This window comes from Hypanus sabinus (assembly GCF_030144855.1).
Source record: "Hypanus sabinus isolate sHypSab1 chromosome Y unlocalized genomic scaffold, sHypSab1.hap1 SUPER_Y_unloc_4, whole genome shotgun sequence".
NCBI lineage: Eukaryota > Metazoa > Chordata > Chondrichthyes > Myliobatiformes > Dasyatidae > Hypanus > Hypanus sabinus.
Genome location: NW_026779034.1, coordinates 384,273 through 456,361, shown reverse-complemented (window position 1 = coordinate 456,361; position 72,089 = coordinate 384,273). Strand labels below are relative to the sequence as shown.

The window sequence follows — 72,089 nt, the reverse complement described above, 5'->3', positions numbered from 1 at the left end:
TCAATGCGCACTCCAAATCTAACACTCTATTACCCACAGTCAATGCACAGTCAATATCCATGGCCGTATTACCCACAGTCAATGCGCACTCCAAAACCATGGCCGTATTACTCGCAGTCAATGCACACTCCAAATCTAAGACTGTATTACCCACAGTCAACGAGCACTCAAAATCCACGGCCGTATTACCCACAGTCAATGCGTACTCCAAATCTTACGCCGTACTACCCACAGTCAACGCGCACTCAAAATCCATGGCTGTATTACCCACAGTCAATGCGCACTGAAAATCCATGGCCCTATTGCCCACAGTCAATGCCCACACCAAATCTATCACCATATTACCCACAGTCAATGCCCACTCAAAATCCACAGCCGTATTACCGAGAGTCAATGCGCACTCCAAATCTAACACCATTTTCCCCACAATCGATGTGCTCTCCAAATCAAACACTGTATTACCCACAGTCAATGTGCAGTCAATATCCACGGCAGCATTACACACAGTCAATGTGCACTCAAAATCCACGGCCGTATTACCCACAGTCAATGCGCACTCAAAATCTAAGACTGTATTACCCACAGTCAATGCACTCTCCAAATCCATGGCCGTATTACCCACAGTCAATGCGCACTCCAAATCCACGGCCGTATTACCCACAGTCAATGCATACTCCAAATCTGACACCATATTACCCACAGTCGATGCGCACTCCAAATCTAACACCGTATTACGCACAGTCAATGCGCACTCCAAATCTAACACCGTATTACCCACAGTCAATGCCCACTCAAAATCCACAGCCGCATTACCACAGTCGATGCGCACTCCAAATCTAACACCATATTCCCCACAATCGATGTGCACTCTAAATCTAACACTGTGCTACCCACAGTCAATATCCACGGCCGTATTACCCACAGTAAATGCGCACTCAAAATCCATGGCCGTATTACCAACAGTCAATGCGCACTCAAAATCCACGGCCATATTACCCACAGTCAATGAGCACTCCAAATCTAACACCATTTTCCCCACAATCGATGCGCACTCCAAATTTAAAACTGTATTACCCACAGTCAATGCGCAGTCAATATCCACTGCCGTCTTACCCACAGTCAATGCGCACACAAAATCCACGGCCGTATTACCCACAGTCAATGTGCACTCCAAATCTAACACCATATTACCCCCAGTCGATGCGCACTGCAAATCTAACACCGTATTACCCACAGGCAATGCACAGTCAATATCCACGGCCGTATTAACCACAGTCAATGCGCACTCCAAATCCATGGCCGTATTACCCGCAGTCAATGTGCACTAAAAATCCACGGCCATTTTGCCCGCAGTCAATACCCACTCCAAATCTATCACCATATTACCCACAGTCAATGCCCAGTCAAAATCCACGGCCGTATTGCCCACAGTCAATTCCCACTCCAAATCTATCACCATATTGCCCACAGTCAATGAGCACTCAAAATCCAGGGCCGTATTACCCACAGACAATGCGAACTCCAAATCTATCACTGTATTACCCACAGACAATGCGCAGTCCAAATCTAACACCGTATTACCCACAGTCAATGCGCACTCAAAATCCACGGCCGGATTACCACAGTCAATGCGCACTCCAAATCTAACACTATATTCCCCACAAACGATGTGAACTCCAAATCTAACACTGTGTTACCCACAGTCAATGCTCAGTCAATATCCACGGCTGTATTACCCATAGTAAATGCGCACTCAAAATCCACGGCCGTATTACCTACAATCGATGCACACTCCAAATCTAACACCGTTTTACCCACAGACAATGTGTACTCCAAATGTAACGCTGTATTGCCCACAGTCAATGCGCACTCCAAAACCACGGCTGTATTACCCACAGTCATTGCGCACTCCAAATCTAACACCGTACTACCCACAGTCAATGCACACTCCAAATCTAACACCATTTTCCCCATAATCGATGTGCACTACAAATCTAACACTGTATTACCCACAGTCAATGTGCAGTCAATACCCAAGGCCGTATTACCCACAGTCAATGCGCACTCCAAATCTAACACCATATTACCCCCAGTCGATGCACTGCAAATCTAACACCGTATTACCCACAGGCAATGCACCGTCAATATCCACGGCCGTATTACCCACAGTCAATGTGCACTCCAAAGCCCTGGCCGTATTACCCGCAGTCAATGCGCACTCCAAATCTAAAACTGTATTACCCACAGTCAATGCACACTCCAAATCTGACGTTGTATTACCCACAGTCAACGGGCACCAAAAATCCACGGCTGTATTACCCACAGTCAATGCGCACTCCAAATGTAACGCCGTATTTCACACAGTCAATGCTCACTCCAAATCTAACACCATATTACCCACAGTCAACGCGCACTCAAAATCCACGGCAGTATAACCCATGGTCAATGCGCACTCCAAATGTAACGCCGTATTTCACACAGTCAATGCTCACTCCAAATCTAACACCATATTACCCACAGTCAACGCGCACTCAAAATCCACGGCAGTATAACCCACAGTCAATGCGCACTCCAAATGTAACGCTGTATTTCACACAGTCAATGCTCACTCCAAATCTAACACCATATTACCCACAGTCAACGCGCACTCAAAATGCAGGGCAGTATAACCCACAGTCAATGTGCACTCCAAATGTAACGCCGTATTGCCCACAGTCAATCCGCACTCCAAAACCACGGCCGTATTACCCACAGTCGTTGCGCACTCCGAATCTAACACCGTATTACCACAGACAATGTGCACTCCAAATCTAACGCCGTATTACCAACAGTCAATGCGCACTCAAAATCTAACACTCTATTACCCACAGTCAATGCACAGTCAATATCCACGGCCGTATTACCCACAGTCAATGCGCACTCCAAAACCATGGCCGTATTACTCGCAGTCAATGCGCACTCCAAATCTAACACCATTTTCCCCACAATCGATGTGCTCTCCAAATCAAACACTGTATTACCCACAGTCAATGTGCAGTCAATATCCACGGCAGCATTACACACAGTCAATGTGCACTCAAAATCCACGGCCGTATTACCCACAGTCAATGCGCACTCAAAATCTAAGACTGTATTACCCACAGTCAATGCACTCTCCAAATCCATGGCCGTATTACCCACAGTCAATGCGCACTCCAAATCCACGGCCGTATTACCCACAGTCAATGCATACTCCAAATCTGACACCATATTACCCACAGTCGATGCGCACTCCAAATCTAACACCGTATTACGCACAGTCAATGCGCACTCCAAATCTAACACCGTATTACCCACAGTCAATGCCCACTCAAAATCCACAGCCGCATTACCACAGTCGATGCGCACTCCAAATCTAACACCATATTCCCCACAATCGATGTGCACTCTAAATCTAACACTGTGCTACCCACAGTCAATATCCACGGCCGTATTACCCACAGTAAATGCGCACTCAAAATCCATGGCCGTATTACCAACAGTCAATGCGCACTCAAAATCCACGGCCATATTACCCACAGTCAATGAGCACTCCAAATCTAACACCATTTTCCCCACAATCGATGCGCACTCCAAATTTAAAACTGTATTACCCACAGTCAATGCGCAGTCAATATCCACTGCCGTCTTACCCACAGTCAATGCGCACACAAAATCCACGGCCGTATTACCCACAGTCAATGTGCACTCCAAATCTAACACCATATTACCCCCAGTCGATGCGCACTGCAAATCTAACACCGTATTACCCACAGGCAATGCACAGTCAATATCCACGGCCGTATTAACCACAGTCAATGCGCACTCCAAATCCATGGCCGTATTACCCGCAGTCAATGTGCACTAAAAATCCACGGCCATTTTGCCCGCAGTCAATACCCACTCCAAATCTATCACCATATTACCCACAGTCAATGCCCAGTCAAAATCCACGGCCGTATTGCCCACAGTCAATTCCCACTCCAAATCTATCACCATATTGCCCACAGTCAATGAGCACTCAAAATCCAGGGCCGTATTACCCACAGACAATGCGAACTCCAAATCTATCACTGTATTACCCACAGACAATGCGCAGTCCAAATCTAACACCGTATTACCCACAGTCAATGCGCACTCAAAATCCACGGCCGGATTACCACAGTCAATGCGCACTCCAAATCTAACACTATATTCCCCACAAACGATGTGAACTCCAAATCTAACACTGTGTTACCCACAGTCAATGCTCAGTCAATATCCACGGCTGTATTACCCATAGTAAATGCGCACTCAAAATCCACGGCCGTATTACCTACAATCGATGCACACTCCAAATCTAACACCGTTTTACCCACAGACAATGTGTACTCCAAATGTAACGCTGTATTGCCCACAGTCAATGCGCACTCCAAAACCACGGCTGTATTACCCACAGTCATTGCGCACTCCAAATCTAACACCGTACTACCCACAGTCAATGCACACTCCAAATCTAACACCATTTTCCCCATAATCGATGTGCACTACAAATCTAACACTGTATTACCCACAGTCAATGTGCAGTCAATACCCAAGGCCGTATTACCCACAGTCAATGCGCACTCCAAATCTAACACCATATTACCCCCAGTCGATGCACTGCAAATCTAACACCGTATTACCCACAGGCAATGCACCGTCAATATCCACGGCCGTATTACCCACAGTCAATGTGCACTCCAAAGCCCTGGCCGTATTACCCGCAGTCAATGCGCACTCCAAATCTAAAACTGTATTACCCACAGTCAATGCACACTCCAAATCTGACGTTGTATTACCCACAGTCAACGGGCACCAAAAATCCACGGCTGTATTACCCACAGTCAATGCGCACTCCAAATGTAACGCCGTATTTCACACAGTCAATGCTCACTCCAAATCTAACACCATATTACCCACAGTCAACGCGCACTCAAAATCCACGGCAGTATAACCCATGGTCAATGCGCACTCCAAATGTAACGCCGTATTTCACACAGTCAATGCTCACTCCAAATCTAACACCATATTACCCACAGTCAACGCGCACTCAAAATCCACGGCAGTATAACCCACAGTCAATGCGCACTCCAAATGTAACGCTGTATTTCACACAGTCAATGCTCACTCCAAATCTAACACCATATTACCCACAGTCAACGCGCACTCAAAATGCACGGCAGTATAACCCACAGTCAATGTGCACTCCAAATGTAACGCCGTATTGCCCACAGTCAATCCGCACTCCAAAACCACGGCCGTATTACCCACAGTCGTTGCGCACTCCGAATCTAACACCGTATTACCACAGACAATGTGCACTCCAAATCTAACGCCGTATTACCAACAGTCAATGCGCACTCAAAATCTAACACTCTATTACCCACAGTCAATGCACAGTCAATATCCACGGCCGTATTACCCACAGTCAATGCGCACTCCAAAACCATGGCCGTATTACTCGCAGTCAATGCGCACTCCAAATCTAACGCCGTATTACCCACAGTTAACGAGCACTCAAAATCCACAGCCGTTTTACCCAGAGTCAATGCGCACTCCAAATCTAACACCATTTTCCCCACAATCGATGCGCTCTCCAAATCAAACACTGTATTACCCACAGTCAATGTGCAGTCAATATCCACAGCAGTATTACACACAGTCAATGCGCACTCAAAATTCACGGCCGTATTACCCACAGTCAATGCGCACTCAAAATCTAAGACTGTATTACCCACAGTCAATGCACTCTCCAAATCCATGGCCGTATTACCCACAGTCAATGCGCACTCCAAATCCATGGCTGTACTACCCACAGTCAATGCACACTCCAAATCTAACACCATTTTCCCCATAATCGATGCGCACTACAAATCTAACACTGTATTACCCACAGTCAATGCGCTGTCAATATCCACGGCCGTATTACCCACAGTCAATGCGCACTCCAAAACCATGTGCGTATTACTCGCAGTCAATGCGCACTCCAAATCTAAGACTGTATTACCCACAGTGAATGCGCACTCAAAATCCATGGCCATATTACCCACAGTAAATGCGTACTCCAAATCTAACGCCGTACTACCCACAGTCAACGCGCACTCAAAATCCACGGCTGTATTTCCCACAGTCAATGCGCACTGAAAATCCATGGCCATATTGCCCACAGTCAATGCCCACACCAAATCTATCACCATATTACCCACTCTCCAAATCCATGGCCGTATTACCCACAGTCAATGCGCACTCCAAAACCATGGCCGTATTACTCGCAGTCAATGCGCACTCCAAATCTAACGCCGTATTACCCACAGTCAACGAGCACTCAAAATTCACGGCCGTATTACCCACAGTCAATGCGTACTCCAAATCTGACACCATATTACCCACAGTCGATGCGCACTCCAAATCTAACACTGTATTACCCACAGTCAATGCACAGACAATATCCATGGCCGTATTACCCACAGTCAATACGCACTCATAATCTAAGACTGTATTACCCACAGTGAATGCGCTGTCAATATCCACTGCCGTATTACCCACAGTCAATGCGTACTCCAAATCTGACACCATATTACCCACAGTCGATGCGCACTCCAAATCTAACACAGTATTACCCACAGTCAATGCCCACTCAAAATCCACGGCCGCATTACCACAGTCGATGCGCACTCCAAATCTAACACCATATTCCCCACAATCGATGTGCACTCTAAATCTAACACTGTGCTACCCACAGTCAATATCCACGGCCGTATTACCCACAGTCAATGCGCAGTCAATATCCATGGCCGTATTACCTACAGTCAATGCGCACTCCAAAACCATGTGCGTATTACTCGCAGTCAATGCGCACTCCAAATCTAAGACTGTATTACCCACAGTGAATGCGCACTCAAAATCCATGGCCGTATTACCCACAGTAAATGCGTACTCCAAATCTAACGCCGTACTACCCACAGTCAACGCGCACTCAAAATCCACGGCTGTATTTCCCACAGTCAATGCGCACTGAAAATCCATGGCCATATTGCCCACAGTCAATGCCCACACCAAATCTATCACCATATTACCCACTCTCCAAATCCATGGCCGTATTACCCACAGTCAATGCGCACTCCAAATCCACGGCCGTATTAACCACAGTCAATGCGTACTCCAAATCTGACACCATATTACCCACAGTCGATGCGCACTCCAAATCTAACACCGTATTACGCACAGTCAATGCGCACTCCAAATCTAACACCATATTACCCACAGTCGATGCGCACTCCAAATCTAACACTGTATTACCCACAGTCAATGCACAGTCATTATCCACAGCTGTATTACCGACAGTCAATGCGCACTCCAAAACCATGGCCGTATTACTCGCAGTCAATGCGCACTCCAAATCTAACGCCGTATTACCCACAGTCAACGAGCACTCAAAATTCACGGCCGTATTACCCACAGTCAATGCGTACTCCAAATCTGACACCATATTACCCACAGTCGATGCGCACTCCAAATCTAACACTGTATTACCCACAGTCAATGCACAGACAATATCCATGGCCGTATTACCCACAGTCAATACGCACTCATAATCTAAGACTGTATTACCCACAGTGAATGCGCTGTCAATATCCACTGCCGTATTACCCACAGTCAATGCGTACTCCAAATCTGACACCACATTACCCACAGTCGATGCGCACTCCAAATCTAACACCGTATTACCCACAGTCAATGCCCACTCAAAATCCACGGCCGCATTACCACAGTCGATGCGCACTCCAAATCTAACACCATATTCCCCACAATCGATGTGCACTCTAAATCTAACACTGTGCTACCCACAGTCAATATCCACAGCCGTATTACCCACAGTAAATGCGCACTCAAAATCCATGGCCGTATTACCAACAGTCAATGCGCACTCAAAATCCACGGACATATTACCCACAGTCAATGAGCACTCCAAATCTAACACCATTTTCCCCACAATCTGCGCACTCCAAATTTAAAACTTTATTAACCACAGTATGCGCAGTCAATATCCACTGCCGTCTTACCCACAGTCAATGCGCACACAAAATCCACGGCCGTATTACCCACAGTCAATGCGCACTCCAAATCTAACACCATATTACCCCCAGTAGATGCGCACTGCAAATCTAACACCGTATTACCCACAGGCAATGCACAGTCAATATCCACGGCCGTATTAACCACAGTCAATGTGCACTCCAAATCCATGGCCGTATTACCCGCAGTCAATGTGCACTAAAAATCCACGGCCATTTTGCCCGCAGTCAATACCCACTCCAAATCTATCACCATATTACCCACAGTCAATGCCCAGTCAAAATCCACGGCCGTATTGCCCACAGTCAATTCCCACTCCAAATCTATCACCATATTGCCCACAGTCAATGCGCACTCAAAATCCAGGGCCGTATTACTCACAGACAATGCGAACTCCAAATCTATCACTGTATTACCCACAGACAATGCGCAGTCCAAATCTAACACCGTATTACCCACAGTCAATGCGCACTCAAAATCCACGGCCGGATTACCACAGTCAATGCGCACTCCAAATCTAACACCATATTCCCCACAAACGATGTGAACTCCAAATCCAACACTGTGTTACCCACAGTCAATGCTCAGTCAATATCCACGGCTGTATTACCCATAGTAAATGCGCACTCAAAATCCACGGCCGTATTACCCACAATCGATGCACACGCCAAATCTAACACCGTTTTACCCACAGACAATGTGCACTCCAAATGTAACGCTGTATTGCCCACAGTCAATGCGCACTCCAAAACCACGGCCGTATTACCCACAGTCATTGCGCACTCCAAATCTAACACCACTTTCCCCATAATCGATGCGCACTACAAATCTAGCACTGTATTACCCACAGTCAATGCGCAGTCAATACCCACGGCCGTATTACCCACAGTCAATGCGCACTCCAAATCTAACACCATATTACCCCCAGTCGATACACTGCAAATCTAACACCGTATTACCCACAGGCAATGCACCGTCAATATCCACAGCCGTATTACCCACAGTCAATGTGCACTCCAAAGCCCTGGCCGTATTACCCGCAGTCAATGCGCACTCCAAATCTAAAACTGTATTACCCACAGTCAATGCACACTCCAAATCTAACGTCGTATTACCCACAGTCAAAGCGCACTCAAAATCCACGGCAGTATAACCCACAGTCAATGCGCACTCCAAATGTAATGCCGTATTTCACACAGTCAATGCTCACTCCAAATCTAACACCATATTACCCACAGTCAACGCGCTCTCAAAATCCACGGCAGTATAACCCACAGTCAATGCGCACTCCAAATGTAACGCTGTATTTCACACAGTCAATGCTCACTCCAAATCTAACACCATATTACTCACAGTCAACGCGCACTCAAAATGCATGGCAGTATAACCCACAGTCAATGTGCACTCCAAATGTAACGCCGTATTGCCCACAGTCAATCCGCACATCAAAACCACGGCCGTATTACCCACAGTCGTTGCGCACTCCGAATCTAACACCGTATTACCACAGACAATGTGCACTCCAAATCTAACGCCGTATTACCAACAGTCAATGCGCACTCCAAATCTAACACTCTATTACCCACAGTCAATGCACAGTCATTATCCACAGCTGTATTACCCACAGTCAATGCGCACTCCAAAACCATGGCCGTATTACTCGCAGTCAATGCGCACTCCAAATCTAACGCCGTATTACCCACAGTCAACGAGCACTCAAAATTCACGGCCGTATTACCCACAGTCAATGTGCACACCAAATGTAACGCCGTATTGCCCACAGTCAATCCGCACTCCAAAACCACGGCCGTATTACCCACAGTCGTTGCGCACTCCGAATCTAACACCGTATTACCACAGACAATGTGCACTCCAAATCTAACGCCGTATTACCAACAGTCAATGCGCACTCCAAATCTAACACTCTTTTACCCACAGTCAATGCGCACTCAAAATCCACGGCCGGATTACCACAGTCAATGCGCACTCCAAATCTAACACCATATTCCCCACAAACGATGTGAACTCCAAATCTAACACTGTGTTACCCACAGTCAATGCTCAGTCAATATCCACGGCTGTATTACCCATAGTAAATGCGCACTCAAAATCCTCGGCCGTATTACCCACAATCGATGCACACTCCAAATCTAACACCGTTTTACCCACAGACAATGTGCACTCCAAATGTAATGCTGTATTGCCCACAGTCAATGCGCACTCCAAAACCACGGCCGTATTACCAACAGTCATTGCGCACTCCAAATCTAACACCGTACTACCCACAATCAATGCACACTCCAAATCTAACACCATTTTCCCCATAATCGATGCGCACTACAAATCTAACACTGTATTACCCACAGTCAATGCGCAGTCAATACCCACGGCCGTATTACCCACAGTCAATGCGCACTCCAAATCTAACACCATATTACCCCCAGTCGATACACTGCAAATCTAACACCGTATTACCCACATGCAATGCACCGTCAATATCCACAGCCGTATTACCCACAGTCAATGTGCACTCCAAAGCCCTGGCCGTATTACCCGCAGTCAATGCGCACTCCAAATCTAAAACTGTATTACCCACAGTCAATGCACACTCCAAATCTAACGTCGTATTACCCACAGTCAAAGCGCACTCAAAATCTACGGCAGTATAACCCACAGTCAATGCGTACTCCAAATGTAACGCCGTATTTCACACAGTCAATGCTCACTCCAAATCTAACACCATATTACCCACAGTCAACGCGCACTCAAAATCCACGGCAGTATAACCCACAGTCAATGCGCACTCCAAATGTAACGCTGTATTTCACACAGTATGCTCACTCCAAATCTAACACCATATTACCCACAGTCAACGCGCACTCAAAATGCACGGCAGTATAACCCACAGTCAATGTGCACTCCAAATGTAACGCCGTATTGCCCACAGTCAATCCGCACACCAAAACCACGGCCGTATTACCCACAGTCAATGCGCACTCCAAATCTAACACTCTATTACCCACAGTCAATGCACAGTCAATATCCACGGCCGTATTACCCACAGTCAATGCGCACTCCAAAACCATGGCCGTATTACTCGCAGTCAATGCGCACTCCAAATCTAAGACTGTATTACCCACAGTGAATGCGCACTCAAAATCCACGGCCGTATTACCCACAGTCAATGTGCACTCCAAATGTAACGCCGTATTGCCCACAGTCAATCCGCACTCCAAAACCACGGCCGTATTACCCACAGTCGTTGCGCACTCCGAATCTAACACCGTATTACCACAGACAATGTGCACTCCAAATCTAACGCCGTATTACCAACAGTCAATGCGCACTCCAAATCTAACACTCTATTACCCACAGTCAATGCGCACTCAAAATCCACGGCCGGATTACCACAGTCAATGCGCACTCCAAATCTAACACCATATTCCCCACAAACGATGTGAACTCCAAATCTAACACTGTGTTACCCACAGTCAATGCTCAGTCAATATCCACGGCTGTATTACCCATAGTAAATGCGCACTCAAAATCCTCGGCCATATTACCCACAATCGATGCACACTCCAAATCCAACACCGTTTTACCCACAGACAATGTGCACTCCAAATGTAACGCTGTATTGCCCACAGTCAATGCGCACTCCAAAACCACGGCCGTATTACCCACAGTCATTGCGCACTCCAAATCTAACACCGTACTACCCACAATCAATGCACACTCCAAATCTAACACCATTTTCCCCATAATCGATGCGCACTACAAATCTAACACTGTATTACCCACAGTCAATGCGCAGTCAATACCCACGGCCGTATTACCCACAGTCAATGCGCACTCCAAATCTAACACTGTATTACCCCCAGTCGATACACTGCAAATCTAACACCGTATTACCCACAGGCAATGCACCGTCAATATCCACAGCCGTATTACCCACAGTCAATGTGCACTCCAAAGCCCTGGCCGTATTACCCACAGTCAATGCGCACTCCAAATCTAAAACTGTATTACCCACAGTCAATGCACACTCCAAATCTAACGTCGTATTACCCACAGTCAAAGCGCACTCAAAATCCACGGCAGTATAACCCACAGTCAATGCGCACTCCAAATGTAACGCCGTATTTCACACAGTCAATGCTCACTCCAAATCAAACACCATATTACCCACAGTCAACGCGCACTCAAAATCCACGGCAGTATAACCCACAGTCAATGCGCACTCCAAATGTAACGCTGTATTTCACACAGTCAATGCTCACTCCAAATCTAACACCATATTACCCACAGTCAACGCGCACTCAAAATGCACGGCAGTATAACCCACAGTCAATGTGCACTCCAAATGTAACGCCGTATTGCCCACAGTCAATCCGCACACCAAAACCACGGCCGTATTACCCACAGTCGTTGCGCACTCCGAATCTAACACCGTATTACCACAGACAATGTGCACTCCAAATCTAACGCCGTATTACCAACAGTCAATGCGCACTCCAAATCTAACACTCTATTACCCACAGTCAATGCACAGTCAATATCCACGGCCGTATTACCCACAGTCAATGCGCACTCCAAAACCATGGCCGTATTACTCGCAGTCAATGCGCACTCCAAATCTAAGACTGTATTACCCACAGTCAACGAGCACTCAAAATCCACGGCCGTATTACCCACAGTCAATGCGTACTCCAAATCTTACGCCGTACTACCCACAGTCAACGCGCACTCAAAATCCACGGCTGTATTACCCACAGTCAATGCGCACTGAAAATCCATGGCCATATTGCCCACAGTCAATGCCCACACCAAATCTATCACCATATTACCCACAGTCAATGCCCACTCAAAATCCACAGCCGTATTACCGAGAGTCAATGCGCACTCCAAATCTAACACCATTTTCCCCACAATCGATGTGCTCTCCAAATCAAACACTGTATTACCCACAGTCAATGTGCAGTCAATATCCACGGCAGCATTACACACAGTCAATGTGCACTCAAAATCCACGGCCGTATTACCCACAGTCAATGCGCACTCAAAATCTAAGACTGTATTACCCACAGTCAATGCACTCTCCAAATCCATGGCCATATTACCCACAGTCAATGCGCACTCCAAATCCACGGCGGTATTACCCACAGTCAATGCATACTCCAAATCTGACACCATATTACCCACAGTCGATGCGCACTCCAACTCTAACACCGTATTACGCACAGTCAATGCGCACTCCAAATCTAACACCATATTACCCACAGTCGATGCGCACTCCAAATCTAACACTGTATTACCCACAGTCAATGCACAGTCATTATCCACAGCTGTATTACCGACAGTCAATGCGCACTCCAAAACCATGGCCGTATTACTCGCAGTCAATGCGCACTCCAAATGTAACGCCGTATTTCACACAGTCAATGCTCACTCCAAATCAAACACCATATTACCCACAGTCAACGCGCACTCAAAATCCACGGCAGTATAACCCACAGTCAATGCGCACTCCAAATGTAATGCTGTATTTCACACAGTCAATGCTCACTCCAAATCTAACACCATATTACCCACAGTCAACGCGCACTCAAAATGCACGGCAGTATAACCCACAGTCAATGTGCACTCCAAATGTAACGCCGTATTGCCCACAGTCAATCCGCACACCAAAACGACGGCCGTATTACCCACAGTCGTTGCGCACTCCGAATCTAACACCGTATTACCACAGACAATGTGCACTCCAAATCTAACGCCGTATTACCAACAGTCAATGCGCACTCCAAATCTAAGACTGTATTACCCACAGTCAATGCACTCTCCAAATCCATGGCCATATTACCCACAGTCAATGCGCACTCCAAATCCACGGCCGTATTACCCACAGTCAATGCATACCCCAAATCTGACACCATATTACCCACAGTCGATGCGCACTCCAACTCTAACACCGTATTACGCACAGTCAATGCGCACTCCAAATCTAACACCATATTACCCACAGTCGACGCGCACTCCAAATCTAACACTGTATTACCCACAGTCAATGCACAGTCATTATCTACAGCTGTATTACCGACAGTCAATGCGCACTCCAAAACCATGGCCGTATTACTCGCAGTCAATGCGCACTCCAAATCTAACGCCGTATTACCCACAGTCAACCAGCACTCAAAATTCACGGCCGTATTACCCACAGTCAATGCGTACTCCAAATCGGACACCGTATTACCCACAGTCGATGCGCACTCCAAATCTAACACTGTATTACCCACAGTCAATGCACAGACAATATCCACGGCCGTATTACCCACAGTCAATACGCACTCATAATCTAAGACTGTATTACCCACAGTGAATGCGCTGTCAATATCCACTGCCGTATTACCCACAGTCAATGCGTACTCCAAATCTGACACCATATTACCCACAGTCGATGCGCACTCCAAATCTAACACCGTAGTACCCACAGTCAATGCCCACTCAGAATCCATGGCCGCATTACCACAGTCGATGCGCACTACAAATCTAACACCATATTCCCCACAATCGATGTGCACTCTAAATCTAACACTGTGCTACCCACAGTCAATATCCACGGCCGTATTACCCACAGTAAATGCGCACTCAAAATCCATGGCCGTATTACCAACAGTCAATGCGCACTCAAAATCCACGGCCATATTACCCACAGTCAATGAGCACTCCAAATCTAACACCATTTTCCCCACAATCGATGCGCACTCCAAATTTAAAACTGTATTACCCACAGGCAATGCGCAGTCAATATCCACTGCCGTCTTACCCACAGTCAATGCGCACACAAAATCCACGGCCGTATTACCCACAGTCAATGTGCACTCCAAATCTAACACCATATTACCCCCAGTCGATGCGCACTGCAAATCTAACACCGTATTACCCACAGGCAATGCACAGTCAATATCCACGGCCGTATTAACCACAGTCAATGCGCACTCCTAATCCATGGCCGTATTACCCGCAGTCAATGTGCACTAAAAATCCACGGCCATTTTGCCCGCAGTCAATACCCACTCCAAATCTATCACCATATTACACACAGTCAATGCCCACTCAAAATCCACGGCCGTATTGCCCACAGTCAATTCCCACTCCATATCTATCACCATATTGCCCACAGTCAATTAGCACTCAAAATCCAGGGCCGTATTACCCACAGACAATGCGAACTCCAAATCTATCACTGTATTACCCACAGACAATGCGCAGTCCAAATCTAACACCGTATTACCCACAGTCAATGCGCACTCAAAATCCACGGCCGGATTACCACAGTCAATGCGCACTCCAAATCTAACACCATATTCCCCACAAACGATGTGAACTCCAAATCTAACACTGTGTTACCCACAGTCAATGCTCAGTCAATATCCACGGCTGTATTACCCATAGTAAATGCGCACTCAAAATCCACGGCCGTATTACCCACAATCGATGCACACTCCAAATCTAACACCGTTTTACCCACAGACAATGTGCACTCCAAATGTAACGCTGTATTGCCCACAGTCAATGCGCACTCCAAAACCACGGCTGTATTACCCACAGTCATTGTGCACTCCAAATCTAACACCGTACTACCCACTGTCAATGCACACTCCAAATCTAACACCATTTTCCCCATAATCGATGTGCACTACAAATCTAACACTGTATTACCCACAGTCAATGTGCAGTCAATACCCAAGGCCGTATTACCCACAGTCAATGCGCACTCCAAATCTAACACCATATTACCCCCAGTCGATGCACTGCAAATCTAACACCGTATTACCCACAGGCAATGCACCGTCAATATCCACGGCCGTATTACCCACAGTCAATGTGCACTCCAAAGCCCTGGCCGTATTACCCGCAGTCAATGCGCACTCCAAATCTAAAACTGTATTACCCACAGTCAATGCACACTCCAAATCTAACGTCGTATTACCCACAGTCAACGGGCACTAAAAATCCACGGCTGTATTACCCACAGTCAATGCGCACTCCAAATGTAACGCCGTATTTCACACAGTCAATGCTCACTCCAAATCTAACACCATATTACCCACAGTCAACGCGCACTCAAAATCCACGGCAGTATAACCCATGGTCAATGCGCACTCCAAATGTAACGCCGTATTTCACACAGTCAATGCTCACTCCAAATCTAACACCATATTACCCACAGTCAACGCGCACTCAAAATCCACGGCAGTATAACCCACAGTCAATGCGCACTCCAAATGTAACGCTGTATTTCACACAGTCAATGCTCACTCCAAATCTAACACCATATTACCCACAGTCAACGCGCACTCAAAATGCACGGCAGTATAACCCACAGTCAATGTGCACTCCAAATGTAACGCCGTATTGCCCACAGTCAATCCGCACTCCAAAACCACGGCCGTATTACCCACAGTCGTTGCGCACTCCGAATCTAACACCGTATTACCACAGACAATGTGCACTCCAAATCTAACGCCGTATTACCAACAGTCAATGCGCACTCAAAATCTAACACTCTATTACCCACAGTCAATGCACAGTCAATATCCACGGCCGTATTACCCACAGTCAATGCGCACTCCAAAACCATGGCCGTATTACTCGCAGTCAATGCGCACTCCAAATCTAACGCCGTATTACCCACAGTCAACGAGCACTCAAAATCCACAGCCGTTTTACCCAGAGTCAATGCGCACTCCAAATCTAACACCATTTTCCCCACAATCGATGCGCTCTCCAAATCAAACACTGTATTACCCACAGTCAATGTGCAGTCAATATCCACAGCAGTATTACACACAGTCAATGCGCACTCAAAATTCACGGCCGTATTACCCACAGTCAATGCGCACTCAAAATCTAAGACTGTATTACCCACAGTCAATGCACTCTCCAAATCCATGGCCGTATTACCCACAGTCAATGCGCACTCCAAATCCATGGCTGTACTACCCACAGTCAATGCACATTCCAAATCTAACACCATTTTCCCCATAATCGATGCGCACTACAAATCTAACACTGTATTACCCACAGTCAATGCGCAGTCAATATCCACGGCCGTATTACCCACAGTCAATGCGCACTCCAAAACCATGTGCGTATTACTCGCAGTCAATGCGCACTCCAAATCTAAGACTGTATTACCCACAGTGAATGCGCACTCAAAATCCATGGCCGTATTACCCACAGTAAATGCGTACTCCAAATCTAATGCCGTACTACCCACAGTCAACGCGCACTCAAAATCCACGGCTGTATTTCCCACAGTCAATGCGCACTCCAAATCTAACACCATTTTCCCCACAATCGATGCGCACTCCAAATTTAAAACTGTATTACCCACAGGCAATGCGCAGTCAATATCCACTGCCGTCTTACCCACAGTCAATGCGCACACAAAATCCACGGCCGTATTACCCACAGTCAATGTGCACTCCAAATCTAACACCATATTACCCCCAGTCGATGCGCACTGCAAATCTAACACCGTATTACCCACAGGCAATGCACAGTCAATATCCACGGCCGTATTAACCACAGTCAATGCGCACTCCTAATCCATGGCCGTATTACCCGCAGTCAATGTGCACTAAAAATCCACGGCCATTTTGCCCGCAGTCAATACCCACTCCAAATCTATCACCATATTACACACAGTCAATGCCCACTCAAAATCCACGGCCGTATTGCCCACAGTCAATTCCCACTCCATATCTATCACCATATTGCCCACAGTCAATGAGCACTCAAAATCCAGGGCCGTATTACCCACAGACAATGCGAACTCCAAATCTATCACTGTATTACCCACAGACAATGCGCAGTCCAAATCTAACACCGTATTACCCACAGTCAATGCGCACTCAAAATCCACGGCCGGATTACCACAGTCAATGCGCACTCCAAATCTAACACCATATTCCCCACAAACGATGTGAACTCCAAATCTAACACTGTGTTACCCACAGTCAATGCTCAGTCAATATCCACGGCTGTATTACCCATAGTAAATGCGCACTCAAAATCCACGGCCGTATTACCCACAATCGATGCACACTCCAAATCTAACACCGTTTTACCCACAGACAATGTGCACTCCAAATGTAACGCTGTATTGCCCACAGTCAATGCGCACTCCAAAACCACGGCTGTATTACCCACAGTCATTGTGCACTCCAAATCTAACACCGTACTACCCACTGTCAATGCACACTCCAAATCTAACACCATTTTCCCCATAATCGATGTGCACTACAAATCTAACACTGTATTACCCACAGTCAATGTGCAGTCAATACCCAAGGCCGTATTACCCACAGTCAATGCGCACTCCAAATCTAACACCATATTACCCCCAGTCGATGCACTGCAAATCTAACACCGTATTACCCACAGGCAATGCACCGTCAATATCCACGGCCGTATTACCCACAGTCAATGTGCACTCCAAAGCCCTGGCCGTATTACCCGCAGTCAATGCGCACTCCAAATCTAAAACTGTATTACCCACAGTCAATGCACACTCCAAATCTAACGTCGTATTACCCACAGTCAACGGGCACTAAAAATCCACGGCTGTATTACCCACAGTCAATGCGCACTCCAAATGTAACGCCGTATTTCACACAGTCAATGCTCACTCCAAATCTAACACCATATTACCCACAGTCAACGCGCACTCAAAATCCACGGCAGTATAACCCATGGTCAATGCGCACTCCAAATGTAACGCCGTATTTCACACAGTCAATGCTCACTCCAAATCTAACACCATATTACCCACAGTCAACGCGCACTCAAAATCCACGGCAGTATAACCCACAGTCAATGCGCACTCCAAATGTAACGCTGTATTTCACACAGTCAATGCTCACTCCAAATCTAACACCATATTACCCACAGTCAACGCGCACTCAAAATGCACGGCAGTATAACCCACAGTCAATGTGCACTCCAAATGTAACGCCGTATTGCCCACAGTCAATCCGCACTCCAAAACCACGGCCGTATTACCCACAGTCGTTGCGCACTCCGAATCTAACACCGTATTACCACAGACAATGTGCACTCCAAATCTAACGCCGTATTACCAACAGTCAATGCGCACTCAAAATCTAACACTCTATTACCCACAGTCAATGCACAGTCAATATCCACGGCCGTATTACCCACAGTCAATGCGCACTCCAAAACCATGGCCGTATTACTCGCAGTCAATGCGCACTCCAAATCTAACGCCGTATTACCCACAGTCAACGAGCACTCAAAATCCACAGCCGTTTTACCCAGAGTCAATGCGCACTCCAAATCTAACACCATTTTCCCCACAATCGATGCGCTCTCCAAATCAAACACTGTATTACCCACAGTCAATGTGCAGTCAATATCCACAGCAGTATTACACACAGTCAATGCGCACTCAAAATTCACGGCCGTATTACCCACAGTCAATGCGCACTCAAAATCTAAGACTGTATTACCCACAGTCAATGCACTCTCCAAATCCATGGCCGTATTACCCACAGTCAATGCGCACTCCAAATCCATGGCTGTACTACCCACAGTCAATGCACATTCCAAATCTAACACCATTTTCCCCATAATCGATGCGCACTACAAATCTAACACTGTATTACCCACAGTCAATGCGCAGTCAATATCCACGGCCGTATTACCCACAGTCAATGCGCACTCCAAAACCATGTGCGTATTACTCGCAGTCAATGCGCACTCCAAATCTAAGACTGTATTACCCACAGTGAATGCGCACTCAAAATCCATGGCCGTATTACCCACAGTAAATGCGTACTCCAAATCTAACGCCGTACTACCCACAGTCAACGCGCACTCAAAATCCACGGCTGTATTTCCCACAGTCAATGCGCACTGAAAATCCATGGCCATATTGCCCACAGTCAATGCCCACACCAAATCTATCACCATATTACCCACTCTCCAAATCCATGGCCGTATTACCCACAGTCAATGCGCACTCCAAATCCACGGCCGTATTACCCACAGTAAATGCGCACTCAAAATCCATGGCCGTATTACCAACAGTCAATGCGCACTCAAAATCCACGGCCATATTACCCACAGTCAATGAGCACTCCAAATCTAACACCATTTTCCCCACAATCGATGCGCACTCCAAATTTAAAACTGTATTACCCACAGGCAATGTGCAGTCAATATCCACTGCCGTCTTTCCCACAGTCAATGCGCACACAAAATCCACGGCCGTATTACCCACAGTCAATGGGCACTCCAAATCTAACACCATATTACCCCCAGTCGATGCGCACTGCAAATCTAACACCGTATTACCCACAGGCAATGCACAGTCAATATCCACGGCCGTATTAACCACAGTCAATGCGCACTCCAAATCCATGGCCGTATTACCCGCAGTCAATGTGCACTAAAAATCCACGGCCATTTTGCCCGCAGTCAATACCCACTCCAAATCTATCACCATATTACACACAGTCAATGCCCACTCAAAATCCACGGCCGTATTGCCCACAGTCAATTCCCACTCCAAATCTATCACCATATTGCCCACAGTCAATGAGCACTCAAAATCCAGGGCCGTATTACCCACAGACAATGCGAACTCCAAATCTATCACTGTATTACCCACAGACAATGCGCAGTCCAAATCTAACACCGTATTACCCACAGTCAATGCGCACTCAAAATCCACGGCCGGATTACCCACAATCGATGCACACTCCAAATCTAACACCGTTTTACCCACAGACAATGTGCACTCCAAATGTAACGCTGTATTGCCCACAGTCAATGCGCACTCCAAAACCACGGCTGTATTACCCACAGTCATTGTGCACTCCAAATCTAACACCGTACTACCCACTGTCAATGCACACTCCAAATCTAACACCATTTTCCCCATAATCGATGTGCACTACAAATCTAACACTGTATTACCCACAGTCAATGTGCAGTCAATACCCAAGGCCGTATTACCCACAGTCAATGCGCACTCCAAATCTAACACCATATTACCCCCAGTCGATGCACTGCAAATCTAACACCGTATTACCCACAGGCAATGCACCGTCAATATCCACGGCCGTATTACCCACAGTCAATGTGCACTCCAAAGCCCTGGCCGTATTACCCGCAGTCAATGCGCACTCCAAATCTAAAACTGTATTACCCACAGTCAATGCACACTCCAAATCTAACGTCGTATTACCCACAGTCAACGGGCACTAAAAATCCACGGCTGTATTACCCACAGTCAATGCGCACTCCAAATGTAACGCCGTATTTCACACAGTCAATGCTCACTCCAAATCTAACACCATATTACCCACAGTCAACGCGCACTCAAAATCCACGGCAGTATAACCCATGGTCAATGCGCACTCCAAATGTAACGCCGTATTTCACACAGTCAATGCTCACTCCAAATCTAACACCATATTACCCACAGTCAACGCGCACTCAAAATCCACGGCAGTATAACCCACAGTCAATGCGCACTCCAAATGTAACGCTGTATTTCACACAGTCAATGCTCACTCCAAATCTAACACCATATTACCCACAGTCAACGCGCACTCAAAATGCACGGCAGTATAACCCACAGTCAATGTGCACTCCAAATGTAACGCCGTATTGCCCACAGTCAATCCGCACTCCAAAACCACGGCCGTATTACCCACAGTCGTTGCGCACTCCGAATCTAACACCGTATTACCACAGACAATGTGCACTCCAAATCTAACGCCGTATTACCAACAGTCAATGCGCACTCAAAATCTAACACTCTATTACCCACAGTCAATGCACAGTCAATATCCACGGCCGTATTACCCACAGTCAATGCGCACTCCAAAACCATGGCCGTATTACTCGCAGTCAATGCGCACTCCAAATCTAACGCCGTATTACCCACAGTCAACGAGCACTCAAAATCCACAGCCGTTTTACCCAGAGTCAATGCGCACTCCAAATCTAACACCATTTTCCCCACAATCGATGCGCTCTCCAAATCAAACACTGTATTACCCACAGTCAATGTGCAGTCAATTTCCACAGCAGTATTACACACAGTCAATGCGCACTCAAAATTCACGGCCGTATTACCCACAGTCAATGCGCACTCAAAATCTAAGACTGTATTACCCACAGTCAATGCACTCTCCAAATCCATGGCCGTATTACCCACAGTCAATGCGCACTCCAAATCCATGGCTGTACTACCCACAGTCAATGCACACTCCAAATCTAACACCATTTTCCCCATAATCGATGCGCACTACAAATCTAACACTGTATTACCCACAGTGAATGCGCACTCAAAATCCATGGCCGTATTACCCACAGTAAATGCGTACTCCAAATCTAACGCCGTACTACCCACAGTCAACGCGCACTCAAAATCCACGGCTGTATTTCCCACAGTCAATGCGCACTGAAAATCCATGGCCATATTGCCCACAGTCAATGCCCACACCAAATCTATCACCATATTACCCACTCTCCAAATCCATGGCCGTATTACCCACAGTCAATGCGCACACCAAATCCACGGCCGTATTACCCACAGTCAATGCGTACTCCAAATCTGACACCATATTACCCACAGTCAACGCGCACTCAAAATCCACGGCAGTATAACCCACAGTCAATGTGCACTCCAAATGTAACGCCGTATTACCACAGACAATGTGCACTCCAAATCTAACGCCGTATTACCAACAGTCAATGCGCACTCCAAAATCTAACACTCTATTACCCACAGTCAATGCACAGTCAATATCCACGGCCGTATTACCCACAGTCAATGCGCACTCCAAAACCATGGCCGTATTACTCGCAGTCAATGCGCACTCCAAATCTAAGACTGTATTACCCACAGTCAACGAGCACTCAAAATCCACGGCCGTATTACCCACAGTCAATGCGTACTCCAAATCTTACGCCGTACTACCCACAGTCAACGCGCACTCAAAATCCACGGCTGTATTACCCACAGTCAATGCGCACTGAAAATCCATGGCCATATTGCCCACAGTCAATGCCCACACCAAATCTATCACCATATTACCCACAGTCAATGCCCACTCAAAATCCACAGCCGTATTACCGAGAGTCAATGCGCACTCCAAATCTAACACCATTTTCCCCACAATCGATGTGCTCTCCAAATCAAACACTGTATTACCCACAGTCAATGTGCAGTCAATATCCACGGCAGCATTACACACAGTCAATGTGCACTCAAAATCCACGGCCGTATTACCCACAGTCAATGCGCACTCAAAATCTAAGACTGTATTACCCACAGTCAATGCACTCTCCAAATCCATGGCCGTATTACCCACAGTCAATGCGCACACCAAATCCACGGCCGTATTACCCACAGTCAATGCGTACTCCAAATCTGACACCATATTACCCACAGTCAACGCGCACTCAAAATCCACGGCAGTATAACCCACAGTCAATGTGCACTCCAAATGTAACGCCGTATTGCCCACAGTCAATCCGCACTCCAAAACCACGGCCGTATTACCCACAGTCGTTGCGCACTCCGAATCTAACACCGTATTACCACAGACAATGTGCACTCCAAATCTAACGCCGTATTACCAACAGTCAATGCGCACTCCAAAATCTAACACTCTATTACCCACAGTCAATGCACAGTCAATATCCACGGCCGTATTACCCACAGTCAATGCGCACTCCAAAACCATGGCCGTATTACTCGCAGTCAATGCGCACTCCAAATCTAAGACTGTATTACCCACAGTCAACGAGCACTCAAAATCCACGGCCGTATTACCCACAGTCAATGCGTACTCCAAATCTTACGCCGTACTACCCACAGTCAACGCGCACTCAAAATCCACGGCTGTATTACCCACAGTCAATGCGCACTGAAAATCCATGGCCATATTGCCCACAGTCAATGCCCACACCAAATCTATCACCATATTACCCACAGTCAATGCCCACTCAAAATCCACAGCCGTATTACCGAGAGTCAATGCGCACTCCAAATCTAACACCATTTTCCCCACAATCGATGTGCTCTCCAAATCAAACACTGTATTACCCACAGTCAATGTGCAGTCAATATCCACGGCAGCATTACACACAGTCAATGTGCACTCAAAATCCACGGCCGTATTACCCACAGTCAATGCGCACTCAAAATCTAAGACTGTATTACCCACAGTCAATGCACTCTCCAAATCCATGGCCGTATTACCCACAGTCAATGCGCACTCCAAATCCACGGCTGTATTGCCCACAGTCAATGCGCACTCCAAATCTGACACCATATTACCCACAGTCGATGCGCACTCCAAATCTAACACTGTATTACCCACAGTCAATGCACAGTCATTATCCACGGCAGCATTACACACAGTCAATGTGCACTCAAAATCCACGGCCGTATTACCCACAGTCAATGCGCACTCAAAATCTAAGACTGTATTACCCACAGTCAATGCACTCTCCAAATCCATGGCCGTATTACCCACAGTCAATGCGCACTCCAAATCCACGGCTGTATTGCCCACAGTCAATGCGCACTCCAAATCTGACACCATATTACCCACAGTCGATGCGCACTCCAAATCTAACACTGTATTACCCACAGTCAATGCACAGTCATTATCCACAGCTGTATTACCCACAGTCAATGCGCACTCCAAAACCATGGCCTTATTACTCGCAGTCAATGCGCACTCCAAATCTAACGCCGTATTACCCACATTCAACGAGCAGTCAAAATTCACGGCCGTATTACCCACAGACAATGCCCACTCAAAATCCATGGCCGTATTACCCATAGTGAATGCGCAGTCAATATCCACTGCCGTATTACCCACAGTTAATGCGTACTCCAAATCTGACACCATATTACCCACCATCGATGCGCACTCCAAATCTAACACTGTATTACCCACAGTCAATGCACAGTCAATATCCATGGCCGTATTACCCATAGTGAATGCGCAGTCAATATCCACTGCCGTATTACCCACAGTTAATGCGTACTCCAAATCTGACACCATATTACCCACCGTCGATGCGCACTCCAAATCTAACACTGTATTACCCACAGTCAATGCACAGTCAATATCCACGGCCGTATTACCCACAGACAATGCCCACTCAAAATCCACGGCCGCATTACCACAGTCGATGCGCACTCCAAATCTAACACCATATTCCCCACAATCGATGTGCACTCTAAATCTAACACTGTGCTACCCACAGTCAATATCCACGGCCGTATTACCCACAGTAAATGCGCACTCAAAATCCATGGCCATATTACAAACAGTCAATGCGCACTCAAAATCCACGGCCATATTACCCACAGTCAATGAGCACTCCAAATCTAACACCATTTTCCCCACAATCGATGCGCACTCCAAATTTAAAACTGTATTACCCACAGTCAATGCGCAGTCAATATCCACTGCCGTCTTACCCACAGTCAATGCGCACACAAAATCCACGGCCGTATTACCCACAGTCAATGTGCACTCCAAATCTAACACCATATTACCCCCAGTCGATGCGCACTGCAAATCTAACACCGTATTACCCACAGGCAATGCGCAGTCAATACCCACGGCCGTATTACCCACAGTCAATGCGCACTCCAAATCTAACACCATATTACCCCCAGTCGATGCACTGCAAATCTAACACCGTATTACCCACAGGCAATGCACCGTCTATATCCACGGCCGTATTACCCACAGTCAATGTGCACTCCAAAGCCCTGGCCGTATTACCCGCAGTCAATGCGCACTCCAAATCTACAACTGTATTACCCACAGTCAATGCACACTCCAAATCTAACGTCGTATTACCCACAGTCAACGGGCACTAAAAATCCACGGCTGTATTACACACAGTCAATGCGCACTCCAAATGTAACGCCGTATTTCACACTGTCAATGCTCACTCCAAATCTAACACCATATTACCCACAGTCAACGCGCACTCAAAATCCACGGTAGTATAACCCACAGTCAATGCGCACTCCAAATCTAACACCGTATTACCACAGACAATGTGCACTCCAAATCTAACGCCGTATTACCAACAGTCAATGCGCACTCCAAATCTAACACTGTATTACCCACAGTCAATGCACAGTCAATATCCACGGCCGTATTACCCACAGTCTATGCGCACTCCAAAACCATGGCCGTATTATTCGCAGTCAATGCGCACTCCAAATCTAAGACTGTATTACCCACAGTGAATGCGCACTCCAAATCAAACACCGTACTACCCAGAGTCAATGCGCACTCAAAATCCACGGCCGTATTACCCACAGTCAATGCGTACTCCAAATCTAACACCGTACTACCCACAGTCAACGCGCACTCAAAATCCACGGCTGTATTACCCACAGTCAATGCGCACTCAAAATCCATGGCCATGTTGCCCACAGTCAATGCCCACTCCAAATCTATCACCATATTTCCCACAATCGATGCGCTCTCCAAATCAAACACTGTATTACACACAGTCAATGTGCAGTCAATATCCACGGCAATATTACACACAGTCAATGCACACTCAAAATCCACGGCCGTATTACCCAGAGTCAATGCGCACTCCAAATCTAACACCATTTTCCCCACAATCGATGCGCTCTCCAAATCAAACACTGTATTACACACAGTCAATGTGCAGTCAATATCCACGGCAATATTACACACAGTCAATGCACACTCAAAATCCACGGCCGTATGCTCCAGTTAGTAGCCAAGCACTGCCTGGAGAAGCAAGTGGCTTAACCAGCACACTATTTCAAACTTCAGAATAAAATGCAGATGCTTGGTAAGCAGGTGGTGGGAGGGGAGGAAGAAATTCAAGGTGGTTGGAGATAGGTGAAACCGGGTAAGGTAAGGAGCTGGGAAGTTGATTGGTGAATATGATAGAAGGCTGGAGAAGAGAGAATCTGATAGGAGAGGGAAGAAGGCCATGGAAGAAAGGGAAGCGACTTCAGAATAAAATGCAGATGCTGGAAATCTGAAATAAAAAAACATAAACTTGCTGAAATTAATCAGCATGTCTGGCTGAATCAATGATGAGAGAAACAAGAGTTATGGTTTCATGTTAATGAAACTTTGCCCTGAAACTCCTGTCCCTCCTTCTGTCTAATCCATGGAGTGTCAGTAGAATGCATTTGTGTCCTAGTGGTTGTAACAGTCATTCAACTGGTCACAGCAAAGACTCAGTTAAAAATAATCTGCTGGGGAAAACTAATCAATCAGATAGCATCCTTGAAGGAAAATGGACAGTCAATCTTTTCAGTTGAGTCGCTTCATCTGGACTGAAACAGAGGTGAGATAGCCAATATAAAAGGCTAAGGAGACTGGGTGACACAAAAGTTAACATGGGATAAATGGATCCAGTCAATAGACAAATGAAGGAAGAAAGTAGAGACTCAAACTAAGATATGATAAATGGAAGGCTCGCAAGGCTAAAGTTGATGGAATCTGGTAGGACAAGAATGTGGTACGTGGAATCAAGTGAGGGTGTTTGGGAGGGGAGGAGGGAACAGTGGGGGAGGGGAACCAGTGAAGAAGGTATAGTTGATGGGTGTTAAGGCTGGGATGAGTGTAGAATAAATTACGGAGATCAGGATGTGCAGTTCCTCCAGTTTGCATATAACCTCACCTGACCGTGGAGAAGGTTGACGACAGGCATGTGGGTGTGGGAAAGAAGAGAAGAATTATAACGGCTGGTAAATGGAATTTCCAGATAGTTATTGCTGACACTATGCAGCTGTCTGGCAAGGCAGTTGTCCAACTTCACGTAAACGAGATACCCGGCAGAACTAACATCTAAGACTTTATCCTGAGGATTTCAATATTTGAGATAATTTTGCCTAACATCAGAATATATTACAGAAGTAATATTAAATTAAACATAATGATGTGTTGTGTATATTAAATGTTCATTACATATTAGAGTAAAGTATTTAAAAATATAAAGAAAGTTACAAAGAGCTGCATTCATTTTTGTATTGGCTTTGTGACAGGCTTATCATAGTTTGTCACACCAAGTTCAGATCTATTTTCCGCTGTCAGTCACAGGCATACAGTACCTTGCAAGCATTGGGTAGGGCTCCAGTCACTCCAAAAGCTATTTTCAGCACAGAATTTGTTGACAGTGGCTCTTAAACGGACACAGAACTTTGGTTTAACATTCACGTGCAGGAACGTATAGGTAGATTCCTCAAGCTTTTTTTCAGACTGGAAACAAAATAGTGAAAATAATTTAAATTCTTACAACTGGGGTAAAATTGAGACCCACTTTGTGCAGAGATGAGTGAACAATGCAGTATAACAACAAAATAGTATAACAACTATTTTACATAGCATTTACATTGTGTTAGCTGTTATAAGTAATCTAGAGATGATTTAAAGTATACAGGAGGATGTGCGTTGGTTATCGTGGATCAGGATTGAAAAAAATCGGAAGTTCTCTTATTAAGTAAGTCGGAACAGGTACATCTGGTATTATTTAGCGTCAGTTAGTCGAAAGCTTGCATTTGTATAAAATATATATTTTATCTTTCTATGCATATAAAACACTTAAGAACATATGTTTCAGCCCCGGGCTGGGGAAGTTCCCAAGTTCGATCCAGTGACAGATCACTCCCTAGTGCGCTCTCCACATGCCGGGTTGATGTGAGGATCAAAAACCCAAAACCCAATAATTAAACCACTACGTTGCTTAGTAATAATTGTAGCTTTCATCGGGGCAGGGCCTTTCACATGCTCCATTAAAATTGTTCCGATCGTTGACCGACTGTAGCCTAACGCTTTTCCAATGACCGGTGGCGTTTCACCTCTTTCTGATTGCTTTATTACTTCCACCTTATTTTCAATCTCAATCGTGATTATTTTCGTGAACAGAAACACTGCGGATTCAGAGCTATGCCAGGTCCTAATGCCCATCGCTCTGAATATGTTAAATAAAGTCCGGGGTTCAGCTGGGTCTTAAAGACCACCACACTGATTCAGGTTAAATAAGGGACTTGAGGATCCGCAATTTTTGGTATCTGCGGGGGGTCTCGGAACCAATCCCCCACGGATAAGGAGGGCCGACTGTATACAATGGGAAACATAATAAAAATTAAAAACAAAATCACACTAAGGAAATAAATTGAAAGCCACTTATCATCAGTAGAAATGAGACTGATAGGAATACTGAGAGATATCAGAGACTCAAAGGGCCCAATGGCCTCATTATGGAAATATAATGAATATGAGAAAAATAACTATACAAGACAATATCAGATTCAATGAGATCCTGCTAGTGATGAAGCTATTCTTCAGAAGAGCTCTTACAGATAATACTCAACAACTGGTACAATTTTGGAACATCATATTTATTTTTCTTACAGATTTTCTCATTTGACTGCTTTATAATTAGTGTTCTGTCTACCCTGCAGAAACTCAGTGAGGTGACCATTTTTCATTATTTTGCCTCAACAATCAAGCAGCTTAACCCTGAAGGAATTATACTTAAACCAGCCATATCTAACATTGACAAGAACTTTTGGAATGTGGCAAAGCAAGAAATGGGAGCTTAGACTCATTTTCATCTCAATAAATTAGGAGCATTTGGTATCATAGCATCAATAATACAAAACAAGGGTCAAATATCAAGGATTGTATTATGGCTAATACAAGGGTACAAAGGGACATAGTTTTAAGATGATTGGAGGAAAGTATATATGTCAGAGGCAGTATATTCACACAGTAGTCAGTAGTGGGTACATGAACCACTCTGCCAGGGGTGGTGGTAGTGGCAGATACATTAGGGGAATTTAAGACACTAAAGTTTAGGTACATTGATGATAGAAAAATTGAGGGAAAGGTTAGGCTGATCTTTAAATAGGTTAAAAAGTTGGCAAAACATCATGGACCAAGGAACCAGCTGCATGCTCAAAGAGCATGTTCTATGCTCTAAAGCAGAGAGATAGTCCTAAAAGAACAATGTTAACAGGGATGAACCAGTGTAGTAGACAATTAAAGCAAACAATAGCAATTGAAATTTTACCTTAATACAGTTGCAGCTTGAGAAATGGTTCAGTAGATTTGTAGAAACCGAGAGCAGCAATGATATCAAATCAGAAAGCTTCACATCACACATAATGTCAAATTGCGTTGGCAATAATTTTTATTAGAAATAATACATAGCTTCCAAGATCCGATCAATTGAGAGGGCAAGAAATAAAAATATATAATCAGAAGATGATAAGGGGAAAGGAGGCTACTGAGATGTATTAGGACTAGTATGGACCTGTTCCTTGGTTGCAATTTTGGGTACACTGGGATTGAAATATTTTTTGATAGGAATTAAGAGAGAAGAGTCGTCCAACTCTCAATTGTGACAATCAGGAGATTGAGGCAAAGGTTATTTTGCTCTTTGATTCATGACTCTTTTGAGTGAGACTTTATTATAAAAGGCCTCATTTTAGAATATAAACTTAGGGCAAAGCAAGCAGCAACAAAACAGAGTTTGACATCATTTGCCCACATGAAGTGTTCACCTACCTTCCAGATAGAGTCTTTTCCTGAGGAATGAATTTCATAATCCAGGCAGTGAGGTTTGATTTTGCCAGCTGGGGGTTCCCACTGGAGATAAATGCTACCATTCTTTGATGTAGTCATGTTGATTTTATAAGGAGCTGCTGGCTTAACTGAAAGTGTAGAAGTATTTCATGAATACAGTTCCAAAAAGATATAGTTACTGCAAGTTAAGATTTTTAATACTTCTTAATAAAACAGAGTATAATACAGGCGCTTTGTGCATGATGTTGTACTGATCTACTGTATATAAATATTTTCCAAAATCAATCCAATCCTTCTCTCCTACATAGTCCGATCCAACATGTTTTTTTTCTTATATCTATGTGCCTATTACAGAGTTCCTGTATGTTCCTTTCATATTAGATTCTACCACTACCCCTGTCTGCCAGACTCCCACCACATACTGTGTAAAAAACCTACCTCTGATATATCCTCCACTCACCTTAAATGAATATTCTCTGGTATTGAGCATGTCACCTTGGGGAAAAGGCCCTGGCTGTCCATTCTATGTATGCTTCTCATAATCTTATACTCAGTTATCAAGCCACCTCTTATTCTCTGTCAGGCAAAAGAGAAATACCCAAGCATGCTCAAACTTTCCTCAAAAGACATGTTCCATAATCCAGGTAGCATCTTAGTAAATCTCCTCTACAAACTCTCTAAAGCTTCCTCATGCTGTTATAATGAGGGAACCAGAACTCAACAGAATACTGACACCAAGTGTGGTCTAAAAAGAGTTTTATAGAGCTGCAATATACCTGAATAATGAAGGTCAACACACTATACACCATCTTAACCACCCTATCAAATTTTGAAGGATCTGTGGTCCCTCTGTTCCTCCACACTACTAAGAATCTGACTATCATCCTTGTACTCTGCTTCTTCAAGTTTGACCTGAAGTGAATCACTTCGCACTTTTCCACATTGTGCTCCATCTTTCACATCTCCACCCAACTCTGCATCCTGTCTATATTCCACTATAACCTTCTACACTATCCACAATACCAGCAACCTTTATGTCATCTGCAAACTTACTTACTTACCTTCCCATTTCCCCATCCAAGTAATTTTTAAAAATCACAAAGGGCAGGGATCCCAGAATATCTCCCTGTCGAACTCCACTGGTCACCAGCCTCCAGGCAGAAAACACTTCATCTACTACCTTCCCCTGCCTTCTGTGGAGAAGCCACAGAAGAATGAAGTTCAATAACTAATTTACACTTGATTAGCCTTTAGCTGCAGAAATTTTCACTCAACCTTTCTTCCCACAGAAGAATATAATGGCACAAAATATCTATGTGAAGTTCTGATGTTCTCCATGTGAACATTTGTGTTTCCTCCTGGTGCTCAGGCTTTTCCCCCCCAAATCCCAATGATATGCAAGCTGGTAGGTTACTTGGTCACTGCAAAGTCCCCATAGTGAGTGGTAGAACCTGTGAAGAAAGGTTGGAAATGTAGGGAGAATTGACTTCAAAGAACATTAGCAGGGCAATGAAAATGCTATGGACCACCACAGATTCAACGGACTGAATGACTGTGATAAGAAAATGAAAAGCATTTTAAGTGCATCACTGAATCTTACCAAGATCCTGAAGCTGAAATACATAATATGCTGGCCTCACTGAACGAGCTCCTGAGGAGCCATTTATGCAAATGTTGAAATCAGTGAACTCGATGAGACTGTCTTCGTTAAAATGGCAGCCAATATTATGACCTTCACTTTTAAGGTAAGTTTTGCATTCCATGGCTTGGTCCAGCTTGTGATGCCTGTTAATATTTAAAGAGCAATTAATTTAAATACAGTTCCAATCAATCAAGTTAAAAACATCATGCTTAACAACTTAGCCCTATTTCCTACAAATCAGATTTTTCCATAACAATTTCAAGTGGTGATTTAAGTATTCTTTAGTATGAAAACAGTGGACTGTTCCAACATTCTCATTTTGTGAAGTCTTTCTTGTATAAATTTTAGCTCAGTAATTTTAGCATAAATGTCAGTATTTTTTTAAATTGACAAATAGAGCATCAGCTAAAAACACAATCACCACTGTATTTGTTAAACATAAATATGGATTTTGGTATAAAATATACAAAATCACCACTGTATTTGCTAGACATTTGCTGCATTTGTAGTGATCATAATATGATTGAATTCATACTGCAATTTGAGAGGGAGATAACTCATTCTGTATAAACAAAGGAATACAGGGAATTACAGAGGCATCAGAGAGGAACATGCCCAGGTGGATTGGAGGAGATTACTGGTGGGGATGACAGCAGAACAGAGATGGCTGAAATTTCTGGGAATAGTTCACAAGGTGTAGGATAAATATTTCCTACAAAGGAAGAAATTCTCAAATGGCAAGAGTAGGCAACCATGGCTGACAAAGGAAGTTAAGGATTGCATAAAAGCCAAGGAAGGGGCATATAAGGTAGCAAAAGTGAGTGGGAAGTTGGATGATGGGGAAGCTTTTAAAATCCAACAAAATGCAATTAAAATAAAGTTATAAGAAGAGAAAAAAATTAAATATGAGGGAAGACTAGCCAATAATACAAAGCAGGATACCTAGAGCTTTCTTAGTTATATAAAGACAAAAGGGAGCTGAGAGTTCATATTCAACCACTATAAAATGAGGCTGGAAAGTAGTAATGGGGGACAAAGAAATGGCAGATGAATTAATGGGTTCTGTGCATCTATCTTCATTGTGGAAGACACTAGCAGTGTGCCACTGGTCCGCGAATGCCATTGCTATTACAAAGGGAAAAAGTGCTAGGAAATTTCAAAGGTGTTAAGGAGCATAAGACATCAGGGCCAGATGGACTACATCCTAGTGCCTTGAGAGATGGCCAATGAAGAGATAATGGATGCATTGGTCATGATCTTTCAAGAATCACTTGATTCTAGCTGATTCCAGAGGAATGGAAATTTGCAAATGTCACTTCATTCTTTAAGATTAGAGGGAGGCAAAAGGAAGAAAATTATAGGCCAGTTAGCCTATCCTCAGTGGTTGAGAAAGTGTATTATTAAGGATCTAAGAGACTGTTATTAAGGATGAGGTTTTGAGTACTTGGGAACTAATGATAAAATAAGCCAACGTGAGCATGGTTTCTAAGAAGGGAAATCTTGTCTAACAAATCTGTTAGAGGAAGTAACAAGCAGGGTGAATAAAGGAGAAGTAGTGGATGTCATTTATTTGGATTTTCAGAAGGTGTTTAATAAGGTGTCACACATGAAGCTGCTTAACAAGGTAAAATCCTACGGCATTACAGGACAGATGTTGGCATGGAGAGGAAGGCAGAAGACAGCGAGTAGGAATAAAAGGGGCCTTTTCTGGTTCTAGTGATGTTCCTCAGGGATCAGAATTAGGACCTCTGCTTTTCACATTGTTTGTCAATAATTTAGATAATGAAATTGCTGGCTTTGTGGGAAAGTTTGTGGATGATACAAAGATAAGTGGAGGGGTGGGTAGTGCTGAGGAAGCAATGCAATGGCAGCAGGACTTAGACAAATTAGAAGAATGGGCAAAAATGTGGCAGATGCAATACAGTGTTGGGAAATGTATGATAATACATTCTGGTAAAAGGAGCAATAGTGCAGATTATTATCAAAATGGGGATGTGATTCAAACATCAGAGGTGCAGAGGGACTTAGGAGTCCTCGTCCAAGATTCCCAGAAATTTAATTTATGGGTTGAGTTTGTGGTAAAGAAGGCAAATGGAATATTGGCACTTATTTCAAATGGAATAGAATATAAAAACAAGGAGATAACGATGAGTCTTTATAAGACTCTTGTCAGGCCACTCTTCGAGGATTATCAACAGTTTTGGGCCCCATTTTTCAGAAAGGATATGTCGTCATTGGAGAGAATCCAGAGGAGGTTCACAAGGATAATTCCAGGAATGAAGGGATTAACATATGAGGAGCGTTTGGCAGCTTTGGGCCTGTACTCATAGGAATTTAGAAGAATGCAGTGGATCTCATTGAAGCCTACCGAATGTTAAAAGGATTAGATAGGGTGGATATGGAGAGGATGTTTCCTATGGTGGTAGTATCCAGAACTAGAGGGCACAGCCTCAAAATTGAGTGGCAACCCACCAGAACAGAGGTAAGGAGGAATTTTTTTAGCCAGAGAGTAGTAAGTCAGTGGACTGCTCTGCCAGACTACGGTGGAGACCAAGTCCATGTAACATTAAAGCAGAAGTTGATCCTGACCTCAGCCATGATGCAATGGCAGAGCAGATTCAATGGGCTGAATGGCCTAATTGTGCCCTTCTGTCTTACAGACATAAATATAGATTTATGTATAGAAAAATGTACAATATCACCACAGTACTTGTTAGACACAAGTATAGATTCTGGTATAAAATGTACACTTGACAATTAGGACAAAAACAAACCTCCTTTAGCTAGATGGTGGAGAATTGTAACACTTAAATTAAAAATCGATAATTTTCAAAGCAGTGTTGCTGTTTTGAATATTTAAATAAATGGAAAGTTATCAGGTGAATGGTATTAACCTAAACGACATGAATTGTAACCACTATGAACCTAAAAGATTAAATAGAAGCCTGCGTGCTCTAATAGTGCCTTGTTAAAAATAGGATATGTTTTTTTTTGTTGTTTGTTTAACTACATGAGTAGCTATTTTCCTATATTGTCCAACAAGACTTCAAAGAATGAAGTGGTAACTGCAGACAATTTCAATTGATGGTATAATGTATCAATCATTAGTGATTCATCAGCTGTCGCCCACTTTGATGCTTGTGACATCTTGTGTGTACTTTGTCAATTTGCTCTCATGGGAATTTATGACTTTATTGGGCTGTCAACATTGCTATTCGTACCAATAATGGAGTCTGTAATTGATATCATGTGGAACATTGCTTCCATTCTCCCATAAACAATCCATGTATTGCATGTTGTAAACAACGCATTGCAAGTTCTTGACTTTGGAATCCATGTGACCTGTAGGGGAAGAAGACAAATTATTCATCATAATTGGAGTAAAAAGTGTAAGTGTTGTAAGTGGCATAAGAAAGACATTTCCTTCCACAGTGATGAAAGCAGTTAGCAGATATGAGGATGGATTGGTACATATTATCCTGAGAATTTCCATCAGTTCTGCAGGGAGTTAACAGCATCGGTCTGTATAAGTACCAGGGAGCTCACAGACAATGCACATGCAGGTGCGATCATAGAAGTCCCCTATTTCCTGAGAGGTGCTCAGAGAAGACTACACTCCAAATCTGGATTCCTCACAGATTCCATAAGAAGAAAAAACACATAGGAGCAGAATTAGGACATTTGACAAATCAAGTCTGCTCTGCCATCCATCGTGGCCAATTTATTAACCTTCTCAATCTCATTCTCCTTGTTTCTCCCCATTGGCTTTGACACCCTGACCAATCAAGAACCTATCAATCTCCACTTTATATTTACCCAATGACTTGGCCTCCACAGCCATCTGTAGCAATAAATTCTAGGTTCACCACCCTCTGGTTAATGGAATTCCTCTGCATCTTTATTCTAAGTGAATGTCCCTCTATTCTGAGGATGTGCTTTCTGGTCTTAGACCCCCTCACTGTAAGAAATATCTTCTCCACATCCACTCTATCTAAGCCTTTCCATATTCGATGTTTCAATGAGATCCTCCTTAATTCTTCTGAACAATAACGAAAACCGGACTACTGTAATCAAATGCTCCTCATACATTAACCTTTTCATTCCTAGAATCACTCTTGTGAACCTCCCCTAAATTCTATCCAATGCCAGTGCATCTCTTCCTAAATAAGGGGCCCAAAACTGCACACAATACACCGTGTGATCTGACCAATGCATTATGAAGCCTCAGCATTACATCCCTGTTTTGATATTCTGGTCCTCTCAATACGAAGGCTAAAATTGCATTTGCATTCCTTGCCACTGACTCAATGTGCAGGTTAAATTTTAAGAAGGCCAGCAGGGGGATACTCTAGTTTGTTTGGATCTCCAACTTTTTAAATTTTCTTCCCATTTAGAAAATAGTCTGTAGCTTAGTTTTAACAAAGTGCATGACCATACACTTCCCAGCACTATATTCCATCTGTCACTTCTTTGCCCATTGTCCTAATCTGACGAAATCTTTCTGCAGAGTCCCCATTTCCTTAACTCTGCCCCTACAACTACCTTCATATCATCCACAAACTTAGCCATAAAACCACCAATTCCATCATCAAAATCATTGACATACAATGTGAAAAGAAGCTGTCCAAACACCAACCCCTGCAGGACATCACTAGTCACTGGCATCCAAGCAGAGAAGGCCCTCTTTCTTCCCACTCTTTGCCTGCTGACAGTGAACTAATCTTCCATCCATGTTAGTACTTTGTTTGTAATACCATGGACTTTTACCTGCTTAAGCAGCCTCATGTGCAGCACCTTGTCAAAGGCCTTCTGAAAATCCAACTGAACAACATCCACTAATTCTCCTTTGCTTATCCTGTCTGTATTTTCCTCACAGAGTTCCAAGTAATTTGTTAGACAAGATTTTCCTTGAAGGAAAGCGTGAAGAGACATTTACAATTTTCCAGTCCACTGCAACTATTCTAGAATCCAGTGATTCTTAAGATTTCACTGCTAATACCTTCAGTCTCTTCAGCTAACTCTTTGAGAAGCCTGTGGTATAGGTGACTCATCTACCTTCAGACCTTTCAGCTCCCCAATCACCTTCTCCTTAGTAATAGTAACTACACTCTCTGCTGCCTCCTAATACACATGAATTTCTGGCATATTGCTAGTGTCTTATACAGTGAAGTTTCACAGAAGTTATTCATTAAGTTCATCTGCCATTGCTTTGTTTCCCCATTACTACCTCTCCAGTATCCTTTTCCATTGGTCTGGCATCCACTCTTGCTTGTCTTTTAATCTCTATATATATGAAAAAACTTTTTGGATCCCCTTTTATATTATCAGTTAGCTTCCTTCCATAGTTCATCTTTTCTCTCCTTATGGCTTTTCTATTTCCCTTCTGTTGGTTATTAAAAGCTTCTCAATCCACTAACTTCCCATTAATTTTTGCTATAATATATGTCCTCTCTTTTGCTTTTATGTTGCCTTTGACTCCCTTCGTCAGCCACAGTTGCCGCATCCTCCCGAGAATACTACTTTTTTTTGTATGCATCTATCCTGCGTCTTCCAAGTTGCTTCCAGAAACTCCAGGCAATGCCATTGTGACATCATTCCTGCTAGCGTCCAATCAACTTTGGCCAAGTCCTCTTCATGCCTCTGTAGTTCCTGTTGCCCCACTGGAATACTGATACATCTGACTTTAGCTTCTCCCTCTCAAACTGCAGGCTGAAATCTATCATACCATGAGCATTGCCTCCTAAGGGTTCTTTTACCGTAAGCTCCCTAATCAAATCTAGTTCATTACACAATACCCAATTTAGAATTGCCTTTTCCCTAACAGGCAATTTCCTAACAGCTGTTCTAAAAGCCATTTTGTAGGCATTCTACAAGTTCCCTCTCTTGGCATCCAACATCATCCTGATCTTCCCAATCTACCTGCATATTGAAATCCCACGTAACATCGCCATTTTTACACGACTTTTCTCCCTCCTGTTCTAATTTGTAACCCACATGCTGGCTACTGTTCTGACATCTGTATATAACTCCCATCAGGGTCTTTGTATCCTTGAATTTTCTTAGCTCCACACAAGGGCTCTACTTCTTCCAATCCTATGTCACCTCTTTCTAAGGAGTTTACTAATAGAGACACCCCACCACCTCTGCCTTCTTTCCTGTCAGTGTATCCTTGGATGATGTTAAGCTCACAACTATGATCTTCTTTCAGCCGTGATGCCCACAAAGTTATACCTGCCAATCTCTAACTGTGCTACAAGATCACCCATCTTAATCCATATGTGGTATGCACTCAAATATAACATTTTCAGCCCTGTATTCATCACCCTTCTTGATTTTGTCCCATGTTACTCTTCAACTCATTCCACTGACTGCAAATTTGCCCTATCATCTGCTTATCCTTCCTCACACTCACTACACACTTCATCTACTTGTATACCAATTGCCCCACCATCAGCTCTATTAGTCCAGTTCCCTGCCAAACTAACTAATACTCTTTACAACAACTCTAACAAACCTCATCTGCCAAATCATCCTATTTTTGCCCTCTCTGGTACATGGCACAGGCAGCAATCCAGTGGTCATTACCCTTGAGGATCTGCTTTTCAGCTTTCTAGCTAGTTTCCTATACTGTCCTCAAAAACTCATCTTTAAGAATAAGGGGTAGGCCATTTAGAACTGAGATGCGGAAAAACTTTTTCACCCAGAGAGTGGTGGATATGTGGAATGCTCCGCCCCAGAAGGCAGTGGAGACCAAGTCTCTGGATGCATTCAAGAGGGAGTTAGATAGTGCCCTTATAGATAGCGGGGTCAAGGAATGTGGGAGAGGGCAGGAACGGGGTACTGATTGTGTATGATCCGCCATGATCACAGTGAATGGCGGTGCTGGCTAGAAGGGCCGAATGGCCTACTCCTGCACCTATTGTCTATTGTCATTCCCTTTCCCTACCTATGTTGTTGGTTTTGATATTTATCATGACTTCCAACTGCTCACCCTCTCCCTTCAGAGTGCCATGGATTCAGTCTGAGACATCCCTGACCCTGACTCCCAGGAGGCAACATTCTATCCAGGTGTCTCTTTCATGTCCACAGAATTTCCAGTCTACTCCTCTAACTATGGAATTCCTTATTATCACTGCACTCCTCTTCCTCTGGCACAGAGCCAGAATCAGTGTCAGAGACCCAGCAGCTGTGACCTCTCCTTATTAGGTCAGTCCCACCCCAAGCAGTATACCTATTATTGAGGAGATTGGTTACAGGGGTACTCCCCACCAGCTGTCTATTCCCTTTCCCTCTCCTGACATTCATCCAACTACCTGCACCTAGGGGTGACCACCTGCCTGTAGCTCCTGTCTATCACCTCCTCATTCTGCCATAAGAGATGAAGGCATCCAGTTGTAGCTCAGTTCATTAAAGTGGTCTCTAAGGAGCTGAATCTCAATGCACTTGGAGCAGATGTAGTTACCAGGGAGACTCATGTGAGAGTTCCCACATCTCACATGAAGAACATACCTCTAACCCTGGATCCATTCTCAAAGTATATTCTAGAATATTACAGAATAAAGAGAAAACAAAGAAACTTACCGGAAGCCTCCACCTATTTTCACTGAAGACAAAGCCTTCCACTCTAACCTAGCCCATTCTCACATTAGCAGTGACATACCAGCTTGCTGAAGTTTTCCAATAGTTACATTGAGATTATTTCTCTCTAAATCCTACACCCTAGATAGACCTGATGCCAGTTCAGAAACTCCACTCATTTCAACAGAAGGAGCTTGGTTTTGACAGATGAGCTTCAGTCTATTGAATTTTATTGAATTATTATATTAAAAATAACTTTAGTGATTCTTCTGGACTCTAGGAGTCTTAATTTACTTTTAGCCTTAATGTTTTAAAATATTTTTGTAATGTTTAATGGTGTGATCATCAGTATTCTTGCAAGTTCCCACAATTTTGTCACGTTTAAAATGCTTGTCAGTTTTGACAGTTACACAAGTGTCAAAGCATAACTTAGTTGGTTGTCAAAGTATTTCTTTGTTTGTTTTGGAACTGCCACATGGTGCAATGTGAGGTCATATTCCCAGGTGCTATATAGAATACATGGAAATTAATCCCTGCACATTTTAGTCACTGTGCTACCTAATACTACAATGTACAGTTAAAATACTGACACGTTTCTCTAAAAATTTTCGAGCAACTTCACTAGCATGTCTGCCAACTGAACTTTTTTTTGCCAGTGTGATAAGAACTGAGTTGGTTGTTTCTCATACAATAGCCTTTGTCTTTATTATACAGACCAAGATGACTCACTTTCATGAGAAAAATCTGCAGATGCTGGAAAACCAAGCAACACTCACAAAGTGCTGCAGTAACTCAGCAGGCTGGGCAACATGCATGGAAAAAGGAAATCATCAACGGTTCATCAACAGTAAGAAGTCAGGAGTCCTTCGTGCTCTGACTTCTCATCTCTTCTCCAGTCCTGATGAAAGGTCTCGGCCCAAAACGTCGACTGTTTACTCTTTTCCATGGATGCTGCCTGGCCTGCCGAGTTCCTCCAGCATTTTGTGTGTGAGAATTACTTTCATTATTTTTAGAAAAAAATAGGATTGCAATAAATAGCCAAAAAATGCAACATTCATAGGAAAGTAATATACAAAAAGAGGCAATAGACATGTACTGATATAGAAACTGTCAAGCTCAGTATCAGAGTAATGACTAAATACATTGACTTGAATTTGCAAATCCAGCAAATATATCCCATTATGTCACATCATCCAGGGAACAAATGCTTATTACACTTACTTATAACCTCAATTTTCTTTAGAATGTAGTCTTGACTGAACTATGGATATTTCATCTTAAACCACAGCACAACTGTGATGCTAATTACAGAATATATTATATTTGCACGCATTTTTCCACTGATTTTTCAATTTGGCACAGTACATGGAGATTTTAATCAATAGCCCTGAAATCAATTAATAGAAATTTGTTTGGACGAATTAGCATATATTCAAGAACATACTGGCCATAAAACATTTGTTCAGCAACAGTTAAGCTCACCTTATCATTTATCAGGTTGCCCTTGTGAAGATGATAGTGACCTATACTCTTTAAATATTGGAGTATATTTTTATTTGATCTATTTGTAAAATGTGTGCACTCTGAACAACATGATTTGGCTGCAGGTGATGATATTTCTGACTGGCTTCTGCTCTCTTTTTACAGGTTGAATCAATGGTTTATGAGATGCTCTTGAAGGAGTCTTGTGGAGACAAGTCCAGTGATTTACCGGTTAGTAGGTTAACTGGTCATTGTAATTTGTCCTGCGGTTAGGCTAGGGTTAAATAGGTGGGTTGCTGGTCTTGTTGGGCAAGTAGGCCCTGCTCTGCATCTCTAAATAAATAAATAAATACCATAAATATTGTATGCTGGGAAAGATTACTTAGAGTAACTGGTAGGGCAAGCCTTAAAACAGATTTTTAAGTGTTGCTGGAGAAGCATTATGTAGACAGGCCTTTTATTTTTGCCTCAGAGATGGAGAAAAGGTCTGGGGATTCAGGAGGTAATTCATATACAATGAGACACCCAACCTGTGATCTAATATTGCGAACTTAAATTTACGCAACTAATCCTGTTCAACGGAAATCCCGAAATGTTGACAGTTATTGTAAATCAAGGAGACTGTTTGATTGGAATGGTAATTTTCCCACATAAATGATATTTGCTATGGGGAGAGCGTAACCTTTTCATGTTTGATTGTATTCTACAACCCATTGCCCACATTTTAATCAAATAGTTGCTTGTTTGGCCTTTTCAGAAGAAAGTTAAGTGCCATTGCTGTGGGTCTGGAATTATGAATAGTCAAGAAACAGCAGTATATGCACAAATGCACTCTCTGGGACTAGATATATTTTGACTCTTTTTGAACACATCATGATTCTTGATTTGAAATTATAAATGCAATGCTCAGTATATACAAAGAGCTTGAAGACACAACATGTGGATTATGTTTTCACTGTAAATGAACTTCTGCCCTTGAATAATTTATATATTCTCCTTTAATGACTTTATAACTACATAATTGGCCATATTAAAGGGACTTCAAATTTTAGGTAAGCTTGGAGTGCCCTTCATATGGAATCTTAATTATACAAGAGTACAATCTTTTGTGATGTAAGTGCTGACTTAGAATATAGCAAGCCCCAGTAGCATGTGATCTTGACCTTGATTTATCTTTGGGCACTTTTGTTATAACACAAAGTTTGTAAAAAGGAGTGGGAAGCATGCCACTCATCCCTAACCACATCATGACCTTTAACATGAAAGACTGAATTCAAGAATAACTTAACTTGCCTGTCGAATAAATGATCACGTACTACAATGAAAATAATATTGTAGAGGCAGAAGGCAAAATGATACCTTGAGAGTCTAAAACAATGGACCATTAAAGAATAAGACAGCAACACTACTTACAAAGACAGGACCAGGAGCACATGACACAGCCAAAGCATCTTGTAACACACAAAATGAAATATGCAAAGTTTTAACATGAGCAAAGACTAGAGAATTAGCATAATCCAAATCCAAAGGAACCAGCTCAAGGAGCTTTGTAGAGAAAGAAAATTCCCTATTACCAATTGCAATTCAATAGATGTATTACTGATGAGTTAAGGTATGTCATTTTTATCTCAAGAGTTTGTTTCAGACAATAGCTTTGGATTCTGGCCTGTTCTATTCACACACTATGAAATAGAATAACATTTCCCCAAATCTTTCTACTGTCCATCTTCAAACAGAGTAGCTCAGATGGGATAGTAAAGGACGCCTCAATGAACAAGTATTGCAGAGATTTTCAAAGTTCAGCATTAACATTACATGGCCCATTTTATTCTAAAATACTCAGCCATTCCCCAAAACTCTTTGACATACACCCTTACACTACTAATGACTCAGCCTTGCTCAATAAATTCTGCTTCCAGAATTAAGCAACAGTTGAGTCCAATAGGTCATTGTGACACAAAGCAGGAGGAGCATGTAATCAAACAAAACAGTATGTTCATGTCCTTAGCCTCCCTATCTAATCTCTCTCATAGGAGGAAGAACATGGATACAAAATCCAGAGTCAGATGGAGCTGAACCAAAGCTGGAGAGAGAGTCACTTGATTATGAAGATATTGGATCATGTACAGATATCAGGGACTAAAATTCAAGCAGGTCTGAAAGGGAGAAACATTTGAGTTCAAATCTGGTGTCAAACTACTCAAAAGTTGTTTCAACCTCAAAACTTGCAAGTCAGTGAAGGCTGAAAACAGTTTTCAAATTGTTATTCATTTTTTAAAAATTCCAGTTGAGAGTCTTTTAGGCAGGAGGATCACTTAAATGTCTACTTGGTAAAAAAAAATTGGAACACATCTCTTAGCAGGATTTGAAAACTCATCGACTAGTCTGCCTTGCAAGCCAGTTGCATTTTTGGTGATGTATGTTCAGTATATGTACTCGGCTTGAAAGCATTTGTGGAGGCATCACAATTTCTGGCTTTAAAGATAGGTTTTGATGATAATTTTGAGATTTCACAATTATCATTATTTAGATAATCTTCTTATTCCAGATTATTTAATTAAATTCCCAAGTTAGTTTTCTTCTGAAAAAAAGAACACAAAGTTCCCAAAGATATCCTTCTTCTTCAGCACTCTCCTGGGATCAAGGATGACTTACTTCCAGGCCAGTTTAATGGGGTAATGGGGGCTAATTAGGCTGTTGTAGTGTCTGTAGGTTCTTCCAAAGTTGGAGCAAGATGAGGCAGGCAGGTGCTTTGCTTGCCAGGTTGGTTTGATCTTCTATCTTTAAGCAGGGCTTCCATCTACTGTGGGTGCATGAACTTGAGGTTGTCAAAATCTTCTTTATTATCGCTTCTCCACTTGGATGGTCATGGCCTAGAGTTTGACAGAATCAGTGGAAATGTTGGATTTCTTCAAGGAGGCTTTGACCACATCCTTGAATGTTATCCTCTGCTCACATTGTAATTGCTTCACATAATTGATCTAGAATATTCTCTTGGGAATCTGGTGCCAGGCCTGTGAATAACATGATCTTCCCAGTTTAGAACGTAGAGCGACACAGCATGGGATTAGCCTCTTTGGCCCATGATGTTTTGCCAAACTAATGACGCCTAATCACTTCTGTCTGCACATGGTCCAATCCTCTACTCTCTACATATTCCTGTGCCAGTTAACGGAGCATCTTATATGGTTCTTTTGTATCTGCTTCTACTACCACTAATGGTAGCACATTCCAGGCTCTGTGCAAAAAGACTTGTCCCTCACATTTACTTTGAACATAGTCCCCACCTCACCTTAAATGCATGCCCTCTAATATTAGACATTTCAATCCATATCTATACCTATCATAATGTTATACACTTCTATAATGCCTCCCCTCTGCCTTTCCAGAGAAAATAACCCCATTTTGGTTAACCTCTCCTTAGAGACTATGCAATCACGCAGCATCAGAGTAAACCACTTCTGAACCTTCTCCATAGCCTCCACGTTCATTCCAATAATGGGGAGACCAGAACCGAATGTAATATTCCTGGTATATTGAAGAATGACCCAATGTACACATTGCAGGAAACCTTGACTGGGGAGAGGATGTTGACTTCTCCTTTCAGTGAATTTGTCAGACTTTGCAAAAAACAGTATTAGTGGTACCTTTCCAGTGTGTATAGGTCTTTCCAAATCACTAAGCATACTGGAGGACAACAGTCACTGCTGCCCAGTACACTGGTCATCTTATGCTGTATCTGATTTCTTGCCTTCAAATATTAATCTCCACAGTTGACCAAAGGCTGTGCAGATTAATTGAAGGCAATGCTGCACTTTGTCATTGATGCCTGCCTTTGCTCAGACATGGCTCCCACAATGTAGGTCCTTGCAGAATATTGACTATCAAAGGGGCACAAGTCCAAAGATCTTTTATGGTTGCAGCACCACTAAACATGTGGTAAAGGCGGCTTGCAAGATGTTTGCCTTCATTAGCCAAGCCACAGAATGTAAGAGACGTGAGGTCTGGTGTAAGACTTGGGTAAAATATTGATTAGGCCACAGCTGGAATACTGCGTGATGACCACACCATAGGAAATACATGGTTGCCCTGGATACTGCCTAGGATGAAATGCTTCAGTCTTGAGGAAAGACTAGTTGACTTGCCTCGTTTTCCTTGGAGAAGCAGAGGGGTACCGATTAAATCGCCGAATATTATGAGAGGCATGGACAGGACAGGGAAAAGGAACCTTTCCCATGGCAAAGGTCACTGATATTAAGGTGAGGAGGAGGAGTTTTAGAAGGGGTCTGAGGAAGAATTCTTTCACTTTGAACATGAGCTGGAATGTGGAATGTACCGTCTGTATGGTGGTTAAAACAGGTACCCTCACAATATTCTAAAAAGCATCCTTATGAAGAATTAATCCTAAATCACAAAGTTCTGGTGAATGGTATGATTATAGTCAGAGTGTCGGATGGTTGGGCCCATGACTACATGGTAAGTGATCCATGATTCCCAGCACCTCACTACGAACATTTATTGTTCGGGGAGCAATGTGATGCATTTGGGGCTGGGCCGGGGTACTTTGTTAGGGTGGGTTGGTCAGTTGAGGATCTGCCTGTGTGGAAATATAGGCCGGAAGTGGGGTTAGAGGCTGGGGGAGGGGAGATCAAGAGTAAGGATCAGGAACAGAACTGGACATGCAGGAGGTGTAGTCAGGAGTTTTTGCAGAAAGAGAGGGGAGGGAAAAAGAAACAAAGACAGATAATGACTGATGGAATAGATGTACTGGATGGCACCTACACAACTTCCCACCTGTGGGAACGCTGATACCTATACAGTGCAGCCAGACCTCCAGTTTCCGTGGTGTCCCTTGTCCACTGCCCCAAAGACCCAATCAGCTCAATTGCCAACAAGTATGCTACAACTACCATGTTGCAATGACACATTTATAACGGTGTTTATTGAAAAGACAGGCAAAAGGGTGGAAAGTGCACAATTTTATATTAGATTTGATATCGGACAAATGTATAACCAATAAATGAATCACCATGCATCAACTTGCAAAGCAGAGGTGAAAGGTGAATTATGACTTTCTGTGGTTCAAATTACCTTCTTTGTGTGGCCAGTACTCTTTCTCGACCCATTTGCTGTGTATTTCAGATCCATTTTCACATTGCTCTTTTACTAACGTTTGGATTTTCACAATGATTCCCTTGTTGAGGTTAAATCCATCAGTGTGCTTCAGTTGCCCGGTGACTACATGCTGAAGGAATATAATACACACATTTCCATTAAGGGATAAAAATACCTTTAACTATTCTGAAAAGCAGTGGGGTAAACTTTACATTATAACTCCGGTACCTGGAACTAGAAAGTCAGGGTCATTCCAGCAGAGGAAGTAACCATTCAGTTTACCTCATCCAATCCCTCTCCGCTTCATCGTCCCTGAGGCCCTGCAAGTTTACTTCCATCCACCATCTAACTCAGGGGCTTCCAGTCTTTTTTATGCCATGAACGTCTAACATTAACTGAAGAGTTTGTGGCATCCGATTTCTTTCTCAAATAGTCTATTATGTAACTTCTACCACCCCTTCATAGGCTTGTGTACCAGTCATTACAAAGCATAATAGAGCATCTCTGTTTTCTTAGAAGGTGAAGGAGGCTCAGCACATTACCAAACACTCTACAACCTCTACAGTTGTACTGTTGCAAGTATTATTGGTTTCATCATGGTCTAGTACAGCAATTTGAAAGTATACGAATGTGAAAAGCTGCAAAGAGCAGAGGATCAAGCCAAGCCTCATACATCACAGGCACATACATTGGAGGCATCTACATGAGATGCTGCCTCAAGTAGTCAACATCTGTTATCAAATATCCACACCATTTGGGTAAAGCCATCTTCTCACATATGCAATTGAACAGAAGATACAGAAGCCTCAAGTCCCACCCCATTAGATTCAAAAACAACTATTTCCCTTCGACTATTAATTTTCTGAACCAACCTACACAATCTTATTAACTACACTTTGGCACTTTACTGTATATGGCAAAGTGCTCAACAGTCGGTCTACTTTTTCGGTGTTCATTCTTTAAGAACTTTAAAATTAATGTTTTTATTATGAATTTTATGTCCCTAATGCTGTCTTTGTGATGCTGCTGCAAGTAAACTTTCTTTGCACTCATTCAAACATGCACTTGCACATATAGCAAGAAACTTGACTTTGGCAAATAAAATTATTCCTAGCATCTCATTATATCTATGGAAAACTTCTTCAATCTATTCATTACCCCTCACTTACTTCCTCCTTAACTTGCTCCTCCCCTTCCCAGTGCTGATGTTAGTCCCAGACATGAAAGATTAACTTTTTCTCTCTCCATAGATACTGACAAATCTGCTGACACTTCACGTTTTCTGTTTATTTCAGTGTAAATAATTACTTGATGGACAGTAGTTCGTAGGAGTGTATCTGTACTGTATGGCTGCATAATAAATTGTAATCTATGCACTAACTGTTGTTGAACATTGCTGCATCTTATTCTCAAGTCAGAAAAATAATCATTTACCATATCTATACAATTATTCAGTGAGGAAGATCTAAATTAAATGGAGTAATCTTCAAGATGAATAAAGGTTTATTCTTCTACTTACTATCCATTGGACGTGCTATGCGTCATACTTAATGGTGCAGCCAGCTTCCTTTAATCTTCTGTAATTATCCTAGTGTAATCTCAGAATATAATAATTTCTTTGGACTGCTGTGCTAATCTCAATTTCAGATGTCAACTATTCTCTGAAATGTGTTGTCAAATACTATCAGTCTCATGCTGTTGGAACACACCCAAAGCTTAAAGAGTTAAGACTATGATATTAATTTCAAACATCCCATTGACAACAAACCAAAAGAGAACAAAACTCTTTTTTGTCTTCTATATGCCCATATAAACTCATACAAAATGAACTTGAAGGGATACAGGTTAGCTTTTGATTAGAAGACTAAGGAGAGCTACAGACCCATTACAGATACTAAAACCGCAATGGAGAAAATATTTTAAAATACAACTTAAACAATTCATTATTTGTTTTTAATGTTCAACATATAAATTGATTTTCAGATAGATTTCTTATAACTTCAAGTAAATTGATTTTTAACCCTTTTTTTCACTTCCCAAAAAAATGCCTACATAAATTTGTACTTGTTCTGCTTGCATTAAATGTTGTGGCCTCCTCTACATCAGTGAGGCAAGATGCTGATTGGAGATTGGAGAACCAATTCATTAAGCACCTTAGCTCCACCATCATGCTACCTGAGTTCTTCTGGTGGCCAGCTATTTTAACTCAACATCCTATTCCCACACCAACATGTCTTACTCAGAGCCTCCTCTACTGCCAGGTTGAGGCTTAACACGAATTAGAAGAAAGCACCTCATATCCTGCTTGGGTAGTCTTCAACATGACAGTACAATCATCAAATTCTCAAAATTCCAACAGCTATCACTTTCCCCACTTTTTTTTTGCTCCGTCCTTCTGATCCAACTGTTCCATGCCATCTTCTCTCTTTCCCCTCTGTCCATTACATATACATTCCTCTCACTGGTTGTCTTCACCATCTTCCAGCCTTTATTCCCTTTTCCACATCATACCCTATCAAATTTCATCACCTTCATCCCTTTTTCACTCAATCCATCACCTCCTCATCTCTCATCTTCATTTTACCTCCTCACCTGGATTCACTGATCAACTGTCATCTCTTCCCTATCAGTCCCTTCAAAGGCTATCACCATCTTCTCTGGCTTTCACCTCTCCCAGTCCAGACGAAGAGCCTTGATCCAAAATATCACTTGTCCATTTCCTTCAACATATACTGCCTGACCTGCTGAGATCTTCTAGTACCTTTAGGTGTTACCATTGCATTAGTTTCAGGGCAAATCAAGTCAATTTTAAAAGAGATTTCTATCAAGTTTATTAATTTTGACTGCCTAAACCCACTCATGCTCAGGAATTTGGTTTTGCAAGATTCAGCTCCTTTTGGGAAAAAAATGAACAGAAACTGGTGAAGTAATTCCTGCCCACATATATAGTTAATTATGACACATACCTGAGTGGTAACACTGATGACCCCACAGAAAGCAAGAGAACACAAAGATAGTTGGAAACAGTTCCTTATGTTGTAAAAGTGAACCGGCCCCTTTCTGCGGAGCTGGGGATTGCTTGGGCTACTAGTAACTTAGCAGAGGCCAGTAAAAAGAAGCAAGGTGTAAGTGGAGGGAATTACAGAGGCACAACATAGGAGCTGGTCAAAGTTATATAGAAGCTGACACTAGCTGGGATGCCGGCAGAACAGCAAAGGCTGGAGTTTCTGAAATTCAGAAGGCACGGGACAGATACATCCTTAAGAACAAGTATTCTAAAGAGAGAATGAGCAAACCATGGCTGACAAGGGAAGTCAAAGCCTGCATAAAGCAAAAGAGATGGTATGTAATATAGCAAAAAATAGTGGGAAATTAGAGGATTAGGAAGCTTTTAAAAACCTAAAGAAGACAACAAAAAAAGCCATAAGGAGATAAAAGGTGAAGTATTAAGGTAAGCTATCCAAAAATATAAAAGAGGATACAAAATTTTTTTTCAAATATATAGAGAGAGTAAAAGAGATTGGAGAGTGGATATTGGACATTTAGAAAATGACACGAGAATTAGTAATGGGGACACGGAAATCACATTATTAAGTATTTTGTATCCATCTACACCAACAGCATGCCAGAATTTCAAGAGTGTCAAGGGGCAGAAATGGAGGTAGATGTATTTACTAAGGAGAATGTGCTTGCCAAGTTGAAATGTCTGAAGGTAGGTAAGTCAACTGGATCAACTGAACCCTACACTGCAGGGTTCTGAATGTGTGTAATGATCGTTCAAGAATCAATATATTTTAGAATGGATCCAGTGGACTGGAAAATGTCGCTCCACTCTTCAAAATGAGAGGAAGGCAAAGAAAATTTTAGGCCTTTTAGCCTGACTTCAATGGTTGAGAAGAAGTTGGACTCCATTATTAACGATGAGATTTTGGGGTACTTGGAGGCAAGTGATAAAATAGGCCAAATTCAGCATGGTTTCCATAAGGGAAAATCATGACTGACAAACCTGTTGGAAACAGCAGGCAAGATAAACAAAGGAGAGCCAGTGGATGTTGTTTACTTGGATTTTCAATTGGCCTTTGACAAGATGTTGCACATGAGGCTACTTAATAAGATAAGAACTCATTATACTATAGAAGAGACATAAGTACGGTTAGAAGTTTGGCTGAGTAGCAGGATGCAGACAGTAGGAATAAAGGGTGTGTTTCCTGATTGGCTGCCAGTGAGAAGTGGTGTTCCACAGGAGTCAGTTTAGGGACCCCTTGTTTTCATGTTTGTCGCCAGGTTTGTGAATGATACAAAGGTAGGTGGGGGGGGGGGCAGGTAGTGTTGAGGAAGCAGAGAGTCTGCAGGACTCAGACAGAGTAGGATGAATGGGCAAACAACTGGCAGATGGAATACACTGTAAAGGAAGTGAATGGTTATACACTTTAGTTGAAGAATTAAAGGCATAGACTACTTTCTAAATGGGGAGAAAATTCAAAAATCAAAGGTGCAATTGGATTTGGGATCCTTGTGCAGGATTCCCTAAAGATTAACTTGCAGGTTGAGTCAGTGGTGAGGAAGGACTAGAATATAAAAACAAAGATGTAATACTGAGTCTTTCTAAAGCATTGGTCACACTGTGCTTGGTATAATGGAGCAGTTATAGACCCCTTATCAAAGAAAACTTGTGCTAACCTTGGGGAATGATTCCTGGAATGAAAAGGATTAACATGTGAGGAGTATTTGGTGACTCTAGGCCTGTCCTTGCTGGAGCTTAAAAGAATGAAAGGGGCTGTCATTGAAACCTATTGAATATAGAAAGACCTAGATAGAGTGGATGTGATGATGATGTTTTCAATTGTGGGGCAGTCTAGAATCAGCGGGCACAGACTCAGAATAGAGGGACATCCATTTAGAACAGAGAAGAGGAGGAATTTCTTTAGCCGGAGGGTGATGAATCTATGGAATTAATTGCCACAGGTGACTGTGGAGGCCAAGTCACTGGGTATACTTAAAGCAGAGCTTGACAGGTTCTTGATTCATCAGAAGGCAGGAGAATGGATTTGAGAGGGATAGTATGGTGGAGTGGATCTGATGGGCTGAATGGTCTAATTCTGCTCCTCTGTCTCATGGTCTTGTAGGTATGCAAATTACTATCAAAAGTACCAAAGAATTATTTTGATGGATTGAATAATAGAAAGTAAATTACTTTGAGTCTTATTCTAACTAGCTATTTAAAAAAAAATGTTCCCCAATTAGAAACAAGAGAAAATCTGCAGATGCTGGAAATCCAAGCAACACACATAAAATGGTGGAGGAACTCAGCAGGCCAGATGGCATCTATGGAAATGAGTACAGTCAACGATTCAGGGCAAGACCCTTTGGTGGGACTCCTCAATTCAGCTAACTTCAGAATTTCAACACTAATAAAATCGAAGTCTTAGAGAGATGCAGTGCTAATGAAAGTTGTCCTATTGGCCCATCAAGTCCACACTCACTATTAAACTCTGATTTTTAGACTGTTCACAATATCAAACTATTTTATTCTGCACACATCCCCATCAACTCCCCAGTTTCTACCACTCACCCACACAATCAGGGCAGTTCACAGTGACTAGTTATGCCACAAATGCATATATTTTGAGAACGTTGGAGGAAACTGGAGCATCCATGGGAAATCCACATGGTTACAGAGAGAACCTGTAAGCTCCACACAGACAGCACTGAGGGTTAGGACTGAGCCTGCGTTGCTGCACCTTGAAACAGTTCTGACTGCACTACGATACCAGCCTAGCACTTCTGTACGGAAATGATGATCGTTCTCTAAAATTTTAGTTATGAAGAAGACAATAAGTTTAATTTACCTTACAATTAGTTGAGTCTACATTGCAGTAGAGCAACATGTACCGTACCATACAAATCATTCTGCCGGCCAAACTGAGTGGAGGCTTCCAGTGTATGTGAAGTGGACCTAAGTGTCCAGGATCAATAATCTGTACATCAGTAGGTGGGTCAACTGAAACACAATAAATTACTTTTAATAAAGGAGAAAATCAGAATCAAAATATTGAAGAGTATGTTTTAATAATTGTACACAATCCTAACCTTACCTGTTGTCAGTACTCCCGATGTCAGCCTTGACTGTAAAATTAAAGCAAGGAAGAAAGCAGCTACGATGTTGAGATCCATGCTTGAAAGACTTCTGATTAACAAGGTGTTCACAGAATGACTCGAAATTACCTTGAAAAGTACAATATGCAGATACAAATCATATATGTATAAGCCAATTAAATGTTGAAAATACCAACCACAAATAGATATGACTAGTCTTAACATTCCATTTCCAAATTACTGTTTTAGCTGAGCCAAATGATATCTTATATATTTTTAAAGAACAGGTTAAAAGCAGTACTTAGGGTTATTTACTCAATTAAATGATATCACAGACAGCACATACATTTGCCTTTGATTGTATTGAACTGAAGCAACTTTAAGATCTCTACTTTACAATTCAAGATCACTTTGAGCTGAACAAAAACACTTTGAGTTTGAATAGTTTCAAACTTTCCTTTCCATGTTCCACAATGTTAATTTGGATCTTGTTAGTGTTCAGACTTGCAATCTAATATGTTTGTTTACACATATAGAAATTTTAAGAATCGTTAAAAACCGAATTTCTATTATTTCCCTCCAAGAGGACCACAACCTTGCCATGGTTTGGAGGCTTGCACGTCTCAACAACTCAGAGGGCTATGTTGGCAGGAGTCAGGGCTTTATGCTCTGGCTCTTGGTAGGGTCACCCATGCCAAAAAGGTCAAAGGGTAAAGAACAGACTAAGAGTGGTCCAGGTTCAGGGGCTCAGCTCAGAGCTAACAACCCTGACTGGCAAAACAACATTGTTACAGAAACAGCAGCGAAAAATCCTTCTACTCTGAGTGTGATAATATTCCCAAGTCTCCATCCGGGACTTACGTAACTGACAGTAATGAAAACTGGGAGGAAACTACTGCCACAGTGAAGGGGACCCTGAACATCGCCAGAGATGGAGGACTTTCATTGCTGTCCTAAACGCCAGCAGTGTAACAGGCAGAATGTCTGTTATTTCCAAACTTTATGATCGTGATGACAATTAGTTAAATGTAGTTACCCTATATTTTAAGGAGCTTCGTGGTTTAAGATGATAGGCAGTGAGATACATACATTTTTAATGACCATCAAACTGTGAATGAACTGCAAACATTAAAACTTATGAAGGGAAAACAGAATGAATGCATCAATATTTACATTGATCAATAATCCATTTTCCGTTCCCCTGCAGAATGAAAGGTGCATTATTTATGGTTTTATAAATTTCCTCGATATACTCGATGAGGTTGAGGTACTGATCTGTAAATAGGACATGTTGGCTGTGATGAAATGCTGTTAAACTCTGGCGTGTACTCCGAATGGAAAGAAAATTGTAGGGATCTGGAATTAATGGGTGAGGTGAGTAGGTATTTAAAATAAGTACCACTAAAATGGATAGGATTATATCATAAGCACTAATGAAGTAGCGATGCTTCAGATGCCTGAGAAATTAATACCAGAGCTCACCAATAGAGGAGGAAAGCATTTTGGGTTGGGAATGTACTGTTTAAGATACTCTGCTGTCTGAGATACATAATTCAAATTCATGATGATTTACTCCTCTTAAAAAGATATGTAAATATGATCTCACTATCATACATGTCTCCCCACAATACCTTGGAATGTTACCAAATTTTTACTCCCTTCAGGCCTAAATGAATACATTATTTTGCTCAGTACCATCCAGGGAGCAGGATGAAAAATCCTGCATCAGCACATACATCGATACATTCTGGTGAAAAACTTTCACACAGTAACGTCCAGGGTTCATGCCAAATTCACATGAGAACTTCTGCAACTGCAAAGGTGTGACACCAAGACTGGAAGTTCTGAGCTGGCAAAGAAGAGCAAGAACCATTTAGAGCACACTCCCCACAGCAGCCATCAAGGTATATGTGGCAAGAAGTGCCATGATTACATACCTTAAGGAAGGCCCTCTGTGTGCAGGGAGAAGGGCATCTGACAGGCCTAATACAAGAGGAGATTGGCAGAAGGCACTAATATAATCTCATAGGGTTATTCAGCAGAGGAAAACGAGTAGTGGACAGAATGCAGAAGCGTTTCACCAAGATGTTGCCTAGAATGAAGCATTTTGATTGCCAAGAGAGACTCAAGAAGTTAGATCTCCCTGGGCCAGATGGGAATAAGAGTGATATGACTGAGTATGGAAAATTACAAGGAGTGTAGAAAAGGAGAGCAGTTTTCAAATGTCTACCCTATCAGAAGTGAGTAAAACTAGAAACATTGAAACTTCAAATTATTTTTTTTAATCGAAGTATGTATCTGTCACCATATGTTACCTTGAGATTCATTTTCTTTCAGACATTTACAGGAAAATAACAAAAAACAATAAAATTTATGAAAAGCTATACGTAACAAAAATGACAAACATCCAATATATAACAGTGGACAAATAATGCAAATAATGGTTTATTAAAAAGTAAGTAAATAATATCGAGAAAATGAGCTGAAGTTTCCTTGAAAGTAAGTCCACAGGTTTTGGAGTCAAAACAGCATTGAACATAGAACTTTGAAAAGTACAGCTCAGGAACAGGTCATTCAGCCCACAATGCTGTGCTGAAACAGCTATAAAGCAAATCAAAAACATCTGAATGCTAATCCCTCCTACCTACACCACGTCCATACCCCTCCATTTTCGTTAACCCATGAGCTTATCTAAATGTCTCATAAAAGCCTCTAATTTATTTGCCTCTACCACCATGCCAGGCAGCACATTCCAGGTGTCCATGACTCTCTGAATAAAAACAACTTATCACTCACATCCCCCTTGAACCTACCCTCTCTCACCTTCAATCCATGCCATCTGACATTTCGACCCTGGAAAAAAGATAATCTCTGCCACTCTATCTGTGCCTCTTATTAACCTGTAAACCCTGCCAGATCTTCCCCCAGCCTCTAACACTCCAGAGAAAACAACCCAAGTTTATCCAGCCTCTCATGATAGCAGTTGCCCTCTAAATTAGTTATCATCCTGGTAAACCTCTTCTGCACCCTCTCCAAAGCCTCAACATCCTTCCTATAGTGGGGTGACCAGACCTGTATGCAACACTCCAGATGTGACCTAAGCAGAGCTCTATAACATTGCAACATAACCTCTTGACTTTTGAACTCAGTGCCTCAACTAATAAAAGCAAGTATTCCATGAGCCTTCTTAACTACCTTATCACCTGTGTAGCCACTTTCATGGAGCTATGAACTTGGAACCCAAGTTCTCTCTGTTATGAGTGTTGCCCTTAACAGTGTACTGTCTCCTTGCATTTGCCCAACCAAGGTGTAACACCTCACTTTTATCTGGGTTAAACTCCATCTGCCATTTCTCTGCCCATATCTGCAATTGATCTATATCACACTGTATTCTTTGCCAGTTTTCTACTCTCTCCACAACTCCACCAATCTTGGTATCATCTGCAAACTTACTAACTCACCCATCTACAAGTTATTTATATGCATCACAAACAGCAGAGATCCCAGCACAGATCCCTGCAGAATGCCACTAATTACAGACCTCCAGTTCAAATAAGTCTTTTCAAGCATTACACCCTGTCCTCTATGCGCAAGCCAGTTCTGATTCTGAACGGCCAATTTGTCACAAACCTCATGCATCTTAATCTTCTGGATGAACCTCCCATGAGGATCAAACACCTTACTAAAATCCATGTAAACAACATCCACTGCCCTACTCTCATCAATCTCTCTTGTCACCTTGTCAAAAAGCTCCAACAAGTTGGTAAGATATGACCTGCACCACACAAAGCCATGCTGGCTTTCCCTCTAATATAGAGAAAAGTAGATGCTGGGAATGGGCTGCCAACTGCTGTGATGGAAAGAGATATGATAGCAGTGTGTTTAATGGGTTTATATATCCTATCCCTAAGAATTTTCTCCAGCAATTTCCCTACAAATGATGTGAGACTCACTGGTCTATAGTTCCAAGAATTTTTCCTTGGTCCTTTCTTAAATAGAGGTACAATATTAGGCATTCACCAGTCCTCTGGGACCTCGCCTGTGGATAGAGAGGACACAAAGTTACTGATCAAGGTCCCAGAAATCTTGTCTCTTGCCTCTTCAATTACCTGGGGTAAATCCCATTAGGCTCTGGGGTCTTATCCACCTTACTATTCATTAGGGGGCCAAATGAAGCAAAGTACTGATTGAGAACCTCACGCTCACTCTTTACATCCCTCCCCCTTTATCCTTGAGTGGTTCCACCCTCTTCCTAGTTATTGTTTTGCTCTTGATGTACGTGTAGAATGATTTGGGATTCACTTTAATCCTTCTTGCCAAGGACTTTTCATGGCTCCTCCTGGCTCTCCTAATTCCGTTCTTTAGTTCTTTTCTGATTTTTTAAATTCTCCTTTTGTACTTTGTTTGATTGTAACTTCCGAAGTTTTATGTACTTTTCCTTTCTCTTCTTGACTAAATTCATCACATCTCTGGACAACCAAAGTTCTATTACCTTTCCATACCTTTCCTGTTTGAGTTAAGTGAAATTAACCACAGCAGTTTAGGAGCCTAGTGGTTGTGGGGTAATAACTGCTCTTGAACCCAGTGATGTGGGACACAAGTCTCCCGTACATCCTGCCCGATGGTCGTAGCGAGAAGAGAGCATGGCCTGGATGGATGAAGTCCTTGATGATGGATGCTGCTTTCTTGTGACAGTGTTCCATGTAAATGTGCTGAATGATCAGGAGGGGTCCTGTAATGGACTGGACTGTATCCAACACATCCTGTAGACATATCTGTTCCTGGGATTGGTATTTCAATACCGGGCTATGATACAACTAGTTATGATAATTTCCACCATACAGAGGATATAGGTTTTACAGTAGGAGGGAAGAGGGGATTTGAGGAAGACCTTTTTCACCCAGGGAGTGGTGCGTATCTGGACTATACTGCCTGAAAGTGAGGTGGAAGCAGAATCACTGAGCAGTTATATCACTTACTCAGGAAGTCAATGAGTCACATGCTGGACAATGGGATTAATACAGGGGATTACCCACAGGTTGATATGGACATGGTGGAACCAATGTCTTGTTTCCCTACTGCATGATTCAATGGCTCTAATTTCCAAGAGTAGAGATGGGATTAAAATAGGGGCAAGGAATCATACAGCAACTAGTTTGTTATCATGATAGGTAAATATAATGGAATTTCTGCAGAAAGTGAAAATAGAAGAAACTCTTGAAATAAAATAATAATTATGAATGGTAAAACTTCCCTTGGCCTGAAAACATATTGCTTCTACTATGAAGATAACTGTGTGCATTAGGAACTCAGACATGGGGACTACAGCTTCTGGTGGGAAATGGATTACCACCATCACTGTAGCACCCCATCAATATGTTGCCCAGCAGTAAAATGTTGCAGCCGACTCTCATTACTAGTATTTAAAAAAACACTCATACATCCTTAGGAAGCGTTTTAGCAGCACGTGGTTAGAACTGGAAATGTCTTGACATATTGCCCAGCAGCATTGTAAGTAGAGAATAGTAGATGCTGGGAATGGGCTGCCAAGTGCAGTGATGGAAGGAGATGTGATAGTGGTGTTTAAAATGCTTTAAGTCCGGCACATGAATATTCAGGCAATGGAAGGACATGGATCGTGTGCAGCCAGAAGAGATTTAGTTTAATCTGGAAATATGATTGGCCCATTGTGGGCTGAAGGGTCTGCTCCTGTGCTGTACCATTCTGTGTTTGTTCACAATGCCATGTTGTTTCAATAATAAAAATAAATTTATGAAAATACTCAGCAAGTCAGGCAGCATCGTTGGAAAGAGAAACAAAGACGATTAATTCTGGTTTTCTCCTATATAGATGTTGCCTGACCTGTTGAGAGACACTGGCATATTTTGTTTTTTTTTTAATCCCAGTTTTTTTTAAATCAGCAGCTTTTTGACTTTCTCCTCAAGCCAACCCTTTCTCCCGACTACCGGTGTGATCCTTTCCCTTTTAACCATTTCTCCTCTAGCCCCAGCCTACTGGCAACCTACAATGATGATGACAACAGGGAATACTTTCCTGGTGGACTTTAACATCAAACCATCCATCTCTAGAGAATTATTGCTGCTCTCACTCTACAGCAAGTACTTCATTTTGTTTAAAAATAAGTCTCAGGCATGAAACACTTGCCAAGTTTTTTCCATAATAACCATTCCAGAAACATGGAATTTCAAAAAAAACAATAAACTCTACTGTCAAACATTTTTAAACACAGACGAAGAGTAGAGCATTTAGCATTTTTCAGTTTTTAAACTTGTTAATCTTGTCAACTTTGGTATTAGTCTTTTTTTTACTAATTCTTATTTATCGTTCTTTATTCTTGCTGGTCCCTTGATGCTTTAATGTATCTGGACTGTTTTTTTTTTGTGTCCATTTCTGTAAATAAGTGAGCTGATTTCCCTGCCATTTCCCAATTCCTGCTAACTCTTTTGCATCTTTAACTGTAGATACGAAACTTCCCCACACTGCTTTTACCACTTCTATAGAGCTTTGCTTCTGCTATTCTACTTTCATGTTTTTTTTTTTGCTTCTCCTTGATAATTCCTCAATTCCTGGTTGATTTTTAAGGTGATTGACATTCCTATGCCTACAGGTATTTTTGATAACTTTATACACATCTTTTTAGGATTAATCTTGTTTGTTTTAAACTAGACTTGGATGAATCATTCATCTTACTGAGATTTTGTTCCTTAAAGGAACACATGTGTTCTACAAGTTATTACTTACTTCTTCAAATCTCTCCATTGCCTGCCCACCATTCACCTTTCATTGAATTTTCTCAATAGTTCATTCATAATTTCCTTTGTTTGAAGTTCAAAGTATACCTATTATCAAAGTATATATATATATATATATATATATCACCATATACAACCCTGAAATTCATTTTCTTGTGGGCATACTCAGTAAATCTATAGATTAATAGCCATAACCGAATCAATGGAAGACTGTTCAATTGGAGACTTCAGCTGCTGATTAAAAAATATTACTTTCAAACTCTGATAGTGGCCCAGTGCCATCAAACACCTGGCTTCTCGGCATTCCTTGGAAACTAATGAATGCTAAAATCGCATTTTACCTTCCTTACTACCCACTTAATCTGTAATTTAACCTTTAGGAAATCCTGCACAAGGACTCCGAAGTCCCTTTGCACCTCTAATTTCTAAATTTTCACCCCACTTAAAAAATAGTCTATGTCTTTATTCCTTCCATCAACGTGAATGGACATACACTTCCCTACAGCTTACTCCATCTGCTAGTTCTTTGCCCATTCTCCTAATCTTTGTCCTTTTGCAAACTCCCTGCTTCCTCAACCCTACCTGTCCCCTCCAACTATCTTCATAATTTCTGCAAACTGGCCACAAAGCCATCAATTCTTTCATCCAAACCATTGACGCATAACATGAAAAAAAGAGCTCTCAACACTGACCCCTGCATAACACCACTAATCACTGTTAGCCAGGCCAGAAATCAGGAATCATGGCATTATGGAGTTCACTAGTCTCATGGCCTGAGGAAAGAAGCTGACTCCTATCTAACAGTCTGATGGTTGCCTGGGGGAGGGAGGAGTGGCGACAGTGGTCAAAGAGATTGTTGGATGGATAGGAGGGATTATTGACAATGCTAAACTCCTTGGTGTCACCCAGATCTCACCACGTGTGAAGTACCAATAGCATTAATTTTTAAACTTGTCATGTAAAAACACATTATTTGTAATTTGTTTGTGGTAATACTACTTTTTGTGTTAAGTATGAGTTATACATGCCATATTGTGCACCTTGGCCCAAAGGAACATTGCTTCATTTGGCAGTATACATAAAAACAGTTGAAATTACAATAATCTGGAACTTTGCCCATCTCTTCAACTTCAACTTCCTTCCTCTCCAACTCCATCTGTTTGCCTCAAAGTCACCAACCAGTAATGACTGGATAGTTGGAAAGGAGAGCCCAATGATCCTCTCTGCAGTCCTCACAATTCTTTGTAGGGACTTGTGTTCAGATGCCTTGCATTTCCAGTACCAGATGGTGATGCATCTGGTCAGGACACTCTCATTGGCGCTCCTGTTGAAATTGGTTAGAAAGAGAAGGGGGTGGAGCCTCGCTTGCCTTCAGCTCCTCAAGAAGTGGATACGCTGCTATGCTTTCATAACTGACGAGATTGTGTTGAGGGACCAGGTGAAATCATCAGTTATGTGCACTCCCGGAAACTTTCTCCACGGAGGAGCTAGTTATGTGCAGTGGGGAGTGGTTAGGCTGCACCTTCCTGAATCCACGTTCATCTCCTTAGCCTGGTCCACTTTGAGAGCTTGTTATTGAGCTCACACCACACCACCAGCCGCTCTACATCCTCTCTCTATACCATCTCACTGTCATTGCTGATAAGGTCAACTGCAAACTTGATGATCAGGTTGGAAATGGAAGTGGAGAGGTGTAGGTGGAATGGAGGAGTGAGATGGGCAAGGTTTCAGGAATGCTAGAGAATCGGTGGGAGAGGAGGAACAGGAAAAGAAAAGAGCACGGAATGAAAGTTGCAGGGAAGGGATGATGGGGAAAGAAGAGACAAATAGTGGATATTAAGTTGAAGAAAAAGGAGTGAGAGATGAGAGATGAGAAATGGCTGAGAGAGAAAAATATTGTAGAATAGGAGATATTAACATGAGGATAAGGGGTAGAGGGGTAAGAGATGTGGAGGAGGGAAGAATGGGGAAGAATTGGTAAGGATAGAGTAACAGAGGGTAGGCTACAAGGAGAATTAGCAAAAAGGAAAAGGGAAGGGTGAAAGGGAGGGAAAATGCAGGTAAGATGAGATTGAAGGTGGGCAATAACAGGGTAAGAACATAGAGAAGAAATAAATATCACTCAAAGGGTGGCAAAGCCGGAATTTCACGGTCTGAAAATTGGCATAGTTTGGTGCAAAATTCCAGCACTTGGTCTGGATCTGAAAGGAAGTGGGGGGGGGGGTGGAGAGAAGAGGCAAGATATAGAGATTGGGGATTTGTTAATTAGAGGAACAGAAAGGAAGTTCTGTGAATGAGAATAAGATTCCCCAATGGTACATTGCCTCGTAGGTGGCAGGGTCCAGGACATCTCAGATCAAGTCCTCACATTCTTAAGTGGGAGGGTGAGCAGCCAGGGATCATGTTCTATGTAGGTATCAACGGCATAGGGAGGAAGAGTGACAAGGTTCTGCAAAGTGGGATCAAGGAGTGCGAAGTTAAAGGATAGAACCTCTAGTTTATGATGTCAGCATTGCTACACATGTCATGAGCAAGTGAGGCCAGAAATAGAAGGTTAAACCATTTAATATATGGTTTAGGAGTTGGTGTAGTATTCAGAGTTTTGGATCATTGGCTCTCTTCCAGGGAAGGAGGAACCTATACAGAACAGACAGTTCACACCTGAACTGAAGGGGGAGTAATATCCTAGTAGGAAGGTTTGCTAGTTCTGCATTGTGAGGTTTAAACTGTAGTTGCAGGGGAAGAGGAATCAAAGTGGCAGAACAGATAGTGGAGAGGTTCTGGAGACAATAGTTGCTAAGAGCTCAGACAGGACTCAGGAATGAAAAGGTTGGGTATGGTGCAACTAACGTCATGAGTTGCACATGTTTCAGTGCAAGAAGTGTCCTAGGAAAGGCAGATGAGCTCAGAGCATGGATCAACACCTGGAATTATATTATAGCCATTAATGAGATTGCAGGAGAGGCAGGACTGGGAGCTTAATAACCTGGGGTTCCATTGTTTTAGATGTGACAAAGGGGAAGAGAGTAAAGGAGGAGGGGTGGTGTTACTGGTCAGAGAAAATGTCATGGCAGTGCTACATCAGGACAGACTGGAGAAAATATCTAGTGAGGCATTATGGATGGAACTGAGGAATAAGAAACATATGACCACGTTAATGGGACTATATTGCAGACCAGCCAACAGTCTGCATGATTTAGTGGTACAACTTTGTAGAGGATCACAAGCAGCATAAAGTTGTTATAGTAGGTGATTTTAACTTTCCACATATTGACCAGGACTCTCATACTGTAAAAGAACTAGATGGGAGAGAGTTTGTCAAATGTGTTCAGGAAAGTTTCCTTAATCAGTATGTCAAAATCCCAATGAGAGAGTGTGATACTTGATCTGCTATTAGAGTATGAGACAGGACAGGTGACAGAAGTTTTTGCAGGGAAACACTTTGCATCCAGTGATCATAATGCAATTAGTTTCAAAGTAAACATGGAAAAATAGAAGTCTGTTCTGTGGGTTGACAATCTAAACTGGAGGAAGGCCAATTGTGATTATATCAGAAAGGATCTGACAAGTGTGGACCAGGACAGCTGTTTTCCGGCAAAGGTGTATTTGGTAAGTTCAAGGCCTTCGCAAGTAAAACTTGAAAATACAAAGCTTTTATATGCTCATCAGAATAAAAGATAAAGATAACAGATTTAGGGACTGTGGCTTTCAAGAGAAAGACGTTGGCTTTATTAGAGAAGGTGGTCGCCTTTCTGACTAGAGGCCTGTGACTGTGGAGTGCTGCAGGAATTAGTGCTGGGTCCATTGTTGCTTGTCATCTACATCAATGATCTATATCATGAACTTATCATCTATATCTGGATGATAATATGGTTAACTGGATCAACAAATTTGCAGATGACACCAAGATTGAGGGCATAGTGGACAGCAAGGAAGATTACCAGAGCTTGCAGTGGGATCTGCACCAACTGGAAAACTGGGAATACAGATCCATAATTCATTAAAAGTGGCATCACAGATAGATAGTGTCATAAAGAAAGCTTTTGTCATAATGGCCTTCATAAGTCGAAGTATTGAGTACAGGAGATGGGATGTTATGTTGAAATTGTCAAAAGTATTGCTGAGACCTAATTTGGAATATTGTGTGCAGTTTTGGTCACCTACCTAAAGGGGAGATGTAAGTATGGTTGAAAGAGTGCAGAGAAAATTTACATAGAATAGTGCTAAGACTGGAGTACCTGAGTTATAAGGAAAGATTGTTTATGTTAGTACTTTATTCCTTAGAAGATAGAAGATTGAGGGGAGATTTGATAGAGCTATACAAAATGATGAGGCTTATGGATAGGGTAAATGCAAGCTGGCTTTTCACTGAAGTGTGGTGACACTACAACCAGATGTCATGGGTTAAGGGTGAAAGGTGAAAAGTTTAAGGGGAACATGAGGGGAAACATCTTCACTCAGAGGGTTCTGAGGAGTGGAATGAGCTACCAGCATAAATGGTGCATGCAATCTTAATTTCAATGTTTGAGAAGTTTGGATAGGTATATGGACGGTAGGGGTATGGAGGGCTATAGACCCAGTGCAGGTTGATGGAAGTAGGCAGTTTAAATGGTTTGGCACGGACTAGATGGACCAAAGGGCTTATTTCTGTGCTGTACTTTTCTATGATTCTAAACGGTGGAGTCTGGATCAACAAACAAAATGCTGGAGAATCTCAGCTAAGGTGGAGGGAAATGAAAAGCTGATGTCTGTGGTTCTGACCCTTTATCCAGAGTGGACGTTGAAAGGGGGCTGGAATGTGAAGAGGTTCGCATGGAATATCCCCAGTCTCAGCTTTCTCTGAAGTTTGTATATACTTCACATAAAATTTGGAGAGCATGGGTTTAATTACTCTGCATCACGCTGACTCATTCTTTTAACCCTCGGCTATCACGTGGAAATTAAAACCGTCCTCTCATTTTGCTGCATAACATGAGTTTATGACGAAATGGTGGTAATTTCCAACACAGCCCTGACCACCCACGAAAATTTCTGGAAATTCTCAACAATGGAGAACAACATCCCGTGTTTACATTTGCCGTTGCACACGAGTGGAACTGAATGCAGCAGGAACGAATACCCGCTTAGGCAGAAAATTATTCGAAAGACGGAGCACGATTAAAAACTTCTCCACGAGCTTAACTCCAAACAAAGAGTTAACCGCCATCAATAGACTTAAACAATTGAACTCGTTGCTGAAGCTTTGTTTTGAACACAGAAGATAATACTATCTGCCTGTGCGATTTTCAAATCACTTTCAAAGCAAAGACGCCTCCTCACGTTAGCTCGTTTATATTGTGGGTTCTACCTGAAATAACCTTTATATATATGCAATGATCTGGAGAAGCATCATAACAAACTCCGCTCAGGTCATTAACTTATATCCAACTTTAAATATCTTACCCGTAAGCCCTAACGCGCGCGAGAAAAAAAAAGAATGGTTTTACCTGGTATACAGTACTTTAAACTGATAAACTATCGCACACAATGGACCATTATCCTATTACATCTATGAGAATATCTAACTCTTAACGCATGAATTAGATTCCGAAAAACCATTAGAGAATCTTTTTTAAAAGGGTAAAACGGCATTAAAAGAACTCGTGTATATTCGAGTAATCGCCCAACCATATCCCGCACGTTTTGAAAGATAATTAACAATATTACCGTCGGTTCATTTTATACCTTGCCGATTATCATTGCAATATTCAGAGGCTGCCAATACACTGCATACCCATTTGTTTCATTGAAATATAGCATAATGTTTACAATTCTGACAATTACAACAATTCCATTGCAGGGAATATAACCGTTAGAAAACAGCCACAATCAAGTGATACGTACCAAATGCAGACTCTGGTGTCTTTGGGTCGGAGATCTCTGTCCTTGGGCTAAGTTTACCTGATTGAGTATACGCCCCGGGATGTGGCACGGGTGCGACTCCCTCCACTTCTGAGTAAATGCGACGAATGTTGGCGCCACTGCAAATTGCACTTATTTGTGTGTAATGAGATACTAAAGCATGAGCCGGCGAATGGAAAAAGAGAGGAAAGTGTAAACCACAGATACTGAAAGTTCAGGATAAAATCGGGAAGTGCTGAACGCTTAATCAGACCATTCCGCTTGTGCGGCGGGAGTGAGAGAGAGAGTGGTGGCACTGCTCCCGCTGGATAATTTATGAAGCGGCCAGCTCTGACACGAACTGAATTCCCGACAATACTGTTTGTCACCCACCTGAGCACGAGTTTTCCTTGCGCTAATATCTCCACCTTACTTCAAATTTCCATCATTACGTCTTTCAATGCATTCACTTTCCCGGACCCCTTATAATAGCAGCAAAATTAATACATCACCACAAGCCTCCAATCCATCACGAACTTACCTTAAAACGTGGTTATTTTCTCAGATTCCCCTTTCCGATTAAGGGTTGATAACTCTTTCCCTATACCTACGGTTTCTGCAATTCAGAATCCGCAGCCTTGGTTTATAGTAGCGTACCGTTCACTGCCGGTTTACTATTTCCTGTAAATTCTTCAATAAATCCTCTTTAACTGCACCACCCTCTGACTCACCCTTCTATCCCCGTCCCTTTCCACCCTCCAATTTTCTCCTTCTCAGACACTCAGGAATCATCAAACTGAAACATAACTTCAAACCCCTCCATACTACCCTTGTAGTCATTTGGAGATTACCTTTGAGTAAGTGGTTGAAAGCGAATACACTTGTACAGAAACAATCACCAGATCAGAACGCCATGGTGGGTATGTGTGGTCCGAAGCTTATCATGATCAACATTGCAATGCGGAATTGCCAATAAAAGTTGCTCGTGCTAACAACAGTGATAAATAAACACAATACTTGATTATACTGAGCTGTAAATTTATTCCTAAAGTGCCGTTGAGTTGGGAGAGCCAAAGGAAGAGTGATCACTTGCGAGGCTAGAAGTGAGAGTGTGTGGGTTAGGCTGTGTGTTCTTATCATAGTTGGTACAAGATATTACAGATTTGAGTAGCAGTCAGAACAGCTCCGCAAATAAAGGTTTGTAGTTATGGAAATTGGATAGTGTTTCCAAATACATTCAGAAACTGATGAACTATATCATGCAATGACTTTATCCAATAACTGTATCAGTCTTGGTAAGTTTAAACAACCCGTGTAGCTTCAAACGAGATTCAGTTCCACACCGTACATCGCTCACTCTGTGTATTCAGATGTTACCTATGCTAGATGAACCTGGCTAGAAGTTCGATTTAAGAACTTCTCCAAAAACCTGCCCCAGAGTCTTCTGTGCTAGTTCTTCTCCAAAGTTGTTACTCTTGTTCATGCTGCAAAGGAACTTTTTATGCGACTTTTGTTTACCCACTGCCATTGCATTGATTTTTATGGCCAATGGCATGGTGAAAAGCCAACTCCTTTCTCCAAAGGTAAAACTGTTTCTTTAATTTCCTCAAATTGCTGCTGGGACTATAATTTTAACTCTTCAACCACCAGTTCTGCAAGAAGACTGCTCATAACAGAGCATCCATACTTGTTCAAATTTATCATCATAGACATACATACACAGGGTATAAATGGCATGAAAATTAGCTTCTTGCCCCACCAGCACAGAACATTACAAACATAAACAAACTTAAATTAACAAATTATACATACCTTACACATCTGTAAAAAAAAACCAAAGACATAAGTGCATGTTGAGAGAGAAAAAGGAGCCTGAGGTAATTCTATTTGTTTCTCTTGTCAGCTTGGAAACCTGTTTCTGACACTTGAGCCAAGGGTCTTCAGGCTCCTATATTTCCAGCCTGCTAAGAGCATTGACAGAAGGACATGACCACAATAAGCTCCTTCATGTTTAACTGATTTATCCTTCCAAAAACCTATTGCTGACATTGAGTATAAGGTTGTTATGTCACCACTTAATCATGGGACTTGTACACATAACCATCCATGATTCTGCCAACTATTATGATGTTATCGGCAAATTTGGAGGTCGCATTGCGGTTGCGCTTAGCCACGGTGGTTAGTATAGAGGGGGAGGGGTGGGGAGGAGGTGAGGCTAAAGACGCAGCCCCGAGGTACAGCTGAAGTGATGGTCAGTGAGGAGGTAAAGTTCTTGATCTGTACGGATAGTGGTCTTACACTGAGGAAGCAATTACAGAAAAACTTGACATTATGGAGTTTAACGTCAAGCTGGAGTCACTGAAGAACATCCTGACATACCTTATTTCAAATGTACATGTGGTTCAGAACAGAGCGGAAACCCAGCAAGATAGTGTATGTAATAGATACATTGAAGTTCATTTCCATCTGTTTGTACATATATACAACCAAAATAAATAATGTTCCTCTGAACCACGGTGCACGCACAATACATATATCACACGCGTCTCATAAAATGAAATATTACCACAAATAAGTTAATAAAATATAATTCAAAATGCATATGGTACACAACACAGACACAGAAAATAGCTCGCTTTCCTAGTGGTGAGACTTCTGTGGTGACAGGGTATTCATTACAGCCTAGACTCTAGCTGTTGATCTCATGACCATGCTTTCTTCATCTGTTTCTCACAACAGCAGGTTAGACTAGTTTCCTCCAGAAGCAAAGGGAGGGTGAACCAATAGAAGTATACAGGACCATGAGAGACATAGGTAAGGTAGTCGATCTTTTTTTTTGCCATGGTAGAGCTATCAAAAAAAGGTATAGGTTTACCGTAAGAGGTAGGAGTTCAATGGATATAGCTTTATTTAAATAAATAAAATAATGTTTGATATCTGGAATGGACTACCAGAAGTGAAATCAGGTGTAATTGCTATTCTTAAGAGACACTTAATAGGTAAGGCACTTAAGGATACAGTCCTATGCAAGCAAATGGGTTTAGTAGATGAACAAATCAGTCTCAAGGACTCAGTGGGCCGAAGGGACCACATCTACAATGTACCACTTTACGACTCTATGGATGTCACAGTCCATCAGTTATGGAAGGGTGCTGTCAATAGGTTCTGTTGGCTGTTTTGGTCTGGATGGTGTTGAGCTAAACTTCATTCTTATTGGATTTACACACATCTGAGCAAGCAAGCAGTATCCTATGCCAATTCCTTGCAGATGGTGATTAAGCTTTGGGGTGTCCAGCCATTCATCCAAAATATTCATGTAATCAGTGCATTTGATTTTGCAGTAAATTGAGACCTGCAGAGTGGTGACATTTAATATCTGTGTCACACATTCTGTGCCTTTCTGCACACAATCATTGAGTTCTCAGGTCATGAAATGTCGTCAGTAGCTAGGAATCTGCATTGGAGAATACATTCTGGAGGTCAGGTAAATAATATGATTGGTAAAATAAACCACTACTCAATACTTAGTCAAAGGCATTCCCTACTCTTTGTTGTGTAAAGTGAACAGCAATTTGAAAGTAGGCTACACGCTCATTCAAGATTGGGGTGAAGGACACTGCGGAAAAGAGTAAATAGAATTGAAAGAATGCTGAGAGCCAAGGTTTAAAGGATTACAGTTTAAAGAGATAGAGGCAAGAGGTGAAGCAAAATATTAAATAAGAGGTTATTTTATGGACAAGAGCTTCGGGTTATTCAAAAGAATTGATATTGTATTACTTAACAGTGGAATCAAAGCAACAATTCCTATAACACAACTGTCCGAAAAGATTGATTTATTCCTTAAACATGAAACAATTTATGAAACATACTGTACATTATACATATATGTATAGTCTTGGGTTTGGTCAAATAACTCCATGCATGCAAAATGTAATACAAATTATTTACAGACATTTATAGGCTTGAGGGAAAACCTATATATCTGAGAAAAAGTTTAACAACTGAATTGATCTGCTAGACAACTAAAATTACAAATATACAGAATTTTATATTAAAACATTAAAACTGAATGAAATGATCAGCATGAAGTAAAATAGGACATCTGTACTACATTTATTTACACATGATTTCAGGTAATTCTATTGCATTTCAAGGGCCAAGTGAAAACATTGAACTAACTTTATACTTTTTTTTTGGAAAGCTACCAATGATATACTATCACCAAATATGCAATAACACTTTTTTTTGGTTGGAAATAACAAGCTACTACCAGTATTTGCAATGAATATAAATTATAATTACAAAATGATTATTTTTTGTTTACAAATATCTTCCATATATATTTTGGAATTTTATGTACACTGGACCATTAAAAGAAATGTGTGGCATATACAGTAGTTCCCTCAAATCACAACTGGATAAACTGGCTAACACGTTTGAAACTTCAAGGTTGATAGGCAATAAAGGAAATTTAAATACCACGATGTAAAATATGCTTATCAACTTCCCTGCGGAATCTAAAACTTTTATTATTTGCAGCTAATTCTGCAATATGCATTACCTAGAACCCCAGAATTAGGTCAGTTACTTTTGCCGTTTGTTACATCTTCTTGGTTGTTCATATCTGTACAATCAAATGCTTATCAAGAACCAAAAATCTACACACTGAAAACCTATTTCAAACAATATTTTTTACTGTTTTGAAAGTCAGTGGCCTTGCAAATGGAGGGGAAATCTTTGAAATTCTGCTTTTTAAAAAAACACCCTCCAACATAACAATTTATCACTGTAAATTCAGTACATTTGTGCAAAAGTTTGTTCCCTAATTTTGTATTATATTCACAAAAGTGCTCCAAACTTAGAGAGATGTTCATGATAACAAAAATATTCACTACTCAAACTGTGATCCACTGATTTCACAACACCAACTTGTTCTACAGCTAAAATATCTGACAAATTCTCAAAAAACAATGCTACAATTGTTAACTGGCCATGGCAAAAGACAACATTTCAAGAGCATTAATTCAACCCACAGGCTAAATATGATGGAAAGTACCAGTCATAACCAGATTCCATTTTGACAGTAGGGAACTACAATTTTCAAAATCCTTGCAGTAAATACTTTCAAAGCCAGTAAGTCTAGCATATTAAAACAAAAGATTTGTTGTCCCAATGTCTTATGCGCTGGTATTCCATTGTTAATATAGTGTCTCACTGGATGTGAACTGTGTAGGAAGACGATGACTTATTGTGCTGAACATGGGTATTAAAGATTCAACTTTTGATAGAATCATATATGGACAGAGGAAGGAAAATAATTGCAAAGAAATGCAGAGCAGAAAAAAAAGATGGGCCCAATTTACTTACTAAATATCAATTTCCCTGCCATCTCCCAAAATCCAGGTGAGCTGATAATAGTTCTATTTCAAATCCAGTTTTAAAATGTCATTGCCTTCCCCCTGCCCAAAAATCTGTACATTTTGTGTTCTCCTTAATAAATGAGAATAATCTGAAAAATGAAATTTAGCACGAGTTACTCAAAATCTAATCTGCAATTAGCCATTTAAAATAAATGACCTTATATCTTAAGTTTTGTATTGTTAAGAAAAACATTTTTGACAGCCCCAATTCCAAAAGACTTTGACACTCAAAAGGTATAACCTATCCCTTGTCTTTTCAGTGTTTAGCAGATCTAGATTGTGAATGCTACAAAACTATTGTTGCAATATATTATGAACTGTTCTGAAATTTCCACCAAAAGCTTTAAAATGTAATAAATTAATTATTTGCATTGAACTGAAAAAGACATTAACCTATACACATCCATAAAATACTGTACAAAAAATGAAATAAGCAGGAGCAAGCTTGATGCCCCATAAACCAATTCAGGGGATCAATATAAAAAGTTTTAAAAATATATTTAATTTAATGAATGCCAGCATGAAAACCTATCTTGCTTTTTAGAGTAATTATATTAATCGTGACGAACCCACTAAAATAATAATAGAACTTAAAAATACAATCTTTAATGCAGAATTAATTTACATTTTACTGCATCAAAATGTCAGCAAAAGATGCAATAAAATTGCTACACGCTTAGTATTTTAATATCTTGCAGAAACTGATGGGAATTAATTTATTCTATCAGAATGGTTTTATACATATAGTACAGATACTTTTTTTCATTTGCATTAAATTACAAAATTCTATGATTTTCAAAAACAATTCAAATAAATTTTGTTTTGTTACAATTTAACAAATCACATCAGATCTCTGCCAGTAAGACTGACAAGTTGGTTTACAATACAAACTCGGTGAATGCTTTCTAACTTCAGAATCTTAGTGAAATATTTTCCAATGATATTTTATATAATTTTGCTGGAATGCCAAGATTTGGGTGGACTTAATCTATAATTTTCACTATGCATTTATTCAAGAATTTCAATGGTGCGGGCTTAATTCGGATTGCTGGCGGATCTAGGAAAAATAATCTTCCTAGGCTAAATGTTTGTGATTTATGTTTCTCAGTCATGCATACAAAAAACTAAACATGTGCTTACCTTATCATTCCTGCTCACTATTTCATAGGATAGTTAATCTAACTGCTTTCCCACTCTGACAAAAGCATTTCTGCAATATGCTGTTTCACAAAAGTGATGAAAAAGTTAAATATTTTAAAGCACATGTGTTTTTTTGGGTGATATTCCATTCAAATTTTATCCCATGATGAAATGAATAACACTA

At 42.0% G+C, this 72,089-nt stretch overlaps 1 protein-coding gene across 1 annotated transcript; it reads right to left on the bottom strand.

Moving 5' to 3' along the window:
• Window positions 1-27,500: 27,500 nt before the first annotated feature.
• On the bottom strand, window positions 27,501-65,946 carry LOC132386026 (interleukin-13 receptor subunit alpha-2-like). The gene is made up of 10 exons (XM_059958308.1): window positions 65,887-65,946; window positions 65,349-65,519; window positions 52,692-52,821; window positions 52,446-52,597; window positions 46,573-46,726; window positions 35,643-35,763; window positions 32,380-32,564; window positions 30,762-30,907; window positions 28,301-28,448; window positions 27,501-27,523 (listed from the first exon to the last, which is right to left on the bottom strand). Exons 3-10 carry the CDS (start codon window positions 52,768-52,770, stop codon window positions 27,501-27,503), a joined length of 1,008 nt encoding a protein of 335 aa, XP_059814291.1. The 5' UTR covers window positions 52,771-52,821; window positions 65,349-65,519; window positions 65,887-65,946.
• Between the last annotated feature and the right edge of the window lie 6,143 nt (window positions 65,947-72,089).

Excerpts from the sequence above, each read along its gene's own strand:
- LOC132386026 (XM_059958308.1), bottom strand. The coding sequence starts at position 52,770 with ATGGATCTCAACATCGTAGCTGCTTTCTTCCTTGCTTTAATTTTACAG. Across the intron at positions 46,727-52,445 it reads TAGACTCAACTAATTGTAAG|CATGTAGTCACCGGGCAACT; the intron begins GTAAATTAAACT and ends ATATTCCTTCAG. Across the intron at positions 28,449-30,761 it reads GAAAAGACTCTATCTGGAAG|TCTGAAAAAAAGCTTGAGGA; the intron begins GTAGGTGAACAC and ends TTTTGTTTCCAG.